Source organism: Mixophyes fleayi, chromosome 2, assembly GCF_038048845.1.
Source record: "Mixophyes fleayi isolate aMixFle1 chromosome 2, aMixFle1.hap1, whole genome shotgun sequence".
NCBI classification, from domain to species: domain Eukaryota; kingdom Metazoa; phylum Chordata; class Amphibia; order Anura; family Limnodynastidae; genus Mixophyes; species Mixophyes fleayi.
In genome coordinates, this window is record NC_134403.1 from 188,785,348 (window position 1) to 188,857,436 (window position 72,089).

Sequence of the window (72,089 nt, forward strand, 5' to 3'; positions counted from 1 at the left end):
TTTAACATTAATATACATTGGAGACCCAGAAAGGCCATATATGTAATTTACACACCCTACTCATAGATCATTTGTTAAAGATACCCCCATAGAAGAGTGTCCTACAGTAAGAGTCACATTTGGTAGGAGGCATGTTCTCTGTATACAATCTGGCCCCCACACGCTGTGTTATCTTCTCAGAGTCAGCAGGTTTAATTCCACAGAATAAAACACTGGGCTACTCTTATCAGAATGTTCTTATAACAGCCAGACTGCTAATCATCATCACCTTCAAACTAGTATTGATTTTAGGACATGTCTCACCGATACTTGGATAAAAAGAGACAAATTAGATTTGACACAGGACAAGTTCAAAATGTATTTTTTATTTCAAATGTTAATGTGTATTTAAAATTATTTACAAATCATTGTAATATAACAGTATTTTTTCTTAAAATTTGTGTTGCTAGAAAAGCTATGAAGAAAAAACAACAATTAGGATTTAAGATGCACGGTGGGAAATTAAAATTTAATATGGAACATTAAGACCGCCTAACCCAAAAAGCAAAGTACATTATGTGATGAGAAAACATTGAAACAAACAAGTGTGATAAATTACCTTTACCATTGCAGTTCATAGCGTGCAAGAATTACTGTTGTCTGAGTTTTCAATAAAAGAAATCATGAGTCATGATGCAGCCTTCCATGAATGTGGCCATGAGCGGTACACATGACAACCACCTCACTTCTTCAATCAGAGCATTAATCTGGTTTGCTGCATCTTATTTTACAGGAAACCCAGAGACAGTTTGCTTGGTTTCTTCTAGTTGAAATGAGGCAAGATTTTGATTATATTAGCAATACATTTGTAGAATAATTTTTCAATACCCCATCTTGTCAATTAAACTACAGTGTCAATGTCATGATGAGGAAAGTGTCCCTTTACTGAACAGCAAAAACCTTCAAAATAATCTGTTGCAGAGATTACTTAAACAGTTCATCTAAAACTATTTGGACTACAATGCATAATGGAATAAATAAATAAGGTGCTAGTGATCAGTATCTACAAGTGTCAGCAATCGGCAACAATGGGTCAAAAAGAGAGAGAGAAAACATCTTAAAGAAAAAAAAAACAAATTCTGTAGCAATTAAGGATTTAAATTACAATCAGAAAGATTGTGTGCAGGTTGCAAGTTTCTTTACATGTAAATGCAGCAAAGGCCACCATAGATAACAAGCACATCTCACAGATGCTTAAGGGGGGGGGGGGGGGTGGGGGGAGAGGGAAAGACTCCAGCCATCAAGCAGTTAATAGCTTTTCAGATTTTGTGATACATTTTACATACACTGAAACACAGTATTCTGCAAGAACAGATGCATGGCTCTTGCCTAGCCTATAGCACACATCTAAACTTAATTCATAAAAATCTCCGTTGAGCAGACAAACTCCAATGTGTCACATTTGGCATGTGGAAAATAAAGTCACAGACTAAAGATTAGTAATGGACAGATTTGAGAAATAAAGGAATTGGTTTGTACATTAAAGGCACAGATAAAAGATTTTTTCATACTCATTTTTAAGTCTTTAATCAATGTTACTGAGGTGATATCAGAGAGGAGTAGGATTAATTAAGATTAAGTGATAATTATTCTACTCAGAGCCACAAAAATGATCTTTTACAATAAGTAAACCGACGACTAGGCAGCTTTGTACTTCACTTTAAGAAACTGTCTATAATATAACCATATTGTAATTGTATTACTGAAATTAGTCTATGTTCAAAAGTTAAAATACATCTTCAATGTAGAACAGGTTTTGGGTGATCCATTGGTAGTGCAGGTGAATTGATGAAGGAAACCGAGGAGATAACTGTTCCACTTGCATAACATTTCTCTGATGCAGGCTGACCATCTGGCCTTTACTCTACATCAAGTGAAATAGCATTAATCCCAAAAAGGAAAATAAAAAAAATTGCATGATCCTTTGACACAAAATTCTGCTAAAATAAAAGTCCATTTTCATCACACCGACCATGAAAAGTATCCTATTATACAGGTTTGTTGTACAGTTCAAAAACAAAATTTGAGGGAGATTTTATTTTGAAAAATACCAAAACCGGCCACAGCTGCACCTCTTCAAAATAGTCCCTAAAAGATTTGTCGTTTGTTAGATTATACATAACTGGCTCCTATGGCAGCAGAATGCCACATCTAGACCGTCCTCTTTCACGGGAAGCATTGCCTGGATTAACTCCAGACATCTTGGGAATAGCGACCCTTGGTCATTAGTTTCTTGATGTAATCCACTGCCTGAGCATGATCCATCTTGGCATGCTCGGCAACAATGTCATAGAAAGTGTTCTGTACATCACGTGCCATATTACGGGCGTCACTATGAGAACGAAACATAACCAGTTAATATTAAGCCCACTGACCAATCCTAGGATAGTCACAAGGAGACCATTACAGTTTTAGATTTAATACACTCAGTAACAATTTTTTTGTATTAATATAAACACTATAAACCTAGGTAGTCACTGTAACTGTTTAGTTATTACAAATTATAGGACAAAGCAGCAGTCCCATACCTTTTTTTTTTTTTAAACAAATTCTTCTACAAGAAGAATGTTGGTATGTACCACCCACCCTTGTTTCTTTGGTGTTTTTTTTCAGGCTGCTATTAATGGCTTCATTCTGGACTTCCATGGTAACCACAGTCACTTTGCACATAATGTAGTGTGCAAAGAGCCTTTGAAAACATCCCTGTGAGTGCTGTCTGCATGTGACAGCCACCTTATCCCCCATCTGCAATCACATGACATTGTGACAGCTTGTGTAGCTGACAGACTATCTGGCAGACATTTCTGTTTGCCAACCTATGAGCTTTTGAGTATAGCAGAGAAAAATGTGATGCACACTTAAAAAAAAAAAAAAAAAAAGTCCTTAACTTGCTATATAAAACGGGAAAAATTATATGTGGAATTACTGCTTTAATGTGTTAAACAGACCAGTCCTTGTGACTAGCCCAAATCATTACTCTCTTGGACAGATACAAGCCCGTGAGCAATAGCAATTAGCAGTTATGTATTAAGTCAACATTCATGTATGTTGTATGGCTTAACTTATTTCCCCTGTAGTTCAACAGCTAATCAACAGAAACATGGCTTCTATACTTCCACTAGAAACAGAGGTTCCTCTGTGCATTTTTTTGAGCACTACTCACCCGCACACATAGATGTGAGCATTTTCTTCATTAATTAGTTTCCAGATATTTTCCTTGTTTTTCTTCAGCAGATGTTGGACATATACCTGTATGAGAAAAATCTATATGAACCACTTCTAACACCAGCAACTCACATCCCACTACTGCCCATGTACACCAACCACAAAGCTTTGGTAGCTATCTGAATGGTTTTGTCAAGTCCCTTCCCAAGGATCACACAACACCATTGATCCATATTCATCAGTTCGAATACATACACATGAAACCTTCACTGCATATAATTTAGGCTCATACAGTTGCTTCCGCTCCCCACTACAAACTCATGATATACCAGTCATACTGTAATGTCTTTTTTTTTATATAAAACAATTTATCAGCAGTATACTCCCTCTACTGGACAAATACAGGACATACTTCCTGCAGGTTTATTACAGCCAACCATTCTGTCAAAGAACCTTTATACTTATAAAAGGCAAGCGGTGTACGTTTCTTCAAATTGTAGTCAGAAATGCTTATTTGTTGTACCTTTTCAGTCTGATCCCGGGAGAAAGCAACATTCAGCTGGGTAAGGACACCGTCTTTGTGAAACTTAGCCAGTTCATCTTTGTAGAGATAATCTTCATTTTCACGCCGACAGCCATAGTACAGCACAGTCTCGCCAACCTCCTTCCCTGCACCACAGAACACACTGAGTGACACAAGCCTCTGAATTCACAAAACTTTCACAAAGAGAGTTTATTCTCCATACATGTTACATGTAAAGACTCATACAATTCATATCTATTCTTGTATTAAAAAGTAAAAATAAAAGAACACTTATGCATTTAGAAAAATAGCAATTTTACTTTTTTTGTTTAGTTTTAAAAACATTAACTAGATCATAGATAGACAATAACACACATGAAGTGACATATGTCACCAGTGGGTTTAGTAGTAGTACATGGCTGAAATTGTGACTTTGCGGTCCTTAAAAAGGAAAAAATGCATATAAATGGATGCACATTATGGGGCAGATTCAAATTTTTTAAAAAAAAAACCACCACATAGTGTAATCGGAACAGCCACAAGACTATGCGGTGATTTTTTTTACTGAAATAGTCACTCACTTTTGCTCGTGACCGGAGAGACAAACAAAGGTGAGCATTACAATTTACCGTATAAATGGTAAAAATGTGCAGAGAGGAGCATCGCGGCTAATCAAATCTGCCCCAATTAGTTAATATCACACATGCATAAAGGAATAAAAGAAAGGAAGATGTCTATGCAGTTTTTAATTAAAATCTCACATCCCTACTGTGATTTGAAAACATTTATTTTTCTGCAACATGGTTAAAGAAAACAAAACCCTAAAAAGGTGCCAATCACACAATAAACGACCATTAGGTCTGTATCACATTAGTGTGATACAGACCATGTTTTATCGGCCCAAAGCACATCCCAGCGTTTGATTTGATTTCATAAACAGACTAAAAATGACTATCAACGTTGGAACGATGATTGGCACATTTGAAGTGTGTATGAGCTCGCGACCAGCAGTGTAGACAGATCTCTATATAGAGTTTACAGAGTCACAATCTTTCCAGCAGATGGTTATGAGATAAAGATCACAGCTCTGAAGGTAAATCGTCTTGGCGTGTACGCATGCTCATCGGTACTTTGTAAAATCGGTAAAGGTGTTGCATCGAGAGAGATTTTCTGTAACTGTGCCTGTCAAGTTCTACTGTAGTGAATAGGGAAGGGGGCAGGAAATGCGCAGTTTGAAAACTCCAACTACTATATTTGCAAAACGCACTTCATACATATCAGCCGAATCCGCCAGCACACAAGTAGATTAGGAATAACTTTTACGTAAAAAAACAAAACTTATTGAACAAAATTTTTTGGGTTGTTCGGTAAGACTAAATAGAAATTTGTCATTTCACCATTAAGAAATATCAATATATATTTTAGGACACAGACTGACTATTACCCCATTTTCAAACACTTCCATAAACAGAACAAGTCAAATAAGGACAAAGAAACTTTAACCATTACAATTTTACATTTTAAAGTACCTTTCAACAATTAAGAATAAGAGGCCGCTATTGTTGCTGCAATCGCAACACCCACTCACCTTGCAGTTTCAGCCATTCCCTCTCCTGGATGAATCCCACAAATGGAGCAATGCCGGTACCAGGCCCAATCATAATGACTGGTGTGCTGGGTTTGAATGGCAGACGAAACTGGGACTTGCGTACATACATGGGCACTGTTGATTTACGACCATTGTCACTTGGCTCTTTGTTTTTGAGCCAGTTTGTGGCCACTCCTTTGTTCAGTCGGGCAGTCTTGGTCTCATATTCCACTAGCACTGCACAGATGTGTATGGAATTGGTATGAACCTGTCACATAGCAGGAAAGAAACATTGAGGGGAAAATGCTATGGAATACGCAACACCAATTTCCTAACAAATCATAATCTATCTGGTTATGAGAGAAAACATCAAGAAAAGCGAGGAGTCCAATACGCAAAGCCGTTAAAGCACCTAAATATTCTATGGACAAAAGTCAAGGCTGTGCCGCTGTATTGAGGTTTCTGTACTTATATGAAAAAAAATATCCCAAGCATAGAGCCAGTGTTCACTAGTTGGATCAGGTTTCCTTAGCGTGACAGATCTGGCTTCTTGGCCTTGTGAATGGTCACTATACTGGACTTCACTTACTCTAATCACCAAGGCTTTCACCTACTTGCAGTATATTACAATAGCACTGCAGCTTACAATTAAACAAGCACATAACAGATGGGTTTTAGAAAGTTAAATCTGGAAACAGTCTACTGTTCTCTTTTCTGCAGTGTCTTCTTTATAAAAGTAGTTCCATACTATGGGAGGTATTCAATTGACGGCGGGATCGCCGAAAATCCCGCACTCAAAGAATATTACCGTTAATACGGTAATCCTGCGCATAAATACCGTTAATTTACAGCGAGTAATTACCGTATTAACGGTAATATTCTTGGAGCGTAGGATTTTCGGCGATCCCGCCGTCAATTGAATACCTCCCTATGATTCTTAAGTCCCTTATATGTTAAAGTAAGAAGGACAAGGGCTGGGGATGGAGGCAGAATGAAATTCTTTACTATTGAGAAACTTACCTTTGAAGAGGAGGCAATAGAGTAGTATCGAGCCTGCAGACGTGGCAATAACTCACAAAGGTGGTCAAGCGGAGGACGCAGTGAAGGCACATCTTCTAGAATAGCCAAAATATTCCTCCTTGCTTCCACAACATAACTTAGATACAAAGCCTGAAAGACCACAAAATACACATTAAAAGCTGAAACAGATATTTTGCAAAAACAAAAAACAAAAACAAAAAAAGACACAAATTGAATTCCAAGCACAGACTTCCCTCATACACTCAATTGGCACCACAAAGTAACAAATATTCAATAAAAATGCCAGTTCTTTTTAAAGGTAAATGTAGAGAAAAACATAATTTGTGAATATATGACTGCAACAGATTAAAGTCCTTTCCAAAATAGCAGTTAGGCCAAGTACACATTACAGTGTTTTCAGTCTATTATCGGGTCATGAATGATTGATTGGTCTGATCTCACAGTAGTGCGTACCCTGCAACGATGAACAATCATCGTTCCAAAGCCTATTGTATCGCTGAACTACAAATCTCGTTCAGTGATTGAACGATGCCGTTCTAATTCTGCAGTGTGTAGACTGTCTTTGTACGTTTATGACAAGGAGCTGTGAAAGTCGATTTGCTGAGGACAATCCGTGCTGTACAGCTGCGATCATAGCAATGACCTGGTTATGTACAGTAGTTTGGCAGTCTTATTTCATGGAGAAATGTATCTCATCTGTCTTTATTTTAGCATTATCCCTTCCCCTGATTTTTAAGGCCACAGAGACACCGTTAAGAGTGTGGATTTCAATCCTAGCATAAAGCAAATAGGTGACTGTCATGGAACAGATATAACAATGAGTGTGTTAAAGAAACTATACCCAACATATAAGTAGGATATAAAGTCTGTTTGTACATACACAGAAACCTATTGGCAGAGGTTATTGTACATAAAGATCTTTACTTATCTGGATCACGGCACTTCTCAAGTGGGGTGAGAGGCCCAGGTAAGAGAGACATGAGAACATGTGTAGTATCGGACAGGAACTGCTATGGCATTCAGGTGCCATATTCATTCCACTCCGCCCATCCCCACATAGCTATGTATATGATGGGCGCCATCCCCCAGTGTTATGATGGCATTATTTAGAAATAATCCAAAAAAGTCTCTTCAGAATATTCTCAATTATGTATGCGCAATACAGACCATTCAATTCATTTAGAACAAAGGTAATTTCACCTTACTTTTGCAAGCATTTTATGTCCTAAAACCACAAAATACGTAGATAAAGCATCAGATAAGACTTTAGACCAATAATATCACTCCCCATATCAGGATCTCTCAACATCCCCCAGATATAGGCATAAATCCATGTAGACCTTGCTACATCTTATCTGTCACTAACTTACTGTACCACAGCTTCCCCATTTCCTGACATGAACAACGTAGGTCACATTTCTGTTTATATTACAGTAGCGTAACTTATTTACTTAAGACATGTTTCCCCATGCACCTTGAGCAACATTTTCTAAAAAGCAAAAAAACAACTTAATTGGTCAATGTATATGCACTGTAGCTTGTTAACTCTTACACATCACACTACTATTTTATAACCAGCTTAAATTCAACTTCCATTTTGTGTGAATGGATTATCCATAACACCCAGCATTCCTTCTCTCCCCCTCCATGGGATTTATTTTACTTCTTTGGTGGAACTTTACCAAAGGGGAATGTGGGGGTTAAAATAAATCATCACCTCTGCCAATTATTGAACCCAAAGTCCCTTCCACCGAAAACATGTACTGACATTATGTTGCTACCTTTCAGTTGATTGTTATGACAGGTGAAGAGCACAGATATGAAGGTAAATCTTGTACAAATGTGTATAGTGTGTACACATGAATCGGTATGCTGACCGGGACTTTTTTTTCCTCCTGTTATTGGTAAAATCACTAAAACCATCACATAAATTAGAATTTTCCTGTAGTCTGTACAGAGCCTTAGCTTGAAAAAAACCCAAAACAACACATCACTGTATGTGACATTATTGACTGACAGCTTTAAGAGGGTCTCTTGGGATCTGGACATTTGGCCTAACCTGCCCAATTTAGATATAGATTAGGATGAACAATCAGATCTCAATGTGCGTGGCCACCATAGCAATGCAATTCATTTCTACAAAAAAAAACAAAAAACAAAAAAAACACTGTTTAGAAAATCCCAAGTAAACACAATAAGTCGACAGAGGAAAGGCTGGATAGTCCTGTGAGTGCAATACCTAAATAGTGGCTTCAAAATTAATTAGTAGTTTGTTTCTAAAGGCCACATGTGCCAATTCTTCCACTCCACCCAGGCTGCCAACAATGGAATCTATGTCAATTTGCCACACATCAACATGATTGGCATAACAGAGACACATTAGTGTAGTTGGAAGATGAACGTGGACACAGGCCACTAGTAGTCATCTTCCAGCTGGATTTACCAACATTCTCAATAAGGATGTGAGCATTTTCAATTATTATGGGCATCACTTTGAGACCACACAATGCAATATAGGGCCAAATGCCTGATATTCATATCACTATAGCCGCGTATGGGTGCCCCACAAAGCCTAAACACAAATATTTCTGTCTAGATCTGAAATGCTTATTTTAACATCATTGCTGTTAAACTGTTGTGTGGTGCAAAAATGTGAATTCCTTCCATTCAAGCCAACAACTCCTGGCTATCAGCTTACCTTGCCTTCAGGAGCAGAGGAGGCCATCTTGCGCAGAGTCTCTTGTTCTTTTGGGTCACTGGCGTACTGTGCAAGCTCATAAAGTACATTGGTGCGGGGTGGGTTGGTAATATCCAAATAATAGGTGAGAGCTGTGCGATATGACGTAGGACAAGGGAAGGGATGCTTCTTGTTTGATTCCTCTGCAAATATGAGCAAATGTTCAAGATCAGAAATAGATTTCTGTGCACCAAGCAAAAAGGCAATTTTCAAATCTGGTCTGCATTCTGACATCAGACCCATGGTATTATTAACCTGCTGCGTGACATAACATCCACCAACTAACAGTGTCCTCAAACACAATTTCAGTATCTAGAATCATCAGATTCTCAGATATGGGAATTCAACACTTTTTTGGATGGTGGTAAAAAGGAACATTTACTGCTCATCCTCTATTGAAAAGTTCCGATTAATACTAAAATTAATGGTAGACCAAGTCTGCAGCTGAAATATGGCGAGTTGGTATGCAAATAAATTAGTGTGCCAAGTGATAGGAACCAATGATAAGATACTGTCTATTTGGTATATGATAAGTCTATTAAACTTTAATAGATCCTTTCAAAGCAGACACTATATAGAGTAGAGTAGTGTATGGAGTATTCTATTTGTTGATTCGCTGATTACCTGCAAACACATGAATAAAGTCATACAGCGGCGTGTTAGAGGTCTCTTCAGTTTCCAGTTTAACCATAAAAACAAGAAACATTTCTGCATAGATAATCCAATGCTGAAAATTCAGTTTATTTTGATGCCAATTCAGCATGTTCATAAAGAAGTGATTATTCTCTCTCTGGTGTGCAAACAAGCCAGAAGGCAAGTAGTGCACACCAATATATCAGGCCCACAATACAGGTGTGGGATCTTTAAGACTATATACACACAGATACACAAACACTACACATGATCTTATTTAGGTCTATCAATAAAAATCTGACATGTTTATATTAACATTGTGGCCTGTAAAAATATTTTTCTATAGAGAAGAAATACATTATTGCATAGACTAAACCTACTTTCTCACTAATTTCAATATAACCACTCTTATGTGTGTCCCTGTTTTAGGTTTACTCAGATAACTATTATAACAGATTGCACGTAGAGCAAAAAATCTAAAACAGGGGTCGGCAACCCCCGGCACGTGTGCCAGACGTGGCATGCGGAGCCGTTTTCAATGGCACGCCGGCCCTCAGGTCACGTCCCGACATCAAGGGGGAACGCTGTTTTCGGGAACTCCGAGCTTCCGCCGCTGGTGTCTCTGGGGGAACAGATAGTCTCCCTTTGAACTGTAGCGCGCGTGCGGTCATTTATACAGGTACCGCAGCGCTACATCCTCTACCTACAGCCTCCTACCTGTTTTTCCCCTCTTCGCCTCCCTTCTGACACATTATTATTGAGTGCCTCTCTCGCGGTGCACTGTAAAAGCGGAGCCTGAAGTTAGATCTCCCATCTGCATTACAACCCTGCCTTTTCCAGCCTCCATTTTTCCCTCCCAATGTGTGCCTCTGCCGCCCACTTGCGTGCCTCTGCCCCATGAGTGCCTCTGCCTCCCTCCTGACCCATGTGTGCCTCTGCCGCCCACTTGCGTGCCTCTGCCCCATGAGTGCCTCTGCCTCCCTCCTGACCCATGTGTGCCTCTGCCGCCCACTTGCGTGCCTCTGCCCCATGAGTGCCTCTGCCTCCCTCCTGACCCATGTGTGCCTCTGCCCCATGAGTGCCTCTGCCTCCCTCCTGACCCATGTGTGCCTCTGCCTCCCACTTGTGTGCCTCTGCCCCATGAGTGCCTCTGCCTCCCTCCTGACCCATGTGTGCCTCTGCCTCCCACTTGCGTGCCTCTGCCCCATGAGTGCCTCTGCCTCCCTCCTGACCCATGTGTGCCTCTGCCTCCCACTTGCGTGCCTCTGCCCCATGAGTGCCTCTGCCTCCCTCCTGACCCATGTGTGCCTCTGCCGCCCACTTGCGTGCCTCTGCCCCATGTGTGCCTCTGCCTCCCTCCTGACCCATGTGTGCCTCTGCCTCCCTCCTGACCCATGTGTGCCTCTGCCTCCCTCCTGACCCATGTGTGCCTCTGCCTCCCTCCTGACCCATGTGTGCCTCTGCCTCCCTCCTGACCCATGTGTGCCTCTGCCTCCCTCCTGACCCATGTGTGCCTCTGCCCCTCCCTCCTGACCCATGTGTGCCTCTGCCTCTCCCTCCTGACCCATGTGTGCCTCTGCCTCCCTCCTGACCCATGTGTGCCTCTGCCTCCCTCCTGACCCATGTGTGCCTCTGCCTCACCCCTGCGTCACCCCTGCCCAAATGTGCATCTGTCTCCCCAGCCCATATGTGCCTCTGTCCTCCCTGCCGATGTGTGCCCAAACTGTTTGTGTGTACCTGTCTTACATTGTGGCTGCCTGTTCCTTTATCTCTCCCTATTTGTGTGCATGTCTCCCATGTCCCTCCCATCCCATTTGTTTACCCTTTTTTCCTATGTGCCCCCCCAACCCACAGTCCTATTGCACAACACCTTCTACCCACTTGTCTTCCACATCTCCTCTTTTCTCACCTTTTGTTCTGCTCTCCTGAATGTAGTAGGCAGCGTTGATAGCTGCTGATCTGAAGCGACGTAAAAGAACAAAGGCAAAACCGCATCCAGCGCCACATAACTGAACCTGAAAATTGTAACCCGAGGCTTGCGGGTAAGCAAAACTTTCCTTTAATAAATCGTATGGGCTTTTTCTGCAGAGGGTCACCTCTGGGTATAATACTGCTATTGTTGGAGGTAGCACAGTGAAGCCTATTTAACACAAAATATCTGTCCTTTGTGTGTGATATATATATATCACACACACCTGGGCTTGACGAGGTTTTAGCCGACCCCTGGTCTAGAACATCATGTCTAACAGAGTTATACTTTGGCATAGCTGGCTGCTTATACAGCTAGTTGTAGGAGGTCAGGGACAAAGTTCACCTGAAAATTACAAATACTTGGAAAAACTCACCATCTAGATTGTTCAATGATATGACAGTGTCAAGGTCTGCTCCCAGAACCTCTCCCACTTTGTTGACTATTGAAGATTCATTAGCTGGATAAACTGCCACGTGGTCTCCTGACTCATACCTAAAAAGAAACATTTTTTCAGCAACTAATATGTAAACGATTTTTTTTTTTTTTTATCACTGACCAAATTAATGAACAGTCATTTGGTACCAATTGTGTGGATTGACAGTAGAGTGAATGGTATAAAATATTCCTGTTTACTTTTTATTACGACTCATTATGTATGTACCTATCTAGTTCTGCACCCCTTCATTGCAGAATAAATTATATCACTAACAAGCACATCAAAAGTAGACAGCAGGACAGAGTATAGAGTTTTAGCGCTCCTGTATTCCCCATACTCCTCACATTGGAAGCCTCAGGACATGACTGCCTTCTTTAAAGTCTTTATCCTAACTTATTGTACAAGGCAGTATGAAGGGGGCATGCTATTGAAGCTAAGAAAGCATAGTCACCAAACAGTCCCAATATCCTAATAAAGATTTGTCTATGGATTTGGCTGTTTTTCGGTTTTGACCAACTGCAAAATCTATTTTTTTTTATCTGCATGTTACAGATTTTAATTCTTACAATACAGTCTTAGTCTGTAGTAATCAGATATTAAAAATTAGTTTCTTAAAATGTAATATACTACATTGGAATCACATTCAGGAAATATGAAGTGGGTTATAGAGCTCCAAGGCACATGGAGAAAGTATCAGGTGTGACCCAACACACACAGCTACATAATAACAATCAGTAATAATAATGAAGATCTAGACTTCCCATTACCTGATCTTTGAGCCATTGATGTCCAGCTCAAGATGCATCAAGTGTCGATCTCCACCCTCGTTCAGTTTGCGGTTCACTGTTACATTGGCCAGGAATGGATTCTTTGCATCAAATGGTCTGCAGGGTGTGAAAGGATGTGCTTGAAGCTTACATTTCCGTGCTATAATAATATAAATAAGCATGCACCAAGCTAATAGCCCTCTCCCATTATTCTGCTTAAGGTTTTGTCTAAAACCAGTCACCTCTCAGACTGCAGCAAATCATGTCTAGATAACAGAGCATTGCAGTTACTCACGGTTTCTGAGTCTCATAGCTCTTCAGACGGCCCATCTCCCCTGTGTAGACCTTGACCATATTCTCATCTGTGTGCACCACAAGCTCGTATTGACGGATGCTGGGAAGAGAGCAGAGCAACGAATGTAGTATTATGCTACTAAAGCGCAAACACATTTGTGACATACCCAGAAACCTATATCCATACAGAGAAATCCCAACATTTTTCACAATTGGCTCCAGAAATTAACCACCGACGATCGAACATTTCCAAAGTTACCCCTCATCTAGATACTTCTATGTATGCGGGTTGACAAAAATGACGATTTAAATTAAATTCTAATGATCTAGCTACCACAGAAAAAGTCAAACCTTTGAGGAGATTTAGAATGTGCAGTTTCTAACAAGCAGAATTAGCAGCAACAGCCACAGATCAGTGGCATGCTGTTTCTTTACCACTAACCATTGTATAAGAAAGAGCTGCACAAATTTTGTGTTAACATTCTAAGTGCTACACACGAGAATAGAGAAGCAACTAGCAGACAGAGTTGCATCTTACCTGGATTCGTCTCCTGTTGCTTCTACACCAAAGTGTTCACACACTGCAGGCCAAAACTGCTCACGCCATGTAATGAAATCTTCCTCCAGGCTGAGGGAAGAGGTGATAATTAGCAGTGCTTTCCAGAGAAAGCAAGAACTCATATGTACACACTGAAAGTGTTCATGTTTGTTCAGCCGTTTCCATATGTTACGGCCGTACGTATGTGCTCTGAGGTACCAAGAACACACACACATATACACACACATATTTATTAAGCCCTGTAATAGTTTGCAAGACTCTGCTACTCACTTGCTATCGTCATCTCCCATTCCTAGTTCAAAGATTCTCTCAGCTCCCAACTCTTCCAGCCTTTTGTCTACATATTTGGCCATGGCATTAAAGTGCTCATATGTCTTGTTTCCAAGGCCAAACACCTACAGGGGTTAAAGAGAAATTATGCACTGCTTAGTACAAAACTAGGCATTGGCAACTGTAATGTCCCATTAAATACCGTTAGTGTACATGAGGTCAGATGCTGCGCTCTTGTTGTGTTACATACAATTAGAATGTAAACTTTCATGGAAAAGGGCCTCACTATCCTTTGTTTTCATGTCTGCATTTATTTTATCTACCTTGTATGTCCCTGTTTTATGCATGTCCTGCTTTTCCCCACTGTCCCATGCCGATGAATGCGGATAACTGTGGCGCATTGCAAATTAATTGCAATACTAACAATGTGTTTTTGCTGTATTCTCCAAATCTGAGGATAATTCTGCACAAGAAGTAAGTGTACTTCTGAGTATGCCATTGTCCAATCTACAGCAGCAAGAAGTAATCTTTTTTTGGCAGATATGTTTATGCACTTAGGCTCCTTTCACCTACAGAGCTTCCTCCAGCTTTAAGAATAGCAATAGTACTTACTGCAAACTTCAGTCCAGAAAGATCAATATCAGCTTCTTGTAGCCAGTCATAGAAGTCCTGAGCGTTGTCGGTAGGGTCCCCCTCACCGTATGTGGCCATGCAGAACACAGCAAGGGAATTTTCAATTTCAGTAAGACGTCTGAGATCCGCCTGCAGAACAAAATCGTTTTCCATCATGCATCACTCACACAGAACACACAAAGCAACAAAAAAAAAACCTAAATTGGAGTAAAAAAAAACACTACAAAACCCTGAAACACACCAAGCAATCAAGGGATAGCCACATGATGTATTGTCTATGAGTCTTTTGCATTTAACAAACTCCCACACATAAGCAGAATTTACTTGATCCATGTCCCAAAGTCTACAAATTTACAAAACTCTTAAGACTTTTGCACTCCATCAAAACAATAAAATTGAATCACAAACCATAACATGAAAAGATGGCTCATGGAGGAGCATAACATCTACATTGACAACTCTATGAATCTAGCTAGCAATTTTTCCACATCACATGTCAAAAAGCTGCACTGAATGAGAAATCTGAAGGTTTTGCTAGTGTGCAGCTCATTATCCAAATACCTTTCTCATGGTAAAAAAAGGGAGATGGAGCAGTGCTTGGTTATGAAGCCTGCTTTTAATCATTCCTCTTTTTTGAACACACAGTCTCATTTAATAATGAGGAATGCCCTAATTGATTAAACATGCAGCAAGTGACACAAGTAGCCCAGGCTTTTCCACACAAAGTACGATTCAATAGCTGCATAGTCCTATTGCAGAACACAATGGCCACAGCAAACTGGGCAGCGTTACATAGACTTGTTGCTTTTTCTAAAGCCAGACCGTTTCAAACCCATATAATTTCATATCTAAATAATGTGGAAAGTTCATAATGCTCAGTCTCCGTTCCAACAATGTCAAGATTTTAGATCAATAGAATTCAATTACAAAGCATGTTAACCAGGGTCAGACTGGCCCGCCGGGGGACCGGGCTATGCCCCGTTAGGCCCTGACCCTGAATCATTCCCCTCTTCGTTGGGGAAGGGGGAAAGGAAGAAACTTTAAAAAAAAAAAAAAACAACTCACGTGACCGCAGCGCCATTCGCACTGAATGTCGGGTGTGACCTCATCAAGCCCGACGTTCAGTGAGGTATCGCCGGCAAGACAGAAACAGATAGAAAAGGTAAGTGATAGGGGAGCATGACAGAGAGAAGGGGGAGCATGGCAGAGTGTGAAGGGGGGCCAGGAGAAGGGGGGGAGCAAAAGCAGCATGGAGGGCGCAGTGTCATCATAAGGAGGCACAGCATGGTGATGAAGGGGCACAGTAATGAGTGTGTGATGGCACAACAGGCTTGTGGCAATGTAGTGTGTGTGGTAGGTGGTGGCTAAATAATGGGTGCTATTTTTTTTGTAGGGTAAAGATGGGGCAATTTAATTTTATAGTGGGGACTATTAATTTAAGATGGGGTGGTTTAGGGGCTATTAATTGAATGCGGGGCGGAGTTTGAGGAGCATGAGGTCTATTTATTAAATGTGAATATGCATTATTTAATCGCAGTGACTGTTTTCGGGAAATAGGTATAATTATTATTCGGAAATCTGATTAATTTATTGCAGGGGCTATCTGGAGGGAGGGAAATAGGTTTATTAAATGGGAATACTATTACTTTTATGTTGGGGCTGGAGGAAGGCCTAAGTATTAATTGTGGGTCCTATTGATTTAACGCCGAGGCTGGTTGGAATTTTCTAAATGTACCCATAATTTTTTCCAAATAGGGCCTCAACATTCCAGGATCCAAACAAGCCGCAACTAAATAAACCAGCAGCCACAAGTGGTAAAAGTGACAACAGGTAGGACAGGGTGTCAAATGTTCTGAGTCTAGTGCAGGCTTGGCTAACCTGTGGCACTCCAGGTTTTGTGAAACTCCAAGTCCCAGCATACCCTTAAAGCAAAAGGCTGATATATATTGGCAAAGCATGCGGTGCTTGTAGTTTCACAACACCCGGAGCGCCACAGGTTAGCCAAGCCTGGTCTAGTGGGATAATCCCGATTTTTGGTGATTGTTCTACCCAATCTCAGGTCAAGACTGTGTACTCTTTATATACACACTGCATTCTTTATATACTACACTATGGTGCTAGCTGTCCTTTGTGGGCTGACCACTCCTCGTCTCGCCTCTGGGACGGTTGGCCACACCCCCTCTGGTGGGCCCCTAGTGTTGCAGTCCTCCGGTGGGCCCTTCATGCCCCAGTCTGACACTGATGTTAACAGATTCTATTATTTGTACTACTCATTGGTTGAGAGCTTGAAACCCACCACCACCACCTTCCCTCGTCTAACAAAAGTCCCATAAAAACTTGTGGCGGCTGAAAAGTACATTGCCGTTAAACTACAACAATAGGGGAACACAACCTGTAGTGATAACTACCAGCTGCATAACAAACGAATATTGCGGAGATTGCAAAAGCAAACATGGCTGGGCCAAGATGACACATAATGCATACTTGGCATTAATACAATTTTTGTGTGATAAACTGGAGGAAAATGTGGCAATTTTTAAATATGAAGTAGAACATTTAACATAATTTTACATTCACATTTAAAGGCTATCCACATGTGTTTTATAATACAAAGACCATAATATGCCTATAGAACATGTCAATGGTTATCTGACGTTTCGGGGAATCCAGTTCGATCCTGCGCAGTTCATTTACTTGCGCCTATCTTTTGACTGTGTCAGGTAGTGTGCCCATGTTATCACAGTCCCCATCAGAGAAATCCTTTATGGTTCAGCAGTCTCAAGCGCACACCCCATGTACGTGTCAGCCATGTGAAATGCAGAAGTGGCCGATTTGTGTCAAATCCACTCCAGCTTCAAGTAGGTTATCCAATGTAAGTGGGTCACATTAGCCAAAATGTATGTGAAAATATCTAAATGTAGATCATCCTGACTCTCTCCCCTCCTACACCTCAGGAGATGAACATTAAAAAGTAAAAATTGTCAAAGCTCCTCATATCCATATAATTCACAGTAGGAGGTACCATCATATATGCATTTCAGTTCTAAACATTCTAATCACATATACAATTCGCACATCCCACTCAATTACAAAACCATTGAGCTCCTGAGTACACAATTCTCCATGAGAAGATCTAATTCAATAAAGAAAATAAATAAAACCTAAAGATAGATATATATATATATATATTTCCATACATCCATTTCCTCCATTTACTGTACATTCACTCTTTTTCAGTTTTCTAAAAATGATTCACATGCTATGGTCCTTGATTTTAATTGGGTTTGTATCTGCAGCACAAACGTATACAACATATAACCGCAGATAATTCTGAAACCCGCAGCCTTGTGCCTTACTCATCATCATCTATTTATATAGCGCCACTAATTCCGCAGCGCTGTACAGAGAACTCATTCACAACAGTCGCTGCCCCATTGGGGCTTACAGTCTAAATTCCCTAACACACACACAGACAGAGAAACACACAGACTAGGGTCAATTTTGTTAGCAGCCAATTAACCTACAAGTATGTTTTTGGAGTGTGGGAGGAAACCGGAGCACCCGGAGGAAACCCATGCAAACACGGGGAGAACATACAAACTCCTCATAGATAAGGCCATGGTCGGGAATTTAGCTCATGCCACCGTGCTGGCCCATCAAATATTATGCAGATTGACATAATAATCCACACAACTATTACTGTCAGTAGCATACTAACTTCCTATGCAGCGTTTTACAATTGGGAACAAACCATAATAAATTACGCAGGTTAGTCTAGAAGCTAGGAAACTTCTGATGGAATTTTAAGAGCCAGAAGTTTGTTTTGACCATTTTTACTATGCATAGTAAATTAAAAAAAAATATTGGTTACATGTTCCCAATGGCAGTCATTATTTTAGAAATATCCGCCATCTTGAATAATACCAGATTAAAATAAATTAAAAAAAATAAATAAATACTTGATGCACAGTGGTGTAGGGCTATTTAATATTGATTTATATATTTTTATTACAAGCAGTACTAGGACACTAGGAGGACAACAAACCTACATGAATTTTATAAAAACACTGTCTATACCAACAACATGTCCCCCTTTTTCTGTAGGTACCAAATAGACACTTGGGGCTAAATTTATCAAGCTGCGAGTTTCTGGCAGGTTTGAAAAGTGGAGAGGTTACCTCTAGCAACCAGATTCTTGTTAGCATTTATTTAGTACTTTCTACAAAATGACAGCTAGAATCAGATTTGCTGCTATAGGCAACATATCCACTTTTCAAACCTGCCGGAAACTCGCTGTTTGGATTATTTACCCCATAGTGTTCTACATAACCAACATTTCACTCACCAATTCAAATTCTTCTGGGTCAGCTGCCATACCACGCATGCCGTAACGGTGAGCATCTTTTGCTAGTCGATTGGCAAATTCCTCTCCAGTTCCAGTCTGGGAGCCATAAAATACAACTATGTTTTTCCCCTAGATGCAAAGAGGGAAAAAGAAAAAAAAAAAAAAAAAAGAAAAAAATTGGAATTTATGAAGCACATTGAAGATATGTGTTTAGACTAGTTAGTTAAAGCCATATTAACATGCCTTTTAATCCATCAGACACGCTTAGTCAGCTATATATCATATAGAACCAATGTTAAGAATCTTACTTTTCATAATTAACTAAGCATAACTTTGTAATAAGGATTACTTTATTTCCCCTTGACACTTAGACCTCTATTGAAGCCACCACAGTCCACATTATCACCCACACTTGTGCATTCCAAACTATACAAGTTATTTCACAACCTTTCAGACTCGTACATCTGGATTCTGTTGAGTATATTGGAAAGAGAACATACAGCATCCAAGTTGTCTTCAGCATCCAGAAGAAATTTGTCTTTGTATAGTTGAGAAAGACATGTCATTGTGACTACCTGGCAGTCCTTCACCAGCATGAAGTCTAGTAGGCAAAACAACCCTGATAATATGGCTTGAAACATGCCAATTAATAGCTCACATCTGGTGTGCCTTAATACAAGTCACAAAACAAACGTGTGCGTCATCACCAGCTCAAACAGGGCTGTTCTAGTCTAGATGGCCCGAATTGTGCTCGTAAACTCCATTAGTCAGAATATAGAATCAAGCATCACACGGACACAAATACTGGTCATTTTTGCTATTCATTTGATGTTTTATTCAATGGAGGGCTCAGTGTGTCATAGTGAGCACACGTTATATGTATTCATTATTACCATACATTCATATTTTAGACATGTTTTACTTTACAGTTGTTCAGTTCCTTTATATAGCTCGGACTGAAACATTTTCAGTATCATCCAGATGTGCCACACCTTAAAGGCAGGGATCTTTTGTTGGGGGTGCCTTGTGGTCTGATGTTATAGCAGTCTAGTACAGTGCCCATTTGTGAGCGTACACTGGAGCCTCAGAATGTTTCACAGAGCACATTGAGAAAGTTATAAAATAACTCACTGTCTTTTTCATCTTATCCACAAAGCTGCTTTCTCGGGATGAGGATGTCGTCCTATAAATAAACAAAAATATGAATTTTTAAACACAACCTAATTTCTTGTTCGAATAAAAAAAAAAAAAACAAAAAAAAAAAAAACAAACATGTTTTCTTTGAAGAATAATAGATTAGTATGTCTTAACAAACCTGCACAGACATTTACTCTGAGGTGCACCCGTTTCCTACACACAGGGGATGAAGTCATTATAGGCTGAAATCAATATTCAGGTGCAGTCTATGATTTCACCAGAAAATGGCGACATCAGAGACCAGTGATCTAAGATCTCACATAGCGCACTGGATGCAAGAAATATCAGCTATCCAAAGCAGCGAATACAGAATATCAAAATATTATGGTAGAAGCCATAACATTTACATCTGTGTGCAATTAAATGTTTAATGGAAAGAAAAACAATCAGGGAAGAGAAGAAAAAAAAAAAAAAAAAAAGTGCTATTACACATACGAATTAAAATAACCTATATAAAATGACATATGAACTCAGAAGAAAGGATTCAAACAAATGAGGATGGGGCGGTGGAGGAGATAATACTATACAATACTTCAGCTTTTTTATTGTATTGGACAAAACTTAAAACATGCAAGACATCCAAACTTGGCAACAAATTGTGATAAAAGAGAACTACCTCCTGCACACCAAAGAAAGTACATGGATAGAAAATGCCTTGAGACATGTTAACAGGGGCTGCCTGGGCGGCATCTGTCCCCCTGGATTGGTCCTATATTGGGCTACCTTGGGCTGGGTCACTGGGCTACATGCATATTTTTCCTTTAAAATGTTACTAATAGGCTGCTGAACAGAGTCACCTCCCGGCCTAAAATTTGCCAGCCTGCCCCTGCTTGCTAAAGACAACAATTATATATTCAAAAAGAGGGTATTACATGACACCCACACTATGTAGATTATGCACAGACCATGAAGATTACTGTAGGGTGGACCAAAATTACAACTCTGGATGCAAATCATAAAATGACAACATGCTTAATTTGGGTTTGCTTCCTCAATAAAAAAAATAAACCTGAATTTTCCCTTAACGACTCGCACCATTATTATTAGTAAAAGTCTTCTACTCTTTCACACTGTCAATACCATTGCTAGAAGATGGTTGTGCCCTAGGACCCAGATGATGGGTGCACGACTGATCACTGGGCTCTTCCTTCTCCTTAAATTATTTTTCTGCATCTTGGCTGGATTCTTCAAGCACCATAGCCCTGGTGGGTCCTGTCCATCCTTTCCCAAACTTGGTAAAGGCCTTTGCTTTTAAACTGGTGCTCAGCCTCCCTGCACCCCATGTATTTATCTCGCTCCTTTTTTTATAGAAATGCTGCATTCTCACCGCTATCATTTTGTACACAAGAATGTTTCCACAAGCTTGTTATTGATTTAGTGATAATCTTTATATAGTGCCACCATGCAGCGCTTTACAGAGAATATTTTATCATTCATATCAGTTACTGCCCCCAGTAGAGCTCACAAGTGCACACGTTAAGTTTGGCAGAAGCCAATTCAACTACCACTGACTTTTTTCTTAATGGGTTACACCTGAATCTCTGCTTTATCCAACGGGATGTTTCTCTACTCTGCAAACATCATCTCCTACGTTATGGTCTTTCTTTGTGTCCTGTAACACTATGGGCGATGTTCAATTGGCCGCCGGACTGCAATGTTTAGCTGCACACATTGCCAGCCTTTGCTGTAAGGAACCTCTGCTCAGTTTTGCTTGCATCTCTATGGGGTGCGAAGAAAAAGGAGTGGAAATTCCATCCTCAACATTAGTGCAAGGTGTCTATGGACCGTTCACACTGAATAAAATCTCCCCCTATATGTTGTTGTCCAGGCAGATTATTAAACTAAAAATCTAAATGCAGTTCATATTGCCATCATTACTAATTAATGAGAAATAATTGCTTGATCACCAAAGACTATTTATGATCCTGGAGAGCACATAAATAATGCAGTAAAAATGCCACCGACCCTTCTACCTACCTGCATACATGAATCCCGAGAAAAAACAAGCTATGAACGATCTACTGGATAGTAAAACAAACTATGAAATATCTGGAGAGTAGAATCTCACTGTTTTTTTCCCCAACACATTACATTGCTTCTCAGTCAAGTTGGCCACACAGATGGACTAATGCTGCCGCTCAGCGCTTGCAGGATGATTGGACAATCTGGTCACAGACAGGGACTGAATGAAATCTTGTTACTGCTGAATCCCTTTTGGGATGACTGAGTTTTGTCAATGTGGTGGGGAGATGACTGAACACAGAGACCATCTGCAGCTATTTTCCAACTTCATTCACTAACATGCCCTATGGTGATTTGATGGATTACAATCATATAATCCCTACTGTCATTTTTGGGCAAGACCTGCTGCAATGTTGGGCCATTTGCCCAATTTCAGCTGCAATATTAGAGCATGTGGCGAGTGTACAACTATTAATCAAATATATTAGAGCCTATTGTGTCTGGAGCACACACCGCATGCATGCATCTAAACTTTCAAACCGTACGCACAATAGTATAGAAAGCAAGATCTGAAGCCAAATCGCTTTTTATTGAAAAAAAAAAAAAAGTTTTATAAAAAGTACAAAGCAAAGTTCCCTCAAAAAGGGCACAGAAGAGAAACAATGGTTGAGAGACTGAATGACAAAAGGTTAAAAATGAAAAGAATAGGTTTAGAAAAGCAAAATAAAAGAGAAGATAAAGTATTTCTGCACAGCCACAGTACAAACACTGAGCATGTATGAGCACGACTCCTCAAGAGAGGAAACATGAGACTTAAGTTCTCACGAGCAGCAAGTTCAAACAGCTTTGGAAACAAAACTAAGGTTTCAGTCCAACTTTCTCAGCATTATCAATGCCATCTCCCCCATTTCCTAAGTACAAGTCTTTTGGACCTGCCTTCAAGCCCAACTCACCCTACTACAATGACATCCTCTTGTGGGACTGAGCTGAAGCATCCCATTTCGTTTTCTAACACTTCTTCTGAGTCCAAACCACAGTGGCTTTATGGGTACCCTAAAGAGACTGAACTCCCAACAGCAGGTAATCGGCGGTGCAAATGTTGTTTCATTGTCAGAAGATATTCAAAGGCTCAGCAAAGTCAGACCAAAAGGAAAATATAAGACTGCAAGAGACTAGCAGCAAACGCTGTTGCAATAATTTAAGTTATTGATTTCAAAGTCTGTTGTTCAACGCATCCCTCCAGAGAATAGACTTGAAGCAGCTCAGGCAGCGCAAGAAAAAAAAAAAAAACCAGGGAAAAAAAAAAAAAAAAAAAAAGCAGAGAAAAAGCAAAAGAATCCTTCACATCTGGCAAGAATGAAAAAAAAGAATGGGAAGGGAGAATGAAAGATCCCAAGATCCACTGCTCCTCAGCTCCCTCTCCTCCCCCTTTCTTCCTCTTCTTGCTCTTTATCTGTGTGGAACAAGTAAACCCACACTCCCCTTCCTTCCGCCACCATCTGGTTTCCCGGGAAACTGTTTTGTATCACAGACAGGATCCCCCTCCTGAGACACACACACCTCCTGCTTTATACCCATTAAAATCTCCTTCTCTGAAAGATCTAGATTGCAATGTCTAGTGGTGCACTGACTAATGAACCCTAAACTTAGTATCCCTATTGCAAGATAAATGCACCAAAGAAAGCCTGTCAAAATATTCTCAGCAACCCAACACATTTAATTCTTTTTAATTCCAAAAGGTAATTTTAGTCATTGTCAGATGATTAAGCAATTCAAGCCCAAACAATCAAAAATAAAAAGGGAAAAAAAAAAAAAAGAATGTTAAAGAGTTGAAGTGTGGAAAATAGATGGAACATACAGTGTAACACTGTTAAAAATGATAGATTTGTTTCTGCTGTTTGCACAAGTTTGTTCTACATTGTGACAATTTCCCTTTGTATGATTTCTTGTCATCAACTGTTCCGAGTCAAACATGCACTCACCTTTGTAAAGCCTATTAAACACGCTGACAGTCTAAAAATAATGTAACCGACCGTACCACTAGTCTTTCTGGAAAGCGTTAATTTCTATGTTGTCTGCAGCATTCAGAATTTTTAAAATGTAACAGTTCCATAGGCATGTTAATTAAGTACATGGTTTACTATGCTGCAGGGAAATAAGACATTAATAAAAGTAAAGACTAGTATTCATTAAAATTAGGTAGGAATTCTTAATTCTTCACTATGATGAAAGCAGGTTCTTAAAATCTAAAAAGATTGTTTCCGTTACCAGAGCAGCATTTATTATCCCACTACAGGAAGGTGTCAATACATTTTCCCATGACTTTTCAATTCTGGGAATAACCTTGTTTTTATTAACAAGATACCCAGACTATGTGCGATGTAAAAAATAATTAATTTTATTTAATCCTTCTGGCCTGGGGCACAAAGAGCAAAAATTCAGAAGACTAAATAAAAATAAATTGTAAATTAGGGAAACGAGATTGGTGAGGCAAAGATAGGCAGTGGTGACCACACTGAACACTGGCAGCTGTAGTCTCAAAATCACAGTTCCTAGCTTTCCCACATCCTGTAACATGAGCTCCCTTTTGTAAGACATTTATCCCATTCTGCTCAGAAGTTCACATCTGAGCCTTCCCCACTGGGCCTCCTTACCCAGAAGGAATCCCTTATACAAACATGGTATGCAGTTGTGCTCAGCAGGAAGGCCAATAGCAGGATCTGTGGACATGTTTCTGTAATACAAGTACTTTAGTGGTTAAACACCAGGTCAGAAACATGGCACACAAGCAGTAATGCAGGTAAAGAAATGACAGCTAGCACAAAGTATCTGTAGATTAGATTAAGTAGTTAATAAGAGAAAACCGCAGTAGTCACTCGTTAATGATGCAGCAACTGAGTTCAAGCATGTTTTGGCTGCTATGTCTGTGGAGATCATGCAGAAGCCAAAAGTACCTTTACATAATGAGTAACTCACCTCATCATCTTTTTAGTTTAATAATTTAATATACATTATCTACACTTGTTATTTTAATTTTAGACTCCAGTGGGGAAGATTTATTTTTTTTTAAACTTTAGTTTATCATGTGTTCCCATACTACAATAAAAGGTTCAATGACAGCCAATGCCCAAGCTAGAACAAGCAAACATATGGCACCACCATAGCTGCTATTCTTGAAATCACTAGGTTTTCAGACAAACCTAGAAGTGGCTCCTGCACCACAAAATATAATGAGGATAGCTTAGTCTGTAACATCCAGTATGCTTAATGCCTTCCTGTATGGAAACCAGGCCCCTTGGATTACTGAACTTCATATCTGCAGTTACCACCAGTGATTAAGAACATTGGGATTGAGAATACATAAGGACATAGAATTCATGGAAGTGCCACTCAGCTTCCTTCGATTGTAGATTTTATGTCCACGGTGCACATAGTAAAAAACAAACAAAAAAAATTATATTATGACCACCGGATTCTGCAAAATTATCTCTCAAGTTCTCCTTACTCCTCATACAGATATAGATAGTTATGCTAGATCATTTTTATTTGCTTCCATTATCCTGCTGCCGAGTAATTGAGTGTGCAGTAAAGAAGCTTGAAATTACAAAATCAAGTGTTTTTTTGCTTGTTTTTTTAAATGTACTTTACTAATAAACCATCAAAACACTCATTACACATATTTCACCAAAGGTTAAAATGTGTGTTCGGTTTGGTCATTTCAGGTGTAGCACCTTAAGATAGTAGGGTTTATGCAGACAACCAACATTTTTAGGTTTTAAATTTTTTTGGGATTGTATTTATCTCAATATGATTCAATCAATGGAAGTGCCACTCCGCTTCCTTAGTGGGTGTGGGAGCTTAGGCACTTATCAACTTCTTTGATCTCTACTCCCCTCCTCTCCTGTGGATACCGCAGTTTTGACTAACCAAGCGTATGCGAAGGGGGCGCCCTGAAGGGCAGAGAATAGAAGCATACAGATTCACATAACAGACCATTTACAGAGCATGGGAGGGTGCGCAGTGTCCCCCAATGGAGTAAGAGAAATTGATTTTGAGAGTTAAAATCTTCTTTTCTCTCTCCTGTCATTGAGGGACACTGCGAGACAATAGGGACATACCAAAGCTGCCCCTAAGGGAGGGAATGCTCTGGAACGGCTGCGCGCAATACGTTCTGGCCAAAGCTCGCGTCTGAGGATGCGAAGGCCTGCAACCTGTAAAACTTAGCGAATGTATGAACAGATGACCATGTGGCCGCTTTGCATAGCTGCTCCGCCGAAGCACCATGGCGTGCCGCCCATGACACGCCAACCGCCCTGGTAGAGTGAGCCCTAAGCGAATCTGGGACCGGGAGAGATGCTCGGCATAGGCCAGGCTGATGGTGGAGGTGATCCACCGAGCAATAGCCTGTTTGGATACCAGCCAGCCGCGATTTTGCGCATTGTACAGGATAAAGAGCTCCTTGGTTTTGCGAACCGTGGCTGTGCGGTCGACATAGCACTGGAGGGCCCGGACCACATCCAGCGATCGCAAGTCGTTGTCAGCGGTGGAAGGCGGAGTGGAAGGGGGAAGGGCGCGGAACGCCGCCACCACGATCTCCTGGTTCAGGTGGAACCCGGAGATGACCTTTGGGACAAAGGAGGGTTTGGTGCGAAGAACCGCTCTATCTTCGGGAAACATAAGAAAGGGTGAGGTACAGCAGAGCGCTGCCACCTCCGACACTCTCCAAGCTGAAGAGATAGCTAAGAGAAAAACCGTCTTCCAAGTGAGGTTATGTAACTCCGCCGTCTGAAGGGGTTCAAAAGTTGGATGGCTGAGTGCCTTGAGCACCAGATTGAGGTCCCAGGGCTCTACAGGGTGAGTGAAAGGGGGCTGAACATGAAGCACCCCCTGCAGAAACGTCTGGACTTCGCTGTTAACCGCAAATTTTCGCTGGAAATATATAGAGAGCCGAGACCTGGACCTTAAGGGATCCCAGCTGGAGTCCCTTATCTAGACCCTCCTGCAGGAAGACCAACAGCCTAGGCAGGCTAAACCTGGAAGTATGGGCACCCCGTGACTCGCACCACAGTATGTATGTTCTCCAGACTCTGATATATGGCCAAGGATGACTACTTTCTGGCCTTGATCATAGTGTCAATAACCCGTGGCGAGAAGTCTTTGGCTTTGAGGATTAAGGTCTCAATAACCACACCGTCAAAGCCAGACAATCTAAATCGTGGCAGAGAAGGGGTCCCTGAACGAGGAGGTCTGGTCGCATTGGCAGGCGGAACGGAGGGTCTGTTGACATTTTTAGAATGTCTGAGAACCATGCCATGTGAGGCCAATGACGCGCTACTATGATTGCGGAGAGCCGCTCTCTTTTTAGTTTCTTTAGTAACCGCGAGAACATGGGTATTGGGGGAAACAGGTACACCAGTCGGAACTGCCATGTAGTTGCCATGGCGTCCGTTGCGTGCGAGAGGATCCCAGGACTTGAAGCAGTACAGGTGGGACCTGGTGATTCAGCCTGGAGGCCATGAGGTCGATCTCTGGCATGCCCCAGCATTGTGCTAGGAGGGCAAAGACCTCCTTGCATAGGGACCATTCACCTGGGTGGACCTTCTGCCTGCTGAGGAAGTCAGCTTCCCAATTGCCTATGCCTGGGATATATACGGCCGAAATCTGGGGCACATGGCGCTCCGCCCATATCATGATTTTGGCAGTCTCTCGCATGGCCCCTGCACTGCGAGTTCCCTCCCTGGTAATTTAGGTATGCCACTGCCGTGGCATTGTCCGATTGAATTTGAAGAGGCTTCCCTGCTAGAAACCTTTGTGCCCTTGTCAAAGTCCTGTGAACCGCCCTGAGCTCTAGGACATTGATTGGTCTCCCCAGGAGGCTACACTTTCAGAGTCCCTGAAACCTTAGGGACCCCGTGACCCCTCCCCAGCCTGACAGACTTGCATCTGTGGTCACTAAAGTCCAGAGGCCTGTCTGAAAGGTCTGACCCTTGTCTAGATTCTGCGTGGTCAACCACCACGCCAGGGATAAGCGGCTTGGTTTCGACAGGCGAATGATCTGCCTTTCTAGATGTTCCTGAGACCCTGACCACTTCCGGAGGATCTCTAGTTGGAGAGGGCAGGAATGGAACAAAGCGAACGGAACCACCTCGTAAACTGAAACCATGGTCCCCAGAAGTTTCATGCAGCTGAGCATGGATACATGTGGTTGGGCCAACAAGGTCCTGGCCCTGCGCTGGAGGGCGCTGATCTTGGCTTGTGGTAAGTAGACTCTGAGTAACCGTGTCGAACACTAGACCCAGAAAGCGCATTCGTTGAGCTGGGATGAGGGAGGATTTTGGCAAGTTTAGAATCCACCCGTGGGCTTCCAGGAACCGCATGGAGGTTCGGATATGGCGAGCTAAGAGTTCTGCAGACGGCGCCTTCAGGAGAAGATCCTCCAGATGGGAGTCACAATAGTCCCCTTTCTGTCTTAGAATTCCCGCCATAGTGGCCATGAGCTTGGTGAACACCCGTGGTGCGAAAGCCAGGCGGAAGGATAGGGCCCTGAACTGAAAGTGGGCCGACCCTACTGCAAAGCAGAGAAGGCAGTGATGCCGGTCCCATATGAGGACATGCAGATAGGCATCGTTGATGCCTATAGATGCTAGGAACTCTCCCTGCTCTATGCTTGCGATGACCGTCCAAAGGGACTCCCTCTTGAACCTCTGGGTAATTACCTGCTTGTTTAGGGACTGCAGGTTTAAGATTGGACGTAAGGATCCATCCTGTTTTGGCACTAGGAAGAGACTGAAGTAGAACCCCTGTCCTCTTTCTACTCCCCATTTGGCAACATGTGCTAAATACCATTTATACAATTATAGTCTATAGTCAAGTTTAGCCAGCTATATTGCCTGCAGTCTGCCAAAGCAAGCCAATTTTAAAAGGTATTGTCAATGGAAAAGATTGATTTCTCAATAGGTTACCCTAGGAACCCATATGTAGAGGTGACAGCAAATGGGCTTCTACAAATAGTTGCAATATTGGTGGGTAATTCTTTGTTTTAGCCTCACTGTATGGAGTGTAAGTATGTAAGGATGTTTTTCACTTTAAAAATCAATTTTAATAAACCCCTTCCCAATATTGGTTCTCTTGCATTGTCCCTCGCCAGGGGCACGCCCACTATTTGCTGTATTTACCATGGGGTGCGACACACACGCCGCTCACCTTTGCTGCCTCCTGGCCCTCTGTAGCAGGAAAGAACAGAGTCTCTAATTGAATTCTTTTTTTATAATTTAATGCCTATATATTATGAAGGGCTTTACAGAGAATATTTACTCATTCACATCAGTCCCAGCTCTCATGGAGCTTACAATCTTCATTCCCTACCACATACACACAAAAGGTTTAATTTCATCAGCACCCAATTAACCCATCAAGTGTGTCAAAGGAAAGCAGAACACACAAACACGATGAGAACATTCGAAGTCCATACAGAGTGCCTTGGTCAGAATCAAGCCTATGAGCCCAGAATTGAGAGACAGCAATGCTAACCTCTGTACTATCACACTGGCACGGTGGTCTAGGGATGCAAAATCAGATCTCATGCTAGAGAGCCAAGCAGCATCAAAGCTCAACAACAGAGTTGTCGGCTACAGGAAAGTGGAGGGACGCTGCTAATTATAGCAAATAGCTTGTGGAACCAAGGACCACAAGAAATGTTCTCTTCTTTTAAAGGGAATGAATTTAGTAAACGTAATGGAAAGTAGAGCCACTGTATGACATTGACATCAAAGGCTGTATATAATGGAGCTGAAAAATAAATTAAACAAGTTTTTATATTTCACAATGTTCTCACTCCGCTGCAGCACGTTGCGGTGTAAGGAGGGAGAGGCTTCCTTTACTGAACAAGCAGACAGTGACTGACAGCTAGGCAGACTTGCTTTGCAGAAACACAATGAGGATTAGTTTCTACATATACAGGTGCTTGGACAATGATGGCATTCAAATCAGTCTCAGCTTAACTGTATCAAATTCCATCTGGATGCTGTTCTACAGAAGTGGAGTGTCTAATGGAGTGGAAAATAATACTTATCCGAACATTCCTCTGCAAATGAACACTGAATGTACTTTATCTTCATGGCTCATATCTAAAGTATTAAACAGTATCTGTCTTTCCCCATGACCCCATCATTATCATCAAGCTGCCCAGATAAACCAGATTATATTTTAATGTGGCTGCAAAAAAAGCTGCAGAGAATACAACACAGAATAATGGTGAGAGAGGGTGAGGCAGAGATTACTAAACCTGCACAAAAGGGCTACTAAACATTACTCCACAGGGTGCCATGTTGTATTGGCAAAGGTGTATATTTGGCCCATGACTGAATGGAAGCCATTTGCTTGAAAGTTAATAGGTGCATTAAAAAGGGATTTAAACTGAAAAAAGGCAGGATCACAAGAATTTAGGACCAGTCAGATGTTGGCTGGAAATACTTTTAATTCACACTTTACTATGAACCCACCATCCCAAAATATCCAAGATTGAGTCAAGCCACAAATCTATAGCTGCTGTAAAAAAATATTTCTACATTGTGTAATCAAAATAGATTTTTGGGGGAATTATCACTAATCAACACAAAGTACTATGTAATGTAAAAACAAAAATAATAACAAATAGATCATTGCATTAGTATTCACCCCCTTTGCCAAGCTGACCCTAAATCAGTAAAGAGCAACCTGAAGAGAGCCACATATGCACGGCGCTCCAACCTTCCAAATTGACACACAAAAAAATCTTATCACTCATGCCAAAGTGCCCCAACATGCTAAAAAATTCCACCACATGCTGCAGTTTGCCAATACAAGCACTCAACTCACACATGCTCTCCAAAAACCTCCACATGCCCACAGACCTGCTGACTCAGTAGTTAGGCTAGTGACCTTTAGTCAAAATACTTGGAGCCAACTGAGGACGGTGGGAGAGCAGAGGGTGCTGCGTGACCTCCCGCAGTGTGCAGAGAAGGTCATATGATGTGGGAGAAACTGACATTCTCGGATTTGAAAGAAAGCGGATAACAAGTCAAAGTGAAACACAGAGAAGGGGACACGGGCTGCCAGCGGCCCAGTGAGATTTCGCCTGTGGGCCACCTGCTGCCCTAAATATTCCCTGGAGCAATCCGTTGTTTTCAGAAGTCACATAATGGATTTAAGTCTACCTACAATTAGTGTTTCAATCAGCTGAATAAATAAATACACCTATATAAGAGGTTCCGCAGTTGGTAACTGCATTTCCAAAGGAGGAAAGACAATGAAAAGCGCCAACTAGGGAATTAAAATATTTTAAAGACTTGATATCAGCTGGAGAAAGAAAAAAAAAAAATTAATGTCCTGCTGTAGTCCAGTCAAAGCCCAAATCGATCCCATAGAGAATCTGTGGAATAATTTGAAAATATTTTTATATTTGTGATTAGAACTTTATTTGGCATTATAAACCATTTTGTTGTGGTGTTCAGAAAGAATTTTGAAGAAACCCATTTTGATTTAATGATTAAGAAACTAAAATGTGAAAGTGCCAAACGGATAAAGTGCTATATCAACTGTATCCCAACGTTATACAATTTATAACCTCATCAGGGATACCAAGTAGGTACAGTAATAAGGACCATAACACAATATATTGCGCATTGCAGCAACCACCTGACTGTCAGGAACTGGTTGATTCATACAAAATCAGAATTTCCCCGACAGCACTTTTCCTGTGCTGTTAGCAGGATGCACAAAAGGGTAGCATAGCAGAACATAAGTAATCCATGAGACAGGAACAAGGCAAACATGTAAACAATTTAAAAGATTTATAGAAAACGTTAATTTTAAAAAACAAAAAACAAACAAACCAAAAAAAACAACTTACACCGTGGATTGAATTTTGGTGAACTCAACGGCCTCCTCTTTCTTTTTGCGGAAGAAGAACCAGTAGGTCAGCAGGCCAACAATGAGAGAGAAAAGAAACATGTCCGCTAAACTAAACATGGCCTCATCAGCAGAGCCACTGCCCTCCTCGGAGTGACACAAGTCTTTATTCTCGCAGGAATCGCCCATTTTCTTTTCAGTCACTGAAAAGCACAACATGAGAAGCACATTATTTTACCATACAGTAGAAAAATCCTGGCTGTGTGCAATGTAAAATATATATAAAATCTGTGAAATGTTTAGTAATTGATTATGGCTGTAACTTCCATCTCGAAGTCTGTTTACACATCCCAAGTTAAGACATTTTTCTGGTATTTGAGAAAAGAGAGCAGGTTTATGGAGCTACTGCATAAAAAAAAAAAAAAAAACAACAGCAACTCAAGAACAGAGATTTTGATACACCATCGCGCTTGCAAATGGACAATAGAAGGAAACCAACAAAAATAAACATATACAACTTAGGTCATGTGATGGAAATCATGTGCAGTCTCCAGCAGTTTTCCTCTGCACATTATTGTCCAGGTACTTTTGGAGCATGATATCTTGATGTACATAAACACATAAGGAATAATGCGCGCAAATTAGTTACTCCAATATGGGGGGACAAAGAATATTGACACAAGTACCAGGGGGGAGGGGGGGAAGGAGATTCAGCTCAGCAGTCTATTTGAAACATTTTAAAAGAAATAAAAGAAAACAAAGAAATACAGGTAGCTCATTGACTCAGCCCAAGGTAGCCCACCATGGGACCAGCCCCACAGCCCAGCCAGCCCCTGGTGCTGACAGACTATGTATCCACTTATATTCTTATTGCAGGTGAGATATCCTAACCACCTGAATACAAGTAAAAGCTGTGTCCAAAATTAAAAGTATCTTATTTTTCTGTTCAGTTGCCATTAATGATAGACAACAAAAAGTAGAAATAATAACCTTAGTTCTAAAAAAGAACAAATGTGCATTGGTCACGTCAATGATGATGCCGTGGAAGCAGTGTCTGATTGTGAAACTGTCCTGTAAACCATGAAGCATGCAAATTGTGCTCAAGTTCAAGGTAAGCCCTTTATTTAGCAACAGGGCTAAGGTCATAGTGCAGTTCTAGAGCACGCACACTGGTAGCACAGCAATGAATCCTTCGGTAGAGAAGAAAGACTTGCATTTCACATGTTTTAACATTATCTGTAACAGTTGGTAGCTAAGCACTACACATTGACACGCGTTTTAGCTATCCTTCAACACTCACTTTAGCAAGTTAAGATCAAATTGGCCACAAACAGCAGTGTTTAGGCTTATACCACAATGAGATAAATATAATGCAGACCGTATTAAATGTGCTGCTTCATCTTTCTAGCCTCCTAGTGTGTTCTTCTGTCATGGCTTAACAGAATAAGAAAAAGTAGATGATTTCCAATACCCATAGACATAACTATTTGTTATAATTACATAACTGAAAAACACAGACAGAAGGCAGTAAGATAATGCAATGTATGAAGTAAATGTTGCAGGAGGGCATGTAAAAGCCAAAAAACTAAAGTAATCTAGAATATACAAACGCCAGAAAAATCCAATTTGAGTTTTACCTTTTAGTGCTGCGGAAGGAGGAAAAAAAAAATTCAAGCAAAAAACATACACAACAATTTATATTCCACAAACTGTAGCCATTTAAGTGGAATATGCCAGATCAGGCAGGATTTACTGCTTGCTTGAAGCTCATGATCTTACAGTGTCATTATTTTACACAATAAGTGCACAGAATAGGAAATATGGTAATTTATGTTCTTATCAGCTTGAACTCCCATATTTAATATGGGATTTCAGGCTGATAAGAACATTCCTGTCATTTACGAAAGGACTCAATCTAACACCTGGATTTATGACCCACTACATGGACACACTTCACACCCCACAGCAGAGTGCAGACCTCTTAAGCTAGGTACACACTACAGAATTTTCCAACTTTTTATGCCAAGCGATTTTACATGCGATCGATGTTCCGATCGCTCAGTCCATGGACTGCATACACACTAGCCTTGTTTAGGATGATAAAGGGAAGAGCGGACGTCCCTTTAGCGACTTTTTACAGGCATGTTGTCGTGAGCAATGACAAATTTCGTACTCACTGTCGTGGATCGGTCGGAAGTTTATACACACTACACAACGGAAACGAGATTGGAACGAATCGTCCATTTGGGCAGACTTTCGACCATCGTGTCACTGCACACACTGACCCGACTTTTGAACGAGCGGTCGTATGTCGGCTGTTTGAGCCGATTATTGGATGAAAACTGTAGTGTGTACCCAGCTTTACTCTTAAATCCATAACGAAAATCTCCTTTTTATTACTTTAGCTTATCTTATTGATGTATTCCTCCTCCCCTGTACAAATTTCTTAATGTAACAGCTCTTAAATGTTGTGCCTTTTTCTCAGTCATTCATTTGTAAACTTGCCTGATGAAGGGGCCTCTGTGCTCTGAAAGCTACCAAATATAATATTTTTTTTTGGTTAGCCAATAAAAGGTATCACTCTTATAATACTTTTGTCTTTTTTGACACAAAAGTATTTAACATTACATAGATTTTTCTCGCCAACATGTACTGCAATAATAAAAAAATATTTTTTGCTACACAGTAGAGAGATTACAAAGAGTAGAAAGAGAAGTGCAATCACATTGCAGTCAAACTGCACATTTACCAATTGAGAACTATGTATATAAACAAGAGTTATGTTGACTTGTGAGGACAGAAGCTTTATCTTTTAAAAGATTGTCCTTCGACAAGTCATTGCAATACAATAATCACTTATGTATACAAATCAATATTTAAATTCATCCAAAAACAGACAACTATGTAAATTGAGAATCATTTTGGCTGCAAAAATTTCAACCACAATCTGTGACAACATATGAACAAGATTTCGAAGAACGCTCACATAGGCACTTTCACAAGAATTACTGAATCATGCTACAGCATCAAATAAAAATAAGGAAGGAAACCGCATGACCACACAAATCCAACATGGTTTTCCGGCTGACAGGGCTATTTTCTGGTAAATCTCACTGACGAGAAAGGATTTGAATATGCAACAGTTACTCAGCAAAATCAGAGCAAAGAAAAAGGACATAATTTATAAGCAGCCAAAATGCTACAGGAGGCTACGCCTACCAAGAGGGTACTCTCTGAACCGATGGGGTTTTTTTTATAAGCAGGTTATCCAAAGCTTATATGGTATGTCAGACATGATTCCTTGATACCTGTCCCTTATATTTCCTGTAACTTTTGTTGCCTAAAACAGTTGATATCATGTAGTTAAACTATGTAAATGTCGCTTGTGAAAAACAGGCCATTTTTCAGATTTAAAAAGGTCACATAAAGGGGGCAGGGGTTAAATTGGCAGCAACGTGCAATTATGCATATATTATGGGAGGGTGAAGGAGAAGACATATTGTAGACCGTTTATAACTAAAATGTAGTTGAGCTGCTGACATGCAAAATTTGACATACACAAAACCACCACCACAGTGTGGAGTTACACAGCTTCAACACTCAAGACTTACACATAGATTTTGGACAAGAACAATACCAGAACATACTTAGCAGTAGCACTAGTTTCCAAACAATCGCACGTCTTTCATAAGAAAACTCCAAAGCTTTCCATCTTTACTGTAATTGTAAAAAAGTTTCACCTTTTTAAAAGATTATGCAAACAAAAAAAGCATCACAGCACTATTATAAATATATTGGGGAAAACAAAACTTTCAGAAACATTTTAAAAAGGTAAATTATAGACTGAAAAAAAATCTCAAACGTTAAAATGGGAATTGAAAGTGAAATCCATGACAACATGAAATGGAATCTTGCAACATTCTATACAATGTAAAGGTTCCTATGCCATAAAGAAGTGTAGGATGTGAGAAATAAATACAATTGTTACAGAGGTGATTGCAAGCTATTGAGTCAGCATAACACATACTGCCTTAATAGTTTTATCTATAATAGACAAGGTATGCCTGAACTTCAGAAATAAATCACTAGAATAAGCACATTACCTCTAACGGGCTGAAGCCACTCATTTATCACAGACTGCATTGTAATTTGAAAATGACTGTCAAAAAAAATGGCAGCCAGCAATGCAATTTCCGTAACTTCACCAATAAGTACCAAATCAGCACAACCTCTCTCCTCAATCTTGCACCTCTATATAAACCTAACCCCAGTGAGCTCTTCCCCTAATAACAAAGCCAAGAGGGAGTGACTACACCAAAACTGATTCACACTTTAGAACATGGGTGGGTCAAATTGCACACTATGAAATGGATTTCTCAACCTAGGTTATTTTCAGGCACCTTTAGCCTAGAATACAAGCTGTTCCATTAGCAAATTCTTAAATCAGACCTATTATGAAAAGACCAACAACTGACATTAAAACAATATAATGATATATAAAATGTATGTGTAAGATGTGCACATTGCCATGAAAGGTTCCACCCTGCAACAGAACACATTCTGCAGAGCAGAAAATCTAATAAGAGGAAAAAAGGAATCACCAATTCTAATATTTGTCCTAATATTACTACTGACATTGGCATCTCTGAAAGGGCAACTTATTTGGAAAGCTCACATAGAACATTCACATTAGTGGTTCGTTTTGGTTCGAAAGAATGTTGAGGATTTAGGCGTTATGCATTCTGCTTGTCATTTCCAACCAGTCTGGGCTTCCAGCAAACATGAAAGATCAGCCTCAACAATAAAGTAAGATCCGATTTTTGTCCAATTCATAAACAAAACAATAAAGCACAACAATCAGCTAATTACATCAGCCGACTACTTTACCTGGGGTCATACGAGTTCAGATGTGTGCTGAAAGACATCTATCTCATTTGGCCATAATCATGTACCCAAGTTGGGTACAGATCAAACTGTTTAGCAATAGGGTCAAATGTCCTTTATCTGAATATGTGTTGACATCTGAACTGTGTCACTTGATGTCAAGCACTTGCTGGATGGCTTACTATGGTTATTGCACTATTCAATTTTCATTGCAGAAGTAAAAAATTAAAAACTAAATAAAACATCTGGGGGAAAATGAAAACCACTATTAAAAATAAGTAATCACCCATTTCAGTACATGCCCTGCTGCTAGCTGCTCTTCAAAAAGCTAATTTATTTTTTAAATGTCAAATATTTACATATTTTTCATGACTGTAAATTTATTAATGGTTGGCAAACGGTAGATACTTCTATGGGGAGAACTACACCTATAAAGTCAGCTGGACAATCAGAGATGGTCATGCATCATGACCAGGTATCACTCAGGACTTCTGGATAAATAGGCCGGCCATAGACAACAATCTGCGAGTGTGTGTGTGTTTAATAACTGAGCCCCTTAGGATCTGTTCATATCAGGTTTACTGTTAAAATACAGTGTCTGTCCAATTTAGCAGCACACGTGTGACTGGATTGGATATAGATCTGGGCACTCTGGCTAAGCAACAGATCTGACAAATATGGTCACAGTATTTAAATAATAATACCCCATTAAATCTACACTTTTGAAACATTGTATAAGGATTAAATGACAACCTTGTATATTTTGCTGTGGTGCCTTTACAAAAATAATCACATCAAAAGCTTCCAAGCAACATTTTGTACTGTACATATTGTACAATTATAGGTGTAACTGGCACAATGTGCAATTACATGGCAATGTTACAAAACATCACTAGGCATTATGTAAATTATAATAACCAATGTGTACTCAATTATTTAAGCACTAGTACTGTGTACCATATGAAAATTCTATTTGTAGACTCGGAGGTAAGAAAAGGTATTTTAATTGGACATGTCAACTAGAATACTGCCTGCCAAATGTAATGCACATGGATAAAGTAGAGCCAAGAAAAGAAAATCTATTTCAAAGGCATATATACATATGAATGTTATAACTGGGTGTTTGATATTGACTTGCATCACTTTTAAATTCTCAGAATGGGAGTTCCCAGTTGATTTCTCTCAAAGTTGGGAGCTTTATGTTCTATAAATACTGGGAATAAAAAAAAAAAAAATACAAACAAACAACTATGATAACACTAAACTGGAGTTGTTTAATACACAAAAGGGTGAACTGGAAATTAAAGTAAAAAATATGTTGTAATATACATTGTACACCTTAGAAAATTAGGCCACAAAGTGTAGTGAAAGCAAGAGCTTCAATACTGGCCCAGTTACCTATAACTATTGCTAACATCTCAGTAAGAAGAGCATCCACTGACTTTCAAGTTGCTACCAAAACGCACCCCAACAATGACTCTAAGGGGCATATTCAATTGACGGCGGGACCGCCGAAAATCCCGCGCTCCAAAAATATTACCGGTAATATCTCGCTGGATATCAGCTCGCAGCTCCCTGAGCTGCGGTCTGAAATCCAGCGAGTAAATTACCATATTAACAATTTTTACACGCAGGATTACCATATTAACGGTAATATTTTTGGAGCACAGGATTTTCGGCGATCCCGCCGTCAATTGAATATGCCCCTAAGTGACTAAGACAGCTCAACTTGGTAATCTTTTACAAGCAATATTTCTAAGCCGATGTAAGCATGCAATACTAAAGGAAAAAAACATCAGAAACACATAGCTCACGATTGTGATATCTATGCATTAATTCCAAGTCCAAGGTAAGCAGGAAAAGCCCGTTTCACCAAAAACAGTCAACAAGAACTCCATCAAGCAGTTGGATCGCAGTAAATTAACCGCTCATCATCTGGCAAAGCGCCACCTGTGACTTCGAAGGTGCAAGGAACACTGCTAATGGACTACTGAGCAGTGGAGGAAGGTGGTATGGTCAGATGAATCATCCTTCAAAATGTTCTTGGCAAATGGACAAATGCGCATGTGTCGCCAACATAAAGAACATTAAAGCCCTGCTTGTTTACAACAGTAAAGGGTTTTGGTAGTTCCATAATGTTATTGGTGCATTTTACCGGAATGGTTTGGGTGTAGTCATTACCATAGAAGGCAAAGAAAAAGCGAATAGCTACTTTATGGTAGTGAGTGATCATTTTCACCCAATGTAGCCGCTTTTCTTTTCTGATAAGATGGCAGTGCCCCTTATCCACAGAACAGGTGAAATCACTCAATGTTTTGATGAACTTTAAAATTATCTGTACCTCATGAGCTTCTCAGTCGCCAGATCTGAGCCTAATCAAACATTCATGGAATATTCTCAAATGACACCTGAGATAGCTTTTCGCACCATCAACCAGGTGTGAGTTGAATTTCCATTGAAAGAATGGTGCTGTAACCCTTCTGCAGACATTGGTAAACTCAATGACATGTTGCATAGTTTATATTGGTGTTTCCATTTTTTTTGTGTCGATCCTTATATGTCAAAGGTGTGGGATGGACTTTCACAGAAGTATAACTGGGTTCAAAGTAAAACTTCTAATTGATTTGCCAAGTGTTCACAACATGTAAATGCAGGTAGGCTATATTGCGGTCATAATATATATCATTATTTTGTTAGGCAAGTATGTCATCAGCACACAATGAAGTTCAGGGCATACGAGAGATAGAACTTATTGCGTTCCAGGTGCTTGAGGGTGTACCGAGGAAATGTTTACCATATAGAGCAATGATCTTTATTACAACAGACATTCTAGTTGCATTAACCATATAGGGAGTATCAGAGCATCAATATAATACAATGCATATTCCAGCCCCAAAGAATAAATAAATGCCATTTATAGGCTACAGAAATTCTGTTGCAGAAGATAGAGATCAAACATGGTAAATATTAGGTGAAATTTTCTTTAAAAAACATCCCTTTTGGGTATAGTCTACTAAAGGTAAATGTTCCCTTTTTTTTTCATAGATTAAAATCACAACATATTGCAGGTTGTCCAGATCCTGCAGCTTTGTGGTTCTCTCACACAGAGGTCAGCAATTGAGAAAGAAAGCTTTAGTCAAAGTGCAAACAGATCTAATTGCTCTGCTCTCCAAAACCATGTCCACAGCCAGGGTTGCGCTTTGTGGAGAACAGCACAATTATAGCTCTGTTTCTTAGCTTGTTTCTGTTCTCGATGCTACAGTGTCCTGCAGGGCTGCAAGGCAAATGCACCAGGCCAAGACCCATCACAGCCCAGGTACGGTGAAAGGGACAAAAGAATGACTGCATGGGGGAGTGATATCGGTCTGATCCACCTGCCTCAAACTTTTAAACATTCTGCAGTTTGTGAACAGTTAACTGGATGACACCTTCACTTTCAGTATTTAGCTTGGCCCTTCATCTGACAGAAAACCCAGGTATGTAAGTGAACATAACTAGTTGGGTAATTTTCTTTCAAAAAACATGATTTCACTTCAGAACCCACCAGAATTTGTTCATTCTGTTCCTAGCGACATGTACAAATCCAATTAAAATAAAGGGGAATAAATTATGAGAAAAGCCATAAAAAAAAAAAAAATCCTCAAAATAAAACAAATTATCCACACTCAAGTGTTACCCACAAGCTAAACAATCCCATGAGTGGAATCGGAAAAATGCAGTGTTCTCTCTTTCGACAATGCCCCTATTTCAAAGAGTCGAGGCCCATGTCTATTAGAAATGACTGAAATTTTGATAGAAATGCAACTCAAATAAAAATTTTAAAAACAAACATAAAAGTGGTCATAAGAATAACACCTTCCCTATGCTAATCTCTGCTACTAGTTTACGTTACTGACTAGTTATACAAGCAATTCCTATAAAAGGTTCTCCGAGTACATTCTGTTCCCTACACATTCAACTGTTGGACAAGTGAAGTTTGTCCAAATATTTACAAAGGTCAGACAGTCTTGCCAAAAAATAGAGTAAGAATTCTAAGAAGAGTTTGATGGGGAAAAAAAATCTACTAAACTAAAACTACATAATATGACAAGGCATCTAAAGCTTAAGTAAGCTGGTGTTCTCTTAAAAGGTCAATGAGCTCTCAAAAGCCTCTCTAAACTGTTGTGTATTAAGTATACTGTCGAGAAGTCAGCTATGCAATGGGAAAATTGTTTTCGGAGACCAAATTTATCTTATATATAATTAGTTATTGCATGAATCTGGAACTTTTACCTACATGATTGGGATGGTTATTAGTAACCTTTATACAAAAGTAACTGTCAATTTGGGATTAGTGGGCAGTTAAATGTAAATTATCTCAAAATGCAAGTGAGCAATATGAGTCAAGATCTCAGTAAACAAATACTTTCACAGAACTTTAAATTCAAAACACTTAATGTGAATTGATTTTTAGCAAAATATGGGGAACCATAATGATATTGATAATGGCAGGTCCCAGGAAAGCATACTCCTATGGATGGATATTCAGAAAACGCATGCTGTCCATACAATGTAAATTAAAATACCTTGATTATTTATTGCCCATTAAAAAGTCAAAAATATACAAGCAAAAGATTTTCATTTTTTTAAAAAAAAATATCAACTGGTTCTCTAAAGAGAACTTTTAGCACATGACATTAAAGATTTTACCTGCAACCTTTTTTCAGGCCCCTATCATGCTTTTGCTACCATCCTTTTCAATGATCTTTAAACTGTGTAGGATTGAGAACTTAATTAAGAAGTGTGAGCTATTTCCCCTCAGAGCATGCTGGCACCATCAGCTGTGGGTAATCAAGAAATGATTTAACTATTCCAACACCATCCATTTTGTCCATGGTGTTGGGATAATTTAGGAACACGTGAATACCCATCTTTGGCCATTTGTACAATGATTAACCAACACAATAATACCAAAAGCCAGGTCTTGTTTTTTCTAAGGTTTTGAATAAATAAGGTCAATAAGCCACCACAGTACGTCCTGCCGGCTTCTACTGACATGATTAGGTGGCCCAGTATGGCAATATGCGTCATGTCATTCAGGCTGCCGCTCTCCTGTGAGAACTGTCAGTCCCTGGTGACAGGCCGGCCCTAGGACCCTGCGACCACACGTGACTAGGCTAACACAGGGGTCGCGTCTCCTTGACAACGAGCACTTGTCTGCATGTGACCGAGCGTTTGCCAAGAACAGTTAATAGACAAAGAACCGTTTCTAACCACTGACCACAACTTACCGAGAGCGGTCCTTTCAACGCCAGGTAGCGAGAACAATGATCTCTGCTCCCCGGTTTGACACCACAGTCACGTCAGCTGACAGGACCGGCGCCAACTGTCCAGCAGCAAAATGGGGGTGTGTGAGAACAGTCAATTATGAACTATTGTTCTATTTAATGTATGTAAACGACATGTGGTAACACAAACTTTATTTTTAATAAATATATCCCTTTCATCCAAGAAAAAACTAAAGGAAACATTTAATTTTGTAGAATATGAGATGTGCAATATATTCCACACCCCGATCTATACCCTGTTCGCATTGGTACGATCCTAACCCCGCCCACTTCCGTGGCCAGTCGCACTAGAGAGCACCGAGCCTATAGCTGAGAATGAGCCAGTGGAATGAGGGCGGTCCCAGTGGGCTGACGTCATGTAAAGAAAAGTTGGACAGAGGTGAGGGTTTTGTTAAAGGGACAGCAAGTAATCGACTTGCGTAACAATCTGTAGGCGGGCAGGGAGGTTACGTGCCGTACTGTGCAAATGCAGACCTGTCATTTCTTTACAGTGAGGTTATCGTGCACTAAGGGGTGGGATGCAAAATATTAGCTGAGCATCGCATGCTGCTAAATTGATGTGTAAAAATAAACAGCAGAAATGATATATGTAAAATATGATAAAATACAGTGCCAATATAATATATGTGTGTCAGTAAATAAAAGGGGGGATATTTTTTTTCCTGCAGCGTTCAAAAAACCCCCCAAAAAACGCAGGTTTTTAACTGCTATAGCGACCGTTTTTCATTAACGCAGCGTTAAAACTCGTGCAATTCAATTGAAAAAGAAGTAACGCTTCTCTCGTGCATAGGCAAACCGAGGGGGGTTTCCTAGTGTCTGGAAAACCCCCTCCAAGGCTACTGTATAATTGAGGTGGCTGGACCCTGCTCCTGCTTCACGCAGCTCTACTTGAAAAGGGAGAGCTGCGTGCACCTAACAGTAGTGCACGCAGCATTGCCCATGTATATTATGGGGATAGGAAGAGTTGGAGAGCAGCCAAGTACTGTCTAAAATTATAGCCACGCCCCCATGCATGCTGGTCACGCCCACTGATGGCGTGGTGTGGAAACCCCCCTCTACAAATCCTGCGTTTGCCCCTGCCCGTGTGATAATCATTGGTGTTTTCGAGTTTTTAGGGGAGTGAAGGGGAGTATTTAACTCGGTCATGTATAACAAAAAAAAAGGATTTGCATACATTAGATTGTATTATACAACCATTCTTTTTGATAATATCTTCATTACAGTACTTTCTTTACCATAATTTTTTATTTCACTATTTTTTACTATAGAATCATCTATACCATGTCAAAACACATTAGTACATACATATTTGAACAAAAAACATACATAAATATATTTAATTAGTGATTATTTTTTTTATGGTTTCTTTTTCATTATTTTTTTTTACAACAAAATCAACTTTTTACATGTATGTATTACTGATAAACATAGCTTATCTTTTTTTTTTACTACATTATTACATGATTTCAAACCAAAGAGGTGTGAATTAAAACAGCATATTGGCCTGTTTAACGAACCGCGTTAAAAAAGAATTGAATAGCTTTTATCGCGGTGGGCTTTCAACCACCCCATACTTTCAATAGACCTTCTACTGGAGCACGAGAGGACTGTTTCATGAAAAAAAACAGAGCATTAAAAACGGAATTGAATCCCCTGTAAAGTTTACCTGCTCAAAAATGATAAAAAAAAAACAGCGTTAAAATGACTTTTTAGTGCGTGTTGAAAAATATCTTGCTGTCAATTGAATTCCTCCCAAGGATGTGTTGGCAACCCTGGTAGCAACGCTGGGAATCTTTTTCCTCTCAATTACCAGTAGACATTTTTTTAATGTGTCTGATAAAACAACCAATTACAACATTTTCATCTTTTAGTCTAACCAAGTAAAACATTTTTAGTCAACTTTAGTGCTTTTCTTTGGCATTTGATTAGTCTTATTTTTCACTTTCTGGATGTATGGGAAAGACGTACTTTTTATGATTCTACACTTTATTATTATTAAATATTAATTTTTATTTATAGGGCGCCACTAGGTGTCCGTCGCGCCGTACAGGGACAAACGAAATTACAATACGAGGTGAGACAGCACAGTACAGTAAACAATAATCACAGTAACTCAGTGAGCTCAAGGCACAGCTAGCGGGGCGGGGAGAGGGGAATGTCGGCCATCAACGGCCCCAAGGAGGGAGGGCACGGATGAGAGGGAGACCCCCAGGGGGAAGAGGAGGGAGCGAGAGGGGACAGGAGAAGAGGGTCCTCAAGGAGGAAGGCAGGGAAGCTGGCGAGCAGAGTTAAAAGTGGAGAAGACAGGAGGAGAGAAGACCCTGCTCAAAGGAACGTACAATCTAAGGGGTGGGGTAGACTGACAGAGAGACACAGGAGAGGGAGGGAGGGAAGGAGGAATGGATAGGGGGAGGGGAATGAACGGGAGTGAAGGCTAGGGGAAGGGGAATGAAGGGGAAGAGTCAGAAGAACAGGTAGGAAGTTAAGTGGGAGACTGGAAAGCTTTAAGAAAAAGGTGGGTTTTTAAACACCGTTTGAAGCTGGACAGATTGGGGGAGGTTCTGATGGCGGGAGGGAGCTTGTTGCAGTGGAGGGGTGCACGCACTTAGATACACTTATAAATTGTATTATTATTGACATAATATATTAACCTGGAGTAGGGTTGAAAATGCAGGGTAGAGGTCATAGGCTGATTTGAATGCTTCACTCAGAAAGGGATGGTCTTCAGCTAGCAGTGGAATGATTAAAAAGTTTCCATTGGTCTGTATGAACCAATCACACAGCAATTTTAGTTTGGGGCCCTAGAGTTGTCTGGGCAGGACCTGATTAAAGGTTCAGACTGCCCTAGTTAACATTCTTGTAGCACCCTCTTAACTTCCATGCCGGGCTCATATGCTGTAGGTAAAAATAACTTCATCCTTTTTTTAAATAAATCCTTTACCCCCTAAACTAAGCTCCACTTGGCTTTTTAAAAGGGACATAGCAATCTTTATCACTCATTTCATTTTCATTAAAATCAGAATTGAATAGCAGAACAAAGGCATGGATGAGCGTTTGTGAGGGTGAAAATGTGAAGGTGGAGGGGGCTGTTCCTGTTTCCATCCTTGTTTCTCCTACTCACTTATCCTCAAGTGCTGTCTAAGGATGACTCATTGTCTTCAAACTTTGCCATGGGAATACTTCAAGATCAAAATCGTACTACAATTTTCTTTGACGTTTTATTTTTATTTTGGGGTGCAACTATTCTCTTATATTTTAAAGCGAATTTCAGTATATTTCTCTCCGTGTCAATTTTGTGCTCCTCAAAAGCTTTGCGCCCTAGGCTGCAGCCTAGTCAGCCTATTGGGTACTCAGGCACTGTGTCTGAGTATAAAAGGGTCAAGTGCAGTATTGTCTAATCAACAAATTCAATTGCCAATATGGATTTCCAAAAGGATAGGTATATGTACATTTACATCACTGTGATATGACAAGGCTACTTTAAAGGATTATATAATAAAGAAACAGTTTGAGGCAGATTCAGTTACAATTAAGATCAGCCCATAGAATGTCTGTATACTACAGAGAATTGTGATGGGTAATGCATCTGGCAACCAAGGGCCTGATTCATTAAGGATCTTAACTTAAGAACTTCTTATTTCAGTCTCCTGGACAAAACCATGTCACAATGCAAGGGGTGCAAATTAGTATTCTGTTTTGCACATAAGTTAAATACTGACTGTTTTTTCATGTGGCACACAAATACTTGATAGCTTATTTGTACACTGAAAGCTGATATTTGTGTGCTACGTTAAAAAACAGGAAAATAACGAGACCTTCAGTACATAGCAACTACTTCAACTGGTTTTCCATTGATTTGAATATGAAATATCGTTTGGCTGCCTAATCATTATTGAATTCACTATGTTGGCAAAAAAAACAAAAACCAAATAGATTAGTGCATCTAGTGGTAACTCCTTTAGTTTTGAAGATTTTTGTAAAGCGAGAACAATACACATGTTCATCATACTTTTCTTAAAGCCACACAACTTTATTAGATCCCTGATTGATACCACAAAGTTTAAGTTTATAAGCAAATAGTGCCCATTTGTTTCATTTCTAACTTAGATAACATATATAGTAAATTCCCAGTTAATTTGTTGCATGTTAGTGCAATTATTGTGAAATCTCAGCAATAATGGGAGGAAAGAGTTGGTGAAAACTGATGTAATAATACTGTGATGTATAGTGAGCAGAACATAGATGAAATATCAGTGCAATAGTCCCTGCAATGTCTCAAGCATGAGTAAGAAGCACACCTTACTGTATAAGAGCAATAACCTACCATGTCTTAATTCACTGAAACATATCTTACCTGACCAAAGATAATATTTGCTTTTGGTTTAAATTCTATAGTATTGTCATAGAATTTGAAACAGTGGAGCCAGTACAAAACATGTTGAGGAGTTTTAGGTATAGTAAAGATTATTCACATGAATTTACCTTTTTGTATCTATTATTTATGTTCAAATGGATATTGTAATTAGCCTTTGTAAACACTCATTTGATTTCCCAGATACATACCCACTGTGACAAAAGCAATGGGAAAGTAGTAAATGGCAGGTATATAAGTCCTGAATTTCTGTCGTTTGTGTCTTAAAAACCCCAGATGGATTGCCTGTGTGTGGGAAAAAGCTTCCCAAAGAGTGTGTTCGGCTGTAGGAATAGCTGGTATAAGGGTCCCTGGGGTATGAACGAGGAGAGAAAAGTGGGCTCCATTCATAAGGCCTCTCCTTGACCTCTCTGCGTTCTTTGACACTGTGGACCACCCCCTCCTGTTGCAAACTTTTCTCTCTCGGCCTCTCTGGCTCTGTCCTCGCCTGGTTCACCTCATACCTTGCGAACCATTCCTTCTCTGTAGCCACGTCTGGTTCTTCCTCCACCCTCTCCCAGAAGGAGTCCCTTAGAGCTCTGTTCTCAGCCCTCTACTCTTTTCGCTTTATACTACCTTGCTTGGTGCTCTCTTCTCCTTCTTTGGTCTTCAGTATCACCTTTATGCTGATGACATTCAACTCTATATCTCTTCTCCTGATCTTTCCTCCACCCTCCTCTCCTGTGTATCTGACTGCCTCTCCGCCATTTCCTCATCGATGTCCTCACACTTTCTCAAAATTAACATTTCTAAAACTGAACTCATTGTCTTTCCACCTTCTAGATTCTCCTTCCACCTTGATCTTTCTATCACTGTTAACAACACTACCATCTCCTCTGTCACCCAACTCCGTTGCCTGGGCATCATCCTCAACTCCTCTCTTTTGGCCCCCACATTCAATCCCTTGCCCTAGCCCGCTAACAACTATGCAACATTGCCCGCATCCAGCCCTACCTCTGTCAGGATGCCACCATCCATGCACTCATCTCCCATCTTGATTAGTGCAACCTTCTCCTTACTGGCCATCCCCACTCCCATCTCGCCCCCCTTCATTATATACTCAACGCGGCTGCTAGACTAATCTTCCTTTCACGCCGCTCCTCTTCTGTCTCCCCTCTCTTCCTTGTCTCCCCTCTCTTCCTTGCTTTACAATGGCTCCTCTTCCCCTACAGGATCCTTTTCAAACTCCTCACCATCACCTAAAAGGCTCTCTCCCACTCTACTGCCCCCTGTATCTCTAACCTCTTCTCCATTCCTCCATTCACACTCTCATCCACTCCTTGTGCTCGACCAATGACCGTCGCCACTCCTCTCCTCCACTCTGATCACCACCTTTCACTATAGAATCCAAGATTTCTCCGGTGCTGCCCCCTTCACTGGAACGATTTCCCTTGCTCCATCCGTCTGTCCCCTAACCTGTGCTCCTTCAAACTTAAAGATCACCTGTTCCTTAAAGCCTACCAGCCATCCACCTAACCCTTTCTTATCTCCTCTGCTCCTTATCTCCTCTCTCCTCCTGGCCCCTCTCTTCACTCCTCCCATGCTATATCCCCTTTACTGACTCCCTTCTGTTCCTGATGTCTGTTTACCCTCCCTTAGGATGTAAGCTCTTATGAGCAGGGCCCTCTTCCCTCCTGTCTCTACACCTGTTCTTCTGCTCCATCTTTACTGCAATAGCCATACCTGGAGTTTTTGAAGTCTTGGTATTATTACTGTTTGTATTGTGTATGGCACTGCAGAAATCTTGTGGCTCCTAACAAATAAATTATAATAATAATAAGGCCCATCTTGGGTTTTCCAAAAAATTAGCAATTGCTAGTAATCAGGAGTTGCTCCTGATGGGGTGCTGTTAAAAGGCTGCTAGACAGTTCATTCAGTCTCTCAATACCTGGGGAAGAGGTCAGATGGCTCCTGAGAGATCCTGCATTTTGTGAACTGTAAGTTATATTGTTTTGTATGTGTGTGGGACACTAGGTCCCTCAATTTAGAGAGGGAGTTCCCATATATAAGTTAGAAGCTGAATAGGATAGGACTTTTGTTTCCTTTTGTTTATTTTTATGCTTGGTGAATTAAACTAGTTGCAGCTAATTAAACCAAAACAATTGACTAGTGTGATATCCTTGGCTGATCTGTCTGAAGGGCAGCCGTCTACCCCAGAACACGGTAACCCCAATATGATCTTATGACAACACATATAGCAACACATGCACATACTAGGGAGCTGTCAGGCGCTGACCCATGCTGTCACGGTAGGTGCCAGGGACGGCTGCCTTCTCTGCTCCCTCTTGCGCCCCATTGCCTAGCAACTGGACGCTTCTTCCGGTTTCCGGCCCAGCAGTGCGGGTGCATGTGTAGGAACATCGTGTCTCCATTGTTAGGCAACAGAGACGCCAGCAGCTCCTTCCTGTCGACGATCAGCTGTTCTGATCGCCGATTCCATTTTCACCAATGAAAATTGGTTGTATTCTATTTAAACCTAGCTCTGGCGCCATTAGGGTGCCAGAATATCATGGTCAACCCTATGCTCCAACATCCTTGTCAGCCTGAAAGCATTCTGCCTATCTCTTCCTGACTTTCCTTTTGGATCTCCCTTTGATTATACTGATCTTCTGGTACTGACCCCTGGCTTCCTGACTTTGCTCCTGTCTGCTCCTTTGGTACCTGTATTGCCCGCATGGATTGACCTCGGACCACACGACTACGTTTACTCACCTAACACCTCACTGGTAGCTATCTGGGAGGGTCGCAAACTGCACGTCTCTCGCAGTCAACCCAAAACGTCTCTCCAGCAGCTAACACTTTCAGAATTTATATATGACAGGAGCCATTTGTGATGTCATTTGCGATCTGAGCTGGCAACCACTAGTAGAGCATCAGTGACTTCTGAGTGAAGAGGAACTTTGTTACCATAGACCTGGGGTGACAATATATTTTGTTACATTTGTTATAGGCACGTTCAGGGTTCGTGAGTGTTTATGTCCATACATACTACTAGGAATGTTCTTGCACTCCTGTTTCTTATGTTTTGTTTTCAGTACACCACAATCCTTTTTTTTTTTGTTTATGTTAGTGGGTAACTAAACATGCTACTTCATAATATTTTGATAAGATTATATATGCCTAAATTAAGCTGCATCCCTTTTCCTTTATACAGTATTAGAGACAATCCTGTTTGGACCTATGAAGTTGACTGTAATTGCTGTACATCATTAGATCAAGGCAAAACATAAAGGGACATATTCAATTAGGGTTCCGGTTTGCGGCAACGCGCGTTACCCCGTAAAGTGCTCATTATTGCCGGTATTACGGTACCGCAATAACGCAGATTTTCGTACGCAACCCCGTGGGCTGCGAATGAAAATCCACGTTATTGCGGTAAAGTGAATTACGTTCGCGGCCCGTTCCGGCGCGATCCCTCGGACCGGAATCATAATTGAATATGCCCCAAAGAATTGGGGGTAGCCTCAGTAATGCACCCGATTCTGTGCCCAGAATCAGGTGCAATGTTTTCTGAAACAAGATATTTTAATGTACTTCCAGAGTTGGAGGGCCTGATTCATTAAGGATTTTAACTTAAGAAACTTCTTATTTCAGTCTCCTGGACAAAACCATGTTACAATGCAAGGGGTGCAAATTAATATTCTGTTTTGCACATAAGTTAAATACTGACTGTTTTTTAATGTAGCACACAAATATCAACTTTAAATTTCAGTGTACAAATAAGCCCATACACCCCTCCTGCCTTCCAGGATCTTCCGGATCCGGCCAACGCAAGGTTGGTAAGTATGTTGGTAAGTATGTTCTAAAATAGCTATCTGATTCCCAACCACTCCTCCTTCACAACCCTCATACAGACTGTTCTATTATGTATATATTTCATATATATTATGTACATATTACACACATATTTATATACAACAAACCCTCTCAGTTATTCTTTGACATATATATCTCCCATAAATTGTATCTAATTCTCTCTTTTCAGAACTGACTTTACTATTACTTGTCATCAGGAGAGGGCTGGAAAGTTTTAGCCCGGGGGAAGACTCGACTGAGCAGCCAATTAGGAACATTTTAAAGGAAAAAAATACAGGTGGCCCAAGGTAGCTCACTATGGGACCGGCCCGGGGAGCACATGCCCTCCGGCCCTCAGCCCAGCCTGCCCCTGCTTGTCATCAACTGTAAATCTACTGATAAACATACCTACTGGGCACTGGAATAATGTCTACCAACAGCCAGCACTATCCAATATATATATAGAAATCTATGTTATATATTAACTAAATACATTAATATATCTGTGATCTAGCCCTTTCTTAGTTTTCATCCTATCTTTCTAATTGGTCATTCAGCGTCTCTGCCTCATGTTGCACTCAATTTATTTTTGTGTACTCCTAGATGTCTTAAGAACACTTGAAACTGAATCTAGGTAAGACACATGCTTGCTAATTATTCTTATTTTTTTATTACATAGTGCTTGCTAATTATTCTTATTTTTTTATTACATAGTGCCAAACATAGTCCTGTACAAAGAATATGTAATCATGCACATCAGTTCCTGCCACATTGGAGATTACATTCTGAAATCAGTTTACTGTCACACAGATATCTCCATCTTAAGATGGCACCCAGCAGTTTCTCCCCACAGGTTTGCACGGTCACAATTGCAGCCCCTATAACCAGGGTTGGCTGGCAGACTTTAGCCCGGGGGGAAGCACACAGCACTGGCCCGTAAGCGCAGCCCATCTTTAAAGGTTGGTTTTTCGGTACAATATACATTTATCAATATAAAAAGAGGCTATTTTAATGTTGCTTAACCCAGCGATACTTTATTATTAATGATAAATCTTAAATAATGAAAACAAATAATGCAGCAAAATATAAAGCTCACTTTATATTGCATTTATGTATTTATTTATATTTTCACACATACCTGGCTGATTATAATGGGTATAAATCATATACCAATAGATTATATAATAATGTTCTATTACAGTACTGAACATAGGGGCTGATTTATCAAAATGCAAAAAGTCCTTTTGCTTTCAAAACCTGGGGGTATATTTACCAAACGGCAGGTTTGAAAAAGTGGAGATGTTGCCTTTAGCAATCAATCAGATTCTAGCTGTCATTTTGTAGAATGTACTAAATAAATGATAACTAGTATCTGATTGGTTGCTATAGGCGACATCTCCACTTTTTCAAACCCACAGTTTAGTAAATATACCCACTGATGTTCTTGTCAGCAAAAGGGCTTGTTTTTTGCTTAGCACTATATAATAATATGGTTATTTTTTTTTTAGGGTTAAGCTAAAACAAATAATATGAGGGGGGTGCTATTGGGAGGAGGAGCAGAGCACTAGGTATCAATCTGACACCCTGGCCCAGAGCTGGATTAAGGCTCTGGGGGGTCCTGGACTACTTTAGCCAGAGGGGCCCTTTATGATGTAACATGGTTATCATTTCAGACAAATACACAGGCAATACTGTGTGCACTACTGTTAGGTGCACATAGCTCTGCCTTCACGGTTAGTACACTGTAAAGCAAGACATACCTCCCAACCAGGGCCGCCTTCAGAAATCATGAGGCCCAGCACGGGCCACCCGGGCCCCCCCCCCACCGATGAGCGCCCCCCCCAACACATACTTACCTGGGGGCCCGCTGTCTTGCAGTCCGCTGGTCTCCGCTACTCTGTCTTCAGCCTTGCTGTCACTGTGACAGCCAGGCACCAGAATGCGATTGCAGGGGTGGAGGAATCATTCCCCTGCGATCATGTGATCTGTCACAGGCAGAGCACGCGATCGCAGGGGGAATGATTCCTCCACCCCTGCGATCGCATTCTGGTGCCTGGCTGTCACGATGACAGCCAGGTTGAAGACAGAGTAGCGGAGACCAGCGGACTGCAAGACAGCGGGCCCCCAGGTAAGTATGTGTTGCGCTGTTGTACCGGGCCCCCTGGTGAGCCCGGGCCCGGTACAACAGTACCCCCCATACCCCTCTGATGGCGACCCTGCTCCCAACTGTCCTTCCAGTCAGACCAAATCCTGACTAATTGAGAGAGTCACCCAAATTTGGGATTGCCCCACCAGATTCAGGACAGTTGGCAGACTGTCTTGCTCTCTCCTACATGTTCTTGTCACTTTCACCACCTGTGGCTGCTGGTGTCTTTAAATTAGTTGCTGCTTGTCTGGATCCTGGAATATTGGGGGCCCTAATGGAAAAAAATGGGTACATGAAATTTAGAAACCTCCAACCTTCCCTGATGTTAAATTAAAATAGTACCCCCATTTTATAAGTAGGCCTCCCTCCAGCCATAACATTAAAATAATAGTATTCACATTTGATAAATAGATCTATTTCCCTCCAACTAGTCCCAACATTAAATTAATAGCATACACATTTAATAAATAGACCTATTTCCCTCCCTCCAAACAGCAATAATTTAAATAGCATTTACGTTTAACAAATATAACCATTTCCAGCAACAATCCCAGGCATTAAATAATTCATAATCACATTTAATAAATAGACCTCAATTCACCATCTCCCCACCAAAAAATAGCACCCAATAATTAGCCCCCACCTGCACTCCTCGATTAAATTAATAGCCTACCTCCCACATTATATTAAGACCCCCCCTCCCTCACACACACACACACACTACATTCATATACTGGCCCCCTCTCACACACACATACATACATTCATATTCTGGCTCTCTCTCACACACACACATACATTCATATACTGACCCCTTCTCACACACACACACACACACACATACATTCATATACTGGTCCCTTCTCACACACACTACATTCATATACTGACCCCTCTCACACACATACATTCATATACTAGCCTCTTCTCACACACACTACATTCATATACTGATCCCTTCTCACACACACATACTACATTCATATACTGACCCCTTCTCAGACACACTACATTCATATACTGGCCCCTTCTCACACACACATACATTCATATATTGGCCCCCTAACATACACACATTAATTTAGCATACTGGCGCAAACACACACTATATAAATATACTACTACCCCTCCTAGCACTCACCTGGTTCATTGGCGCACACTGTGTTGTTCTTCATCTCTTCTCACAGTGGACAGCAACTATCACGTGGTGCGCGTCCCATGTGACACTAATAGAGGTCAAATAGATGAAGGGAGGGAGATCCGCGCCGCTGCCAATTGGAGAAGATGGCTGGCCCGAAAGAGGGGCTAGCCACTAAGTACAGACCACAGGGACCGGTCCAAAATCATCTTTTTTGGCCCCTACCCCTGCCTATAACCACAGTAGATCTGCCACTAACAGAGGTTCTAAAAGTAAATTATTTTATAGTCTTAAATAATATTTACCATTGTATGTATCCATAACCATACAGTCCAATGAAATAGCCAAGAGGGACATTTATTGTCAGTAGACAATCTTTTCTTTGTAATTCAACAATGTACATAATCCCTATTCTACAGGAGAGCTTCAAACATCAATGTACATAAAGCAATGACTGCTATTTGAAACATCAAACTACAAAAGGTTTGTTTCACATTGTGGAAGTATTTTTAATATAGCATCTTTTCTGCTAAAACAATGTCAATATTTTCATATTAATCATGTAGTAACATTTTTGTTGTTCAGATCTTAATATTGTTGCACTGGCAATGGGGGTCATTTATGAACTAAAAAATATAATGCAGCACATCTTTAGGGAAATGGACCTATTAGTTTATCATGTGCATCAACAGGTGATTGTACTCATTCTACTTTACTATGTTAATGTCAGTGGATACTTGGCTATACACTCTGTGGGATTGTGATTCATTATAAGAAATGCCATTTCAATGTACTGTCTACTACTGCTTTTGAAGCACATCTATAACATGTTTACTCAGCATAACATACATAGCTAGATTGCAGAACATAAGACAGTAACTTCCCAGCATGCATAGTCAATGACCTCACTTCCTGCCAGGCTCTGACAAATCATATATTTACAGATGTCATTTCAATTCTGCAGTGTGTACACATTCATGGCCAGGGGGTAAATGTATCAAGCTGAGAGTTTTCCGGCGGGTTTGAATAGTGGAGATGTTGCCTATAGCAACCAATCAGATTCTAGCTGTAATTTTGTAGAATGTACTAAATAAATGATAGCTACAATCTGATTGATTTTTCAAACCCGCTGGAAAACTCTCAGCTTGATACATTAACCCCAAGATCTCCATAGAGTTTTTTAGAGTCACAATCTTTTCAACCAATGGTTTTGACTAAAGATGAGCGGGCTCGGATTTCGCTAATCCGAGCCCACCCGAACAGTGCGGATCCAACGGGATCCGAGCACTGTTCGGGTATTTCCGGCCGCCAAATGAATCCAAAACGAGGCTATGACATCCAAGTCTCGCGTCGGATCTTGCGTGACTCTGATGTCATAAATTCCCCACTCGCGGCCGCCATCTTCATTCTGCCTGCAATCACTGAAGAGGGAGGTTGTAGTTTGGGAGCCCCTGTCCTGCTTATTTTCAGTGGTTACTTGGGAGATCCTGTGCTCTGTCCTGCTGATCAGTTTAGTGGTGCTTTGTCCAGTGCTCTGTCCTGCTGAGTGCAGTGGTGCTTTGTCCAGTGCTCTGTCCTGCTGAGTCCAGTGGTGCTGTGTTCTGTGCTCTGTCCTGCTGAGTCCAGTGGTGCTGTGTCCTGTGCTCTGTTCTGCTAAGGCCATTGTTATTTAAAAATTATTAAAAAATAAAAAAAAATTATAAAAAAAATACACGAAAATAATAAAAAAATATATAAAAAAACTATAAAAAAAGTCTATAAAAATTTCTACTGCAATATATGAATAGGTTCACTGTTCCTGCAGTCAAGAAATATTAGTACTGCAATATATAAAAATACGTCCACTGTTGCTGCTGTACCAAAAAATAGGTACTGCTATTTCAAACTACGTTCACTGTTGCTGCTGTACCAAAAAATAGGTACTGCAATTTCAAACTACGTTCACTGTTGCTGCTGTACCAAAAAATAGATACTGCTATTTCAAACTACGTTCACTGTTGCTGCTGTACCAAAAAATAGGTACTGCAATTTCAAACTACGTTCACTGTTGCTGCTGTACCAAAAAATAGGTACTGCTATTTCAAACTACGTTCACTGTTGCTGCTGTACCAAAAAATAGGTACTGCAATTTCAAACTATGTTCACTGTTGCTGCTGTACCAAAAAATAGGTACTGCTATTTCAAACTATGTTCACTGTTGCTGCTGTACCAAAAAATAGGTACTGCAATTTCAAACTACGTTCACTGTTGCTGCTGTACCAAAAAATAGGTACTGCAATTTCAAACTACGTTCACTGTTGCTGCTGTACCAAAAAAATAGGTACTGCTATTTCAAACTACGTTCACTGTTGCTGCTGTACCAAAAAATAGGTACTGCAATTTCAAACTACGTTCACTGTTGCTACTGTACCAAAAAATAGGTGCTGAAATTTCAAACTACGTTCACTGTTGCTGCTGTACCAAAAAATAGGTACTGCTGTATAACTCCAGTCCAGTGGTACTCTGCTGTGCCGCAGATAATTTGTAAAGGCTTTGCCGAGTGTGTGTGGTTTAGGGGTACGCTCTCTTGTGCTGCATATAATGGAGTACCAAAATTTGGAGGATAAAGTAGCGAAAGAAAAAGAACCACTTCCTCCTAATGCTGAAGCTGCTGCCACTAGTCATGACATAGACGATGAAATGCCATCAACGTCGTCTGCCAAGGCCGATGCCCAATCTCATAGTAGAGGGCATGTAAAATCCAAAAACCCAAAGTTCACAAAAATCAGCAAAAAAAGAAAATTAAAATCATCTGAGGAGAAACGTAAAGTTGCCAATATGCCATTTACGACACGGAGTGGCAAGGAACGGCTTAGGCCCTGGCCCTTGTTCATGACTAGTGGTTCAGCTTCACCCAAGGATCTAAGCCCTCCTCCTCCCCACCCCTCTAAAAAATTTAAGAGAGTTAAGCTGTCATCAACAACACAGCAAACAACTCTGCCTTCTAAAGAGATGGCATCACAAATCCCCAAGTCGAGTCCAAGGGTGTTGGTGGTTGCGAAGCCTGACCTTCCCATCACTGTACGGGAAGAGGTGGCTCCTTCCACCATTTGCAGCACGTCCTCTGCATATGCTGGAAGGATCACCCACAGTCCAGTTACAGATTTGGCTAATGAAGGTGTCAATGTTGTACACCGGGAGGAGCATATTGATGTAGCTGGCGCTGAGGAGGAACTTGACAAGGAGGATGCTGATGTGGTTATCTTAAATGAGGCACCAGCGGGGAAAATAGTTGTTGTCCATGGGATGAAAAAGCCCATCGTCATGCCTGGGCAGAAGACCAAAAAATCCACCTCTTCGGTCTGGAGTTATTTCTATCCCAATCCAGACAACAAATGTATGGCCATATGTACCTTATGTAAAGCTCAAATAAGCAAGGGTAAGGATCTTGGCCACCTAGGGACATCCTCCCTTATACGTCACCTGAAGAACCTTCATAATTCAGCGTTTAGTTCAGGACCTGTGGCTAGGACCGTCAGCAGTCCAGGGATACCTAAATCCCTTGGTCCTGTTGTATACACACCAGCAACACCCTCCTCGATCTCCATCAGAGATAGTCCTGCAGGCCATGTCACCGACATGACCGAGTCCTCTTCAATCCGGGATTCTTCCGGAGGATCTTGCAGCGGTACACCTACTACTGCCGCTGCTGCTGTTGCTGCTGGTAGTCGGTCATCTTCCCAGAGGGGAAGTCGTAAGAACGCTACATCTTTCACCAAACAGTTGACCGTACAACAGTCATTTGCCATGAGCACGAAGTACGACAGTAGTCATCCTATGGCAAAGCGGATAACTGCGGCCATAACAGCTATGTTGGTGTTAGACGTGCATCCGGTGTCCGCCATCAGTGGAGTGGGATTTAGACGGTTGATGGAGGTATTGTGTCCCTGGTACCAAATCCCGTTGAGATTCCACTTCACTAGGCAGGCGATACCCGGGATGTACAGAGAAGTACGAAAAAGTGTCCTCAGTGCTCTGAAAAATGCGGTTGTACCCACTGTCCACTTAACCACGGACATGTGGACAAGTGGTTCAGGGCAAACTAAGGACTATATGACTGTGACTGCCTACTGGGTAGATGCAACGCCTTCCGCAGCAACAGCAGCAGCTGCATCAGTAGCAGCATCTCCACAACGGCTGCTCGTTCCAAGGCAGGCAACGTTGTGCATCACCGGTTTTAGTAAGAGGTACAACGCTGCCAACCTCTTAGAGAAACTGAGGGAAATAATCTCTGAGTGGCTTACCCCACTTAGACTCTCCTGTGGATTTGTGGTGTCAGACAACGCCAGTAACATTGTGCGGGCATTACATATGAGCAATTTCCAGCACATCCTATGTTTTGCCCACACCATAAATTTGGTGGTGCAGCATTACCTGAAGAGTGACAGGGGTGTGCAGGAGATGCTTGCGGTGGCACGCAAAATTGCTGGACACTTTCGGCATTCTACCAGTGCCTACCGCAGACTCGAGCAACATCAAAAATGCCTGAACCTGCCCTGCCATCACCTCAAACAAGAGGTTGTGACGCGCTGGAACTCCACCCTCTATATTAGAGATGAGCGGGCTCGGATTTCCGAAATCCGAACCCACCCGAACAGTGCGGATCCGACGGGATCCGAGCACTGTTCGGGAACTTCCGGGCGCCAAACGGAGCCAAACCGAGGCTATGACATCCAAGTCTCGCGTCGGATCTCGCGATACTCGGATGTCATAAATACTCACCTTGCGGCCGCCATCTTCATTTTGCCTGACATCAGGGAAGAGGGAGGGTGTGTAGGGTAGTGGTGCTCCTGCGTGATTTGTGCTCTGTCCTTGCTGAGTCCAGTGGTGCTTTATGCCTGTGTCCAGTGCTCTGTCCTTGCTGAGTCCAGTGGTGCTTTTGTCCTGTGCTCTGTCCTGCTGAGTCCAGTGGTGCTTTTGTCCTGTGCTCTGTCCTGCTGAGTCCAGTGGTGCTTTGGCCAGTGTCTGTCCTGCTGAGTCCAGTGGTGCTTTAGTCCTGTGCTTTGTTGTGCTAAGTCCATACAAATGTAATAATTATTAAAATCTCTTAAAAAAAAATTACTAAAAAAAATTTATTTTAAAAATTATACAAAATTAATAAAAAAAAATATATTTAAGCAGTTCTAAAGAATAGGTACTGCAATCTATATTACATTTACTACGTTCATTCTTTAAGCAGTTCCAGAGAATAGGTACTGCAATCTATATTACATTTAATACGTTCAATTTTTAAGCAGTGCAAGAGAATAGGTACTGCAATCTATATTACATTTAATACGTTCAATTGTTAAGCAGTTCCAGAGAATAGGTACTGCAATCTATATTACATTTACTACGTTCATTCTTTAAGCAGTTCCAGAGAATAGGTACTGCAATCTATATTACATTTAATACGTTCATTCTTTAAGCAGTTCCAGAGAATAGGTACTGCAATCTATATTACATTTAATACGTTCAATTTTTAAGCAGTGCAAGAGAATAGGTACTGCAATCTATATTACATTTAATACGTTCAATTTTTAATAGGGATGAGCGCACTCGGATTTATGAAATCCGAGCCCACCCGAACGTTGCGGATCCGAGTCGGATCCGAGACAGATCCGGGTATTGGCGCCAAATTCAAATGTGAAACTGAGGCTCTGACTCATAATCCCGTTGTCGGATCTCGCGATACTCGGATCCTATAAATTCCCCGCTAGTCGCCGCCATCTTCACTCGGGCATTGATCAGGGTAGAGGGAGGGTGTGTTAGGTGGTCCTCTGTGCTGTTTAGTTCTGTGCTGTTTAGTTCTGTGCTGTTTAGTTCTGTGCTGTGCTGTGCTGTGCTGTGCTGTGCTGTGCTGTGTTCTGCAGTATCAGTCCAGTGGTGCTGTGTGCTGTGCTCTGTCCTTCTGAGGTCAGTGGTGCTGCTGGGTCCTGTGCTGTGTCCTGTTCAGTCCAGTGGTGCTGTGTCCTGTGCTCTGTGCTTCTAAGGGCATAGTTATTTCCCCAATATTCCCCTGTGTTTAAAAAAATAAAAAAACGTTTTTTTAAAAAATACCAAAAACTACTTTAATTTTTTTTAATTACCACAAAATTTGCACAACCAATCCTGCAGTATAAGCCCATTGGTACTGCAATATTACCAAGTTCACACATTCAGCAGTAAAAGTCCAGTGGTACTGCAATATTACAAAGTTTACACATTCTGCAGTATCAGTCCAGTGGTGCTGTGTCCTGTGCTCTGTCCTGCTGAGTTCCGTAGTGCTGCTGGGTCCTGTGCCGTGTCCTGTTCAGTCCAGTGGTGCTGTGTCCTGTGCTCTGTGCTTCTAAGGGCATAGTTATTTCCCCATTATTCCCAAGTTTTTAAAAAATAAAAAAAAAGTAAAAAAAAATAAATTTTTTTTAAAAAAAATAAAATATATAATAATTATAACCAAATTTGCAAAACCAATCCAGCAGTATAAGTCCATTGGTACTGCAATATTACCAAGTTCACACATTCTGCAGTATCAGTCCAGTGGTGCTGTGTCCTGTGCTCTGTCCTGCTGAGTTCCGTAGTGCTGCTGGGTCCTGTGCCGTGTCCTGTTCAGTCCAGTGGTGCTGTGTCCTGTGCTCTGTGCTTCTAAGGGCATAGTTATTTCCCCACTATTCCCAAGTTTTTTAAAAATAAAAAAAAAGTAAAAAAAAATAAAAAATTAAAAAAAAAAAAAATATATAATAATTATAACCAAATTTGCAAAACCAATCCAGCAGTATAAGTCCATTGGTACTGCAATATTACCAAGTTCACACATTCTGCAGTATCTTGTGCTACATATAATGGAGACCAAAAATTTGGAGGATAAAGTAGGGAAAGATCAAGACCCACTTCCTCCTAATGCTGAAGCTGCTGCCACTAGTCATGACATAGACGATGAAATGCCATCAACGTCGTCTTCCAAGCCCGATGCCCAATCTCGTAGTACCGGGCATGTAAAATCCAAAAAGCCCAAGTTAAGAAAAAGTAGCAAAAAGAGAAACTTTAAATCATCTGAGGAGAAACGTAAAGTTGCCAATATGCCATTTACGACACGGAGTGGCAAGGAACGGCTTAGGCCCTGGCCCGTGTTCATGACTAGTGGTTCAGCTTCACCCACGGATCTTAGCCCTCCTCCTCCTCCCCCCCCCCTACAAAAAATTGAAGAGAGTTATGCTGTCAGCAACAAAACAGCAAACAACTCTGCCTTCTAAAGAGAAATTATCACAAATCCACAAGGCGAGTCCAAGGATGTTGGTGGTTGTCAAGCCTGACCTTCCCATCACTGTACGGGAAGAGGTGGCTCAGGAGGAGGCTATTGATGATGTAGCTGGCGCTGTGGAGGAACTTGATGATGAGGATGGTGATGTGGTTATTGTAAATGAGGCACCAGGGGGGGAAACAGCTGATGTCCATGGGATGAAAAAGCCCATCGTCATGCCTGGTCAGAAGACCAAAAAATGCACCTCTTCGGTCTGGAGTTATTTTTATCCAAATCCAGACAACCAATGTATGGCCATATGTAGCTTATGTAAAGCTCAAATAAGCAGGGGTAAGGATCTTGCCCACCTAGGAACATCCTCCCTTATACGTCACCTGAATAACCTTCATAGTTCAGTGGTTAGTTCAGGAACTAGGGCTAGGACCCTCATCGGTACAGGGACACCTAAATCCCGTGGTCCAGTTGGATACACACCAGCAACACCCTCCTCGTCAACTTCCTCCACAATCTCCATCAGATTCAGTCCTGCAGCCCAAGTCAGCAGCCAGACTGAGTCCTCCTCAATACGGGATTCATCCGAGGAATCCTGCAGCGGTACGCCTACTACTGCCACTGCTGCTGTTGCTGCTGTTAGTCGGTCATCTTCCCAGAGGGGAAGTCGTAAGACCGCTAAGTCTTTCACAAAACAATTGACCGTCCAACAGTCGTTTGCCATGACCACAAAATACGATAGTAGTCACCCTATTGCAAAGCGTATAACTGCGGCTGTAACTGCAATGTTGGTGTTAGACGTGCGCCCGGTGTCCGCCATCAGTGGAGTGGGATTTAGAGGGTTGATGGAGGTATTGTGTCCCCGGTACCAAATCCCCTCGAGATTCCACTTCACTAGGCAGGCGATACCAAAAATGTACAGAGAAGTACGATCAAGTGTCCTCAGTGCTCTTAAAAATGCGGTTGTACCCACTGTCCACTTAACCACGGACATGTGGACAAGTGGTTCTGGGCAAACGAAGGACTATATGACTGTGACAGCCCACTGGGTAGATGCATCCCCTTCCGCAGCAACAGCAACAGCTGCATCAGTAGCAGCATCTACAAAATGGCTGCTCATGCAAAGGCAGGCAACATTGTGTATTACAGACTTTAATAAGAGGCACAACGCTGACAACATATTAGAGAAAATGAGGGAAATTATCTCCCAGTGGCTTACCCCACTTAGACTCTCATGGGGATTTGTGGTGTCAGACAATGCCAGTAACATTGTGCGGGCATTAAATATGGGCAATTTCCAGCACGTCCCATGTTTTGCCCACACCATTAATTTGGTGGTGCAGCATTACCTCAAGAGTGACAGGGGTGTGCAGGAGATGCTTGCGGTGGCGCGCAAAATTGCTGGACACTTTCGGCATTCAGCCAGTGCCTACCGCAGACTAGAGGCACATCAAAAAAGCATGAACCTGCCCTGCCATCACCTCAAACAAGAGGTTGTGACGCGCTGGAACTCCACCCTCTATATGCTGCAGAGGATGGAGGAGCAGCAAAAGGCCATTCAGGCCTACACAGCCACCTACGACATAGGCAAAGGAGTGGGGATGCGCCTCAGTCAAGCGCAGTGGAGACTGATTTCCGTGTTGTGCAAGGTTCTGCAGCCATTTGAACTTGCCACACGAGAAGTCAGTTCCGACACTGCCAGCTTGAGTCAGGTCATTCCCCTGATCAGGCTGTTGCAGAAGCAGCTGGAGAAAGTGAGGGAGGAGCTGGTAAGCCATTGCGATTACACCAAGCATGTAGCTCTTGTGGATGTAGCCCTTCGTACGCTTTGCCAGGATCCGAGGGTGGTCACTCTTTTAAAGTCAGAGGAATACATTCTGGCCACCGTGCTCGATCCTCGGTTTAAAGCGTATGTTGTGTCTCTGTTTCCGGCGGACACAAGTCTACAGCGGTGCAAAGACCTGCTGGTCAGGAGATTGTCCTCTGAAGAGGACCGTGACATGCCAACAGCTCCACCCTCATTTTCTTCCACATCTATGGCTGCGAGGAAAAAGCTCAGTTTTCCCAAAAGAGGCACTGGCGGGGATGCTGATAACATCTGGTCCGGACTGAAGGACCTGCCAACCATTGCAGACATGTCTACTCTCGCTGCATTGGATGCTGTCACAATAGAAAAAATTGTGGATGATTACTTTGCTGACACCATCCAAGTAGACATGTCAGACAGTCCATATTGTTACTGGCAGGAAAAAAAGGCAGTTTGGAAGCCCCTGTACAAACTGGCTCTATTTTACCTGAGTTGTCCCCCCTCCAGTGTGTACTCGGAAAGAGTTTTTAGTGCAGCGGGGAACCTGGTCAGTGAGCGGCGAAGGAGGTTGCTTCCTCACAACGTTGAAAAAATGATGTTTATAAAAATGAATAATCAATTCCTCAATGAAGTACAGCACTGCCCTCCAGATACTACAGAGGGACCTGTGGTTGTGGAGTCCAGCGGGGACGAATTGATAATGTGTGATGAGGAGGAAGTACACACTGTAGGGGGAGAGGAATCAGAGGTTGAGGATGAGGACGACATCTTGCCTCAGTAGAGCCTGTTTAGTCTGTACAGGGAGAGATGAATAGCTTTTTTGGTGTGGGGGCCCAAACAAACCAATCATTTCAGCCAAAGTTGTTTGGTAGGCCCTGTCGCTGAAATGATTGGTTTGTTAAAGTGTGCATGTCCTATTTAAACAACATAAGGGTGGGTGTGAGGGCCCAAGGACAATTCCATCTTGGACCTTTTTTTTTTGCATTATATGACCAATCAACAGTCGTTTGCCATGTTCAAAAAGTAAAACCAAATTTAAAAAAATACAAGAAATTAAACCAAAAGTAAAATGCCGTGTCATAATTTAAAACAAGAGGTATTGACGTGCTCTAAAACTACTGTATTGTTGTTTATATTTTATAAACACTACACTTGAAAGCTTGAGTCTTTCAATAAAAAAGTAACTGTCCATTGCACGAATATTTGCAACAGGGACAATTTTAGGGTTAAGAAAGTCAACTAATAACACTTCGACGCTGTCTGTCTTTATAAACACTACACTTGGAAGTTGGAGGAGGTATTGTGGCCCCGGCACCAAATTTACTACCGGGGCCACTCCACTGTGCAGTCCATATTTAGGTGTATCAGATATTAAACAACGGTGACAGTTGATGCCCAATTTTTTAATTATATTGTGGCCTCGGTACCAAATTGTGTACCGGGGCCACCACACTACGCAGTCCAGATACTTGTTTGGTGGAATTCAGACCAGTTGAGGGTTTTATTATTATATTGTGTGGACCACTCTATCTATACCACACTACAACTCTATACCACTCTATTTCATACTTTAATTCTATTTCATACTTTAATTCTATTTCATACTTTAATTCTATTTCATACTTTAATTCTATGACTAATTACCATAAAGAGGAACAAAATAAACCAATTTTACCAAAAGTATAATATGACTTAGACTTACAAACACTACACTTGAAAGATCGTGCCTTTAAATGAAAAAGTCAGTCTTCATTGCACGACTATGTGCAACAGGGACAGTTTTTTGGGTTTACAAAGTCAACGAATAACACTTCGACCCTGTCTGTCTTTAACATACTTGATGGGATCTCAATGACGAATTGTCTGTACCATGTTTGGAGGAGGTATTGTGGCCCCGGTACCAAATTGGGTACCGGGGCCACTCCACTATGCAGTCCAGATAGAGGTGTATCAGATATTAAACAACGTTGACTGTTGATGCCCAATTTTTTAATTATATTGTGGCCTCGGTACCAAATTGTGTACCGGGGCCACCACACTACGCAGTCCATACCCTTTTTTGGTGGAATTCTGACACGTGGAGGGTTTTTTAATTATATTGTGGCCTCGGTACCAAATTGTGTACCGGGGCCACCACACTACGCAGTCAAGATAGATAGATGCGTATCATAGATAAAGTTCATTCAGTGGTGTGGGGCAAATTGAAAAATATTCAAAATGCACTGACATTATCAAAAACAAGAGGTTGTCACACGCTAAAACTCCAACATGTATATGATGGAGAGGATGGAGGAGCAGCCGTATGTGTAGTGTAATGCAGACCTGTTGAAGGTTTTTTATATATTTTATTGTGGTGCCCAGTGCCCACTCCTCTAGGCAGTCCAGGTACATTTATTGGTGCGAATCATAAAAGTTCAGGGTTTTTAATATATCTTGTGGTGACCCACTCCTATACGCAGTCCAGGTACATTTATTGGTGCGATTCATAAAAGTTCAGGGTTTTTAATAGATATTGTGGTGACCCACTCCTCTACGCAGTCCAGGTACATTTATTGGTGCGAATCATAAAAGTTCAGGGTTTTTAATATATCTTGTGGTGACCCACTCCTATACGCAGTCCAGGTACATTTATTGGTGCGATTCATAAAAGTTCAGGGTTTTTAATAGATATTGTGGTGACCCACTCCTATACGCAGTCCAGGTACATTTATTGGTGCGATTCATAAAAGTTCAGGGTTTTTAATAGATATTGTGGTGACCCACTCCTCTACGCAGTCCAGGTACATTTATTGGTGCGAATCATAAAAGTTCAGGGTTTTTAATATATCTTGTGGTGACCCACTCCTATACGCAGTCCAGGTACATTTATTGGTGCGATTCATAAAAGTTCAGGGTTTTTAATAGATATTGTGGTGACCCACTCCTCTACGCAGTCCAGGTACATTTATTGGTGCGAATCATAAAAGTTCAGGGTTTTTAATATATCTTGTGGTGACCCACTCCTCTACGCAGTCCAGGTACATTTATTGGTGCGAATCATAAAAGTTCAGGGTTTTTAATATATATTGTGGTGACCCACTCCTCTAGGCAGTCCAGGTACATTTATTGGTGCGATTCATAAAAGTTCAGGGTTTTTAATATATTGTGGTGACCCACTCCTCTACGCAGTCCAGGTACATTTATTGGTGCGATTCATAAAAGTTCAGGGTTTTTAAGATATATTGTGGTGACCCACTGCTCTACGCAGTCCAGGTACATTTATTGGTGCGATTCATAAAAGTTCAGGGTTTTTAATATATTTTGTGGTGACCCACTCCTCTACGCAGTCCAGGTACATTTATTGGTGCGAATCATAAAAGTTCAGGGTTTTTAATATATCTTGTGGTGACCCACTCCTATACGCAGTCCAGGTACATTTATTGGTGCGATTCATAAAAGTTCAGGGTTTTTAATAGATATTGTGGTGACCCACTCCTCTACGCAGTCCAGGTACATTTATTGGTGCGAATCATAAAAGTTCAGGGTTTTTAATATATCTTGTGGTGACCCACTCCTATACGCAGTCCAGGTACATTTATTGGTGCGATTCATAAAAGTTCAGGGTTTTTAATAGATATTGTGGTGACCCACTCCTCTACGCAGTCCAGGTACATTTATTGGTGCGAATCATAAAAGTTCAGGGTTTTTAATATATCTTGTGGTGACCCACTCCTCTACGCAGTCCAGGTACATTTATTGGTGCGATTCATAAAAGTTCAGGGTTTTTAATATATTGTGGTGACCCACTCCTCTACGCAGTCCAGGTACATTTATTGGTGCGATTCATAAAAGTTCAGGGTTTTTAAGATATATTGTGGTGACCCACTCCTCTACGCAGTCCAGGTACATTTATTGGTGCGATTCATAAAAGTTCAGGGTTTTTAATATATCTTGTGGTGACCCACTCCTCTACGCAGTCCAGGTACATTTATTGGTGCGAATCATAAAAGTTCAGGGTTTTTAATATATCTTGTGGTGACCCACTCCTATACGCAGTCCAGGTACATTTATTGGTGCGATTCATAAAAGTTCAGGGTTTTTAATAGATATTGTGGTGACCCACTCCTCTACGCAGTCCAGGTACATTTATTGGTGCGATTCATAAAAGTTCAGGGTTTTTAATAGATATTGTGGTGACCCACTCCTCTACGCAGTCCAGGTACATTTATTGGTGCGATTCATAAAAGTTCAGGGTTTTTAATATATTGTGGTGACCCACTCCTCTACGCAGTCCAGGTACATTTATTGGTGCGATTCATAAAAGTTCAGGGTTTTTAAGATATATTGTGGTGACCCACTGCTCTACGCAGTCCAGGTACATTTATTGGTGCGATTCATAAAAGTTCAGGGTTTTTAATATATCTTGTGGTGACCCACTCCTCTACGCAGTCCAGGTACATTTATTGGTGCGAATCATAAAAGTTCAGGGTTTTTAATATATCTTGTGGTGACCCACTCCTATACGCAGTCCAGGTACATTTATTGGTGCGATTCATAAAAGTTCAGGGTTTTTAATAGATATTGTGGTGACCCACTCCTCTACGCAGTCCAGGTACATTTATTGGTGCGAATCATAAAAGTTCAGGGTTTTTAATATATCTTGTGGTGACCCACTCCTATACGCAGTCCAGGTACATTTATTGGTGCGATTCATAAAAGTTCAGGGTTTTTAATAGATATTGTGGTGACCCACTCCTCTACGCAGTCCAGGTACATTTATTGGTGCGAATCATAAAAGTTCAGGGTTTTTAATATATCTTGTGGTGACCCACTCCTCTACGCAGTCCAGGTACATTTATTGGTGCGATTCATAAAAGTTCAGGGTTTTTAATATATTGTGGTGACCCACTCCTCTACGCAGTCCAGGTACATTTATTGGTGCGATTCATAAAAGTTCAGGGTTTTTAAGATATATTGTGGTGACCCACTCCTCTACGCAGTCCAGGTACATTTATTGGTGCGATTCATAAAAGTTCAGGGTTTTTAATATATCTTGTGGTGACCCACTCCTCTACGCAGTCCAGGTACATTTATTGGTGCGAATCATAAAAGTTCAGGGTTTTTAATATATCTTGTGGTGACCCACTCCTATACGCAGTCCAGGTACATTTATTGGTGCGATTCATAAAAGTTCAGGGTTTTTAATAGATATTGTGGTGACCCACTCCTCTACGCAGTCCAGGTACATTTATTGGTGCGAATCATAAAAGTTCAGGGTTTTTAATATATCTTGTGGTGACCCACTCCTATACGCAGTCCAGGTACATTTATTGGTGCGATTCATAAAAGTTCAGGGTTTTTAATAGATATTGTGGTGACCCACTCCTCTACGCAGTCCAGGTACATTTATTGGTGCGAATCATAAAAATTCAGGGTTTTTAATATATCTTGTGGTGACCCACTCCTCTACGCAGTCCAGGTACATTTATTGGTGCGAATCATAAAAGTTCAGGTTTTTTAAGATATATTGTGGTGACCCACTCCTCTACGCAGTCCAGGTACATTTATTGGTGCGATTCATAAAAGTTCAGGGTTTTTAAGATATATTGTGGTGACCCACTCCTCTACGCAGTCCAGGTACATTTATTGGTGCGATTCATAAAAGTTCAGGGTTTTTAATATATCTTGTGGTGACCCACTCCTCTACGCAGTCCAGGTACATTTATTAGTGCGAATCATAAAAGTTCAGGGTTTTTAATATATCTTGTGGTGACCCACTCCTATACGCAGTCCAGGTACATTTATTGGTGCGATTCATAAAAGTTCAGGGTTTTTAATGGATATTGTGGTGACCCACTCCTCTACGCAGTCCAGGTACATTTATTGGTGCGAATCATAAAAGTTCAGGGTTTTTAATATATCTTGTGGTGACCCACTCCTATACGCAGTCCAGGTACATTTATTGGTGCGATTCATAAAAGTTCAGGGTTTTTAATAGATATTGTGGTGACCCACTCCTCTACGCAGTCCAGGTACATTTATTGGTGCGAATCATAAAAGTTCAGGGTTTTTAATATATCTTGTGGTGACCCACTCCTCTACGCAGTCCAGGTACATTTATTGGTGCGAATCATAAAAGTTCAGGGTTTTTAATATATATTGTGGTGACCCACTCCTCTACGCAGTCCAGAAAGATACCTTGTTGCAACGTTTTGGACTAATAACTATATTGTGAGGTGTTCAGAATACACTGTAAATTAGTGGAAATGCTTGTTATTGAATGTTATTGAGGTTAATAATAGCCTAGGAGTGAAAATAAGCCCAAAAACTTGATTTTTAAACTTTTTATGTTTTTTTCCAAAAAAATCCGAATCCAAAACCTTAAATCCGAACCGAGACCTTTCGTCAAGTGTTTTGCGAGACAAATCCGAACCCCAAAAATAACGAAAATCCGGATCCAAAACACAAAACACGAGACCTCAAAAGTCGCCGGTGCACATCCCTAATTTTTAAGCAGTGCAAGAGAATAGGTACTGCAATCTATATTACAAGAGAAATTGAGGGAGGAGCTGGTAAACCATTGCGATTCCACCAAGCATGTAGCTCTTGTGGATGAAGCCCTTCATACGATTTGCCAGGATCCGAGGGTGGTCACTCTTTTAAAGTCAAAGGAATACATTCTGGCCACCGTGCTCGATCCTCGGTTTAAAGCGTATTTTGTGTCTCTGTTTCCGGCGGACACAAGTCTACAGAGGTGCAAAGACCTGCTGGTCAGGAAATTGTCCTCTGAAGAGGACCGTGACATGCCAACAGCTCCACCTTCATTTTCTTCCACACCTAAGGCTGAGAGGAAAAAGCTCAGTTTTCCTAAAAGACCCACTAGCGGGGATGCAGACAACATCTGGTCCGGACTGAAGGACCTGCCAACCATTGCAGACATGTCTACTGTCGCACAATAGAAAAAATGGTGGAGGATTATTTTTCTGACACCATCCAAATAGACATGTCAGACAGTCCATATTGTTACTGGCAGGAAAAAAAGGCAGTTTGGAAGCCCCTGTACAAACTGGCTCTATTTTACCTGAGTTGTCCCCCCTCCAGTGTGTACTCGGAAAGAGTTTTTAGTGCAGCGGGGAACCTGGTCAGTGAGCGGCGAAGGAGGTTCCTTCCGCAGAACGTTGAAAAAATGATGTTCATAAAAATGAATTATCAATTCTTCAATCAAGACCAGCTCTGGCCTCCAGATCCTACAGAGGGACCTGTGGCTGTGGAGTCCAGCGGGGACGAATTGATAATGTGTGATGAGGAGGAAGTACACACTGTAGGGGGAGAGGAATCAGAGGTTGAGGATGAGGACGACATCTTGCCTCAGTAGAGCCTGTTTAGTCTGTACAGGGAGAGATGAATAGCTTTTTTGGTGTGGGGGTCCAAACAAACCAATCATTTCAGCCACAGTTTGGTAGGCCCTTTCGCTGAAATGATTGGTTTGTTAAACTGCGCATGTCCTATTTCAACAACAATTCCATCTTGCAACTCTTTTTTTGGCATTATGTGCTCTTTGGGGCCTAGTTTTTTAAACTGCCATCCTGTCTGCCACTGCAGTGCCACTCCTAGATGGGACACCTAAATCCCTTGGTCCAGTTGTGTCCACACCAGCAACACCCTCCTCGTCAATTTCCTCCACGATCTCGATCAGAGATAGTCCTGCAGTCCAGAAATATTAGTAGCAGAGATTAAACTACGTTCACTGTTCCTGCAGTCCAGAAATATTAGTACCAGAGATTAAACTACGTTCACTGTTCCTGCAGTCCAGAAATATTAGTACCAGAGATTAAACTACGTTCACTGTTCCTGATTGGTTTGTTAAAGTGCGAATGTCCTATTTCAACAACATCAGGGTGGGTGCGAGGGCCCAAGGACAATTCCATCTTGCACCTCTAGCAAACTCTTGCAAAATGCCATCCTGTCTGCCACTGCAGTGCCACTCCTAGATGGGTAACGTGTTTGTGCCGCCCACTTGTGTCGCTTAGCTTAGACATCCAGCTACCTCGGTGCAACCTTTTGGACTAAAAACAATATTGTGAGGTGTTCAGAATAGACTGGAAATTAGTGGAAATGAATGTTATTGAGGTTAATAATAGTGTAGAAGTGAAAAAAAAACAAAAATATGGATTTTAGCACTTTTTATGCTTTTTTAGAAAAAAATCAGAACCCAAAACCCAAAATCAGAACCAAAACCTTTTGTGGGGTGTTTTGGCAAAACAAATCAGAACCCAAAACCTCAAGCTAATCAGAACCCAAAACCCAAAACACCAAAAGTGGCCGGTGCACACCCCTAGTTTTGACAGATGAAGAGCACAGATCTGAAGGTAAATCTTGTAAAATGTGTACAGTGTGGACACATGAATCAGCATGTTGATTGGGACTTTCAGTCATTGGTAAAATCGTTAATGATATCTCATCAGGAGAAATTTTCTGTAGTGTGTATCCAGCCTAAGCATTGTTCCATTAATATCTTGGCAGCTCTGTACTACACCTTCAGTAAATGTCAACAAACTGCTTTTCCTCCCTGATCAGGCAGTATTCAGAATTAAGTATCGCTTTGTACTTGAGAGTCCCTTTGTTTTATTTAACATGATAAACTCTACAAAATTATATTGTTTAAATTAACATTTTCTTAATGTGGAGTAAGGTTGGTGTCACACAGGTCTGTGTAACACCTCCATTATACTCTGGATCCTGCCCTAAATCCATGAAAGGTACCTTGTACAACTAGTTCTCAAATAATTGAATATGTTACAGTTCTTTGCACATATATACATTTTTATGCTTGTTTATGACTTATGGCAAGGTTTAATTTTCTTATGTAATTATCTTGCATACCTTAACATTTCTCACTGAATTACTATAAATACATATAGGTAAATCCTGATACAGATGTATGTGTATTTTGCAAGGTCTGTATTTACTTTTAAATAGAAATATAAGTGACTCACAGATGAACTTCAAAGTAGCTGATTGTTTGGCAGACCACTAGGCCACTTTGCTTAAATGTTCTTAATGGCAATCACTCTACATATCAGTACCTGAAATTCTGAGTATTGCACATGCTACACTCGGGGAGTCATGTCAGGAAAGTTTTTCAACTCTGTTGATCTTCATTTCTTTTTCTTGTGTAATCATATTAAATTATCAGTGGTATCAGAGATTTTTATTGGGAGAGGCGCATTTGGCAGACATCTTATGAACTCACATTACTACCATATCTAATGCCATTAACTCTGTTGAACTTACTTTCCACATA

General features: G+C 41.1%; 1 protein-coding gene across 4 annotated transcripts; it reads right to left on the minus strand.

Moving 5' to 3' along the window:
* Positions 1-345: 345 nt before the first annotated feature.
* On the minus strand, positions 346-42,302 carry POR (cytochrome p450 oxidoreductase). Of its 4 annotated transcripts, none has more exons than XM_075195138.1 (16): positions 42,204-42,302; positions 32,051-32,252; positions 20,134-20,185; positions 19,003-19,131; positions 14,637-14,786; positions 14,025-14,149; positions 13,734-13,823; positions 13,197-13,295; positions 12,902-13,018; positions 12,072-12,190; positions 9,055-9,236; positions 6,336-6,485; positions 5,316-5,583; positions 3,728-3,873; positions 3,203-3,288; positions 346-2,371 (listed from the first exon to the last, which is right to left on the minus strand). In XM_075195138.1, the coding sequence occupies exons 2-16, from the start codon at positions 32,236-32,238 to the stop codon at positions 2,227-2,229; spliced, it is 2,046 nt and encodes a 681-aa protein (XP_075051239.1). In that variant the 5' UTR covers positions 32,239-32,252; positions 42,204-42,302; the 3' UTR covers positions 346-2,226. The 4 variants fall into 4 exon arrangements, with proteins under 4 accessions (XP_075051239.1, XP_075051235.1, XP_075051238.1 ...); XM_075195134.1 differs by lacking the exon at positions 42,204-42,302 and adding an exon at positions 36,153-36,291; XM_075195137.1 differs by lacking the exon at positions 42,204-42,302 and adding an exon at positions 35,697-35,713.
* Positions 42,303-72,089: the final 29,787 nt, after the last annotated feature.

Excerpts from the sequence above, each read along its gene's own strand:
- POR (XM_075195134.1), bottom strand. The coding sequence starts at position 36,192 with ATGCAGTCTGTGATAAATGAGTGGCTTCAGCCCGTTAGAG. Across the intron at positions 20,186-32,050 it reads ACCAAAATTCAATCCACGGT|GACGACATCCTCATCCCGAG; the intron begins GTAAGTTGTTTT and ends GTTTATTTATAG. Across the intron at positions 2,372-3,202 it reads GCTCACATCTATGTGTGCGG|TGACGCCCGTAATATGGCAC; the intron begins GTGAGTAGTGCT and ends TCGTTCTCATAG.